The sequence below is a fragment of the Amborella trichopoda genome, chromosome 7 (genome assembly GCF_054954075.1).
Source record: "Amborella trichopoda isolate Santa Cruz 75 chromosome 7, AtrichopodaSantaCruz75HAP2 v2.0, whole genome shotgun sequence".
NCBI lineage: Eukaryota > Viridiplantae > Streptophyta > Magnoliopsida > Amborellales > Amborellaceae > Amborella > Amborella trichopoda.
In genome coordinates, this window is record NC_142342.1 from 1,512,702 (window position 1) to 1,575,324 (window position 62,623).

The following is a 62,623-nucleotide window of genomic DNA, read 5'->3' on the forward strand; positions in this document are numbered from 1 at the left end:
AGAATTTTAAATAGACACCAAATTTTCAGATCCAGAAATTTTTTGCAAGTATATTTTTTACCCGAGGGAGCACATAGATAGTCTGGTCCAGCAGAAGCATGGTATACGTACTCTTTAAAAATATAATAGAAGTTAATTGGCCAATAGCTACTATGTACCAAAATATACAGCTAAAGTGATTTGTTACTGTAGTAAATCGGAAAGAATCGCCGGTTCTCTTTTAAGATCGCTCGGTTCCATATTTTATGCTAGAACCGGCATGGGCTAATTTATTCCCAAGTTGAATCGGCCGATTCCATGCCGACTCGCCGAGTTTTTAATCCCTGGTTGGTTGGCAAAGAGAAAGGGATAATGCTTATAAGACTTCTTTACCTTCTTTCGAGCTCCAAAAAATGAAGTAACCATATTTTGGTGGGACAGTTTCATTGTCATCCATTGTAGGGGTGACAATGGATCTGACCAGACCCATGGCCCAATGGATAGACCTGACCTGGGGTTTGGTTTGAACTCGAAAGGTTGGATCCGGGTCCGAAATCTATATTCAGGTCCGATTCCCTATCTAGCCAGACCCGACCCAAATAATATGGGTATATGTGAGTATTCATAAATTTTGCCAATACATTTGTTTCTTAGGAATCTCCGATAGATACGTAAAACAATAAGGAATGTGGGTATTCATAAATATTGTGCAATACTGTAAATGTTGCGGGTATATGATAGTAAAGAATAGGTGAAAAAAAAGAAGCTCATAGTCATATGGTGGCAATGGACCCTACAGGTAGACTAAACCTTGAGTCTAGGTATGAGTACAAATTTTGGACCTAAAAGGTCAGGTCCGAATCCAAAACCTAGACCCAAATTCTATTCGAGTTCATATTCGAAACCAACCGGATCCAACCTGTTACCACCCCTAATCCAATGTTATAAGAATCGGACTAGATAATAAACCAGAAAATCATCCCATCTATTGGATTAGTGGTTCAATTGGTCACCAAACCACTTGGACAAATCTAGCGAAAATTTTTAAATACATTAAAAAGTTGCAATTTTACATGCATTTTCATGATCTGGCCTTTTAGCAAACTGAATCAATTTGGACTATGATCGATGATCTAATTGTTCTTAATCCCTAGTCTAGTTTGTTTCTGATAAGACTATTGAGATCCATATCATCTAATAACATAATAACCATAAGATTATTACAGCTCCATTAATGAATTGTATAGACACAATAGCATCGAGAAGGTGATAAGTTCATGTCTCCCTCCATCACCGTCTAACTCATTAACTCATTAATTAGAAAGTGATATTGTTCTTGTTGTTGTTGTGAAAGCAGTGATCAAAAGATCAGCTGATTTTTTAAAAATTGGCCGACTAAATCAGGATCGGTCACCGGTTGATCCCGAGTTGGCCCGATTCCAAAGGTTATGTATTTTGAAATTTTCATACAGTGTACTAATCGGCCGATTGACTGTACTAATTGGTATAAATTGGCCGATTTGTGCGCTAATCAGTGATTTGTTGTAAGGATCGCCGGATTTGTGTGCTATTACAAGGAAAAATCTATGAACATTTAAAAAATATTGAAAATTGACGATCTAAAAATACATTATATGGTGGACTATTTTCAAGACTCAGAATCCATTTTTTCCTCATGTCCATATATCTTGAGGTCGTGATGTTCGATTTTAGGATTTTGGGTATTGAAATAACCTTTTCTATTGGATTTTTGAAGTGCGCCTTAATTAATTGTCACGCGCATCGCACTTGAATAAATGTTTCCCTTTATGGGCTTTAAGGGGTGTGGTTTGTATAAGGCCGAGGGTCTAAACAATCAAAGTATGGTGCACCTTCAGATAGTGTCGAAAGACGTTGGGTTCCGTACTAGAAAGCTTTGTGATGGCTTGAAAATATATTTTTATAGCTAATTATAAAATTTAAAGCTTGAAAAATAATGTAGATCCAGCAGATCTATGAATATTTAAAAATCTTGAAAATTAACGGTCCAAAAAATGTATTACATGATGCACTATTTCCGAGACAAGATATCCAATTTTCTTATGTTTATATATGTTGAGGTTGAAATGTTCGATTTGAGGAATTTTGAGCATCGAAATAACCTTTTTTAGTGAATTTTTGAGGTGTGCTTAATTTAATTGTTTAGGGCTTCACCCTTATTTAAATATATAATAGGATCGTATATTTTTTGTACATTATGGTCACAATAACCTCAAGCCATTAGATGTGAAATTTTGGGTGACTAGGAAACATTTAACTACCCTCAAAGTCAAAGAAAAAGTTTATGTAACATTTGACCTACTAATTTCTCGTCTAACGGCTAGGGATGATGACAATATTCTTATATCAAAGTTATACGGAATTCCATACAAATAGCTTGTGTCCAACCTTTTTTTTTTCTTGGCAGAATAAATAGGTCAATGCATTTTCTTTTTTCTTGAGTAGTTCAATGGTAGGTATTAAACTTGTGTAATATTATGTAATCTCTTTAGTTTCTAGTTCTATTGTTTCAGGTGCCTACAATTTTTTTTCAAAACCCAATTGTGCCTATAATATTTTTTATGTTTTGTTTATTTTATGTGATAATATAAAAAAAATAAATGTTAATTTTAATCATTTTTTATATTATTTTTTGAAATGTTTTTTTTCAAATTATATTATTCAATAAAAATTAGGGCACTAATCGGTCGATTTAATAAGAAACGAGCTGACTAGTCAGAATAATCGGCCCGATTTGTTCTTTTGAACCCTGTGTGAAAGTATGGAAGGGATTGCATGAGACTGTATACATAGACATTGTGAAAGTATGGAAGGGATTGCATGAGACTGTATACATAGACATTGAATCGTCAATCCAGCGAAGTCATTACATTTGAACTATAGCGGCTCACAGTTGCATCCAAACAATCAATGCTTGGTGCATGCTACCAATCTGATGGCCATAGGTTACATTTAAAGCCCGAATCGATGGGACAGATTGTTCATCCACGGATCCGTATCCAATAGCTGAATTGACGATTTAGATAGTATTTAAATCAATTTGAATCGGTGGTCCAAAAAATATTAAATAATAAATAAAATAATAATTTTAAACCCATAAAAAACTATGTTAAACCTATAGCATTTTCAATATAGAAATGGCGGTGATCCAATATTTAGGTTCGAGTCTAAATATTGGACCCCGAATACTATGCGGTCCGGGTCCATACTTCGAATAGTATTATTATTCAAATAATATCTAATATATTAAGGGTGTGGTTTAAACAATCCAATTAAGGTGCACCTTTGAGTTTTGTTATAAATATAATTTTGATATAAAAAATTCTTAGAATGGCTTGAAAATCTATTTTCATCTCTATTGTAATACTTTAAACTTTAAAAATGGTTCAAATCAAGTAGATCTATAAACACATGAAAATCTTGAAATTTGACGGTATAAAAAATGTGTATTAAGATATATTATTTTTCAAACTCAAAATATTTTTTTTCTTTTCATGTTTATACATCTCGATGTCGAGATGATCAATTAGAGGGTTTTCCAACTTCAAAACAACTTTTTATGATGGATTTTTGAGGTGCAATCTTAATTCTACATTTTAAGGTTGCAACTTTATACAAACTTTTTCTTATAAATAAATATAATTATAATATATATATATATATATATATATATATATACCCAAATGATCACTATTAAATTTGACACAGACATATAGAAAAGTTATCACATGGGTGTGAGACTTGACTTTTTTAGAGATATGTACCAAATTTAATAATGATCCTTTGGAGTCTTACACACATGGGTGTGAGAGGGTCTCATAAGGTCATTTCCCATTTAATATAATTAAATATTATATTTAAATAAATGAGATTATATACAATAAAATTATTTACCTTTGATATAAAGTGGTCATAATTTCTTACAATCATTTGATGTGAAATTTGATAGCTTGGATGTGTTACAAAGTTCAAAAACTTTTATTTTTTCAAATTTGAATTTGATCAAGGAAATAATTACAGCCACGCAATTTCACATCTTATGGTCAATATTATTGTGCCTACCTTGTATCAAATCTAAATGGTCATAAATGTATCCTCAAATTCATCTTCTCAATGTCAATGGTCAAGAATATTGTGACCACGCATTTTTGGGTCGAATCCAATCGAGTCCGGATCCGTGTCCTATAATTCTTTTTTCGGGTCAAGGTCAACAACCCTAGAACTTTTCTGGGAGAGGGACATGTCGATCTTTACTTAAAAGAGCGAGGGCATGTCTGCCCGATTCTATTATTTAGAGGGAAAAGTTTGTATAGAGCTAAGGCTCTAAACAATCAAATTCAAGCCTACATAAAAATTTTATTAGAAGAGGTCTTTTTTATGTCAAAATATCATCAAATTGATCATCTCGGCATCAAGAAGCATGGACATAAGAAAAAAATGGATTTCAAGTTTTGGAAATAATATATTTTGTAACACATTTTTGGACCATCAATTTTCACGATTTCAAATGTTCATAGATATGACGATCTATACTATTTTTAAAGCTAAATAAAAATGAAAATATATTTTAAGGCTATTACCATGATTTTCAGTATTGAAACCACATTTCGCGATTTTAATTGAAAATAAGCTTTAATTTGATTGTTTAGAGCCTAGGCTCTATACAAACTGCACCCTTATTTAAATTCTCTCTCTCCGGCTTTGGGAGCAGTAGAAGCAGTACATCATGAACAATTATGGTTCATATAAAGATGCAGGCCTTTTTTTCATTTAATTATTATTAAATAATAATGCCATCACTTTTTCTTTTGGGAATTGGGGCACATTTGCCTCGTAAATGGGGTGCCAAATCCAATAAAAAAAATTGAAAATCCCCCAATTATTTTTCTAATCCAATAAAAACCGGTTAAAAATCCCCCTTTTGGTTTCTTTGTTTTTTTTTTTTTTTTAATCAAAATAAACTCGAAAGATCTCCCAATTTTTTACTTCATGGTTTTCTTCATTTTTATTTAAGATAAAAACCCATTAAAAATAGGGAAAAGTTTATATAAAACCGAGGCTCTAAACCATCAAATTGGAGCCCCTCCAAAAAATTTACTAGAAGAGGTTGTTTTGATACCTAAATATCCCCAAATTGATCATCTAGACATCAAGATGCACGGACATGAGAAAAAAAATGGATTTCGAGTTTTGAAAATAGTGTATCGTGTAACACATTTTTGGACTGTCAATTTTCAAGATTTTAAAGTGTTCATAAATTGGCTCGGTGTACACTATTTTTTGAGCTTTAAATTTTATAATTAAATATGAAAATATATTTTAAGGATATCACAAAGATTTTCAATAGTAAAACCACATTTTTCGATACTATTTGAAAGTGGGCTAGAATTTGATTGTTTAGAGCCTCGGCTCTATACAAACCGCACCCTTAAAACTATCCCTCTTTATAATTTCACAGTTTTTGTCTCTTTCTAAGATCAAAGACCTTTAAAAAAATTTGCCTACATTTATTTGATTTTATTTCTTAATTATATTTTCCAATCCTAGAAAACCCCCGCAAAAAAAAAAAAAAAAAAACAAAGGGTGTAGTTTGTATAAGGCTGAGGCCCTAAAACATAGAAGTCACGTGCACCTTCAAATGGTATCATAAGATAAAGTTTCAATATTGAAAATCTTTATGATAGTTTGAAAATTTATTTTTAATCTAATTATAAAATTTAAAACTTAAAAAATAGTGTAGATCAAATAGATCTATTAACACTTGAAAATTGACTGTCTAGATGATACATTACATAATACATTATATAATGCACTATTTTTAGAACTTAAAATTCATTTTTTTTTAAAAAAAAACCCACGGATTTTCTCCCTCTCACATCTAATTATTTATGCTACAATTACTTTTTCTTCGATGTATTCTAATCCTATAAAAACCCACAAGATCTCCCTATTTTTTTATTTTTTTCTTCTGCTTATTTATTCCTCTTTTACAACTGTAACTTAATACCCACCACTTGGCCTCAACCCATGAGCCATTCGTTACCTCTCTAAGCCCCTCTTTAATGGCAGATAAAAGACTGCTTTATACTCTCTGAAACAGGTGAGCTGATACTTCTATGGAAATCCTATCAATTGTAAACCCGGTTCTACTTTTTTTTATTCATATACTTGATTTTCAAGTATTTTTCTCTTCTTTTGTTTTTTTTTAAAACTAAGAATCATCCTTTAAGTTCATGAATGTCCATTTTTCCTTTTTTTTTTTTTGTATATTTTTTTGTTTTCTATTACTCAGAAATCTGACGTTTGGAATCATCATTTGAACATTTTATATGTTTTTTTTTGTTCAGAAAGATTTTTTTATTTAATTTAGGTCCTTTTTTTTTATTTAATTTACTGATTTTTTAAGAATTTTAATTTTTACTCGATCCATCTTTTAATCTCAATAATATCCTATTGGAAAAAGTCTATATAGAGCCGAGGCTCTAAACAATCAAATTAGAGCCTGCGTCAAAAAATTCACTTGAAGAGGTTGTTTTGAGGCCCAAATATCTTCAAATCGATCATCTCGAAATCGAGATGCATAGACATGAAAAAAAATAAGATTTCAAGTTCTGGAAATAATACATCTTGTAATGCATTTTTAGACCATTAATTTTCAAGTTTGGATTGATCTGCTTGATCTATATTATTTTAAAAAATTTAAATTTTATAATTAAAAATAAAAATATTTTTTAAAGCTATCACACAGTATTGAAACCATATTTGTTGATACTATTCGAAGGTGTGCTTTAGTTCGATTGTTTAGAGCCTCGGTCTATACAAACTGAACTCTATTTTTTTTAGCTTATCTGTTTTACCTTTTCTTTTAAAAGTTTCTATTTTTAATTGCTCAGAAATCGAAGTCATGATTCAAGCATTTTATCTGTTTTTTTTTTGTCTCGTTTTGTTCAGAAAGCTTCAACTTTTTCTTTATTAATTGCAACTTTTGCTTATTTTCAAATATTTTATTTTGTTTTCGATTTGTTCAGACTTCAGAGAGTGATCAGGCTGGTCTCTCTCTGCTTTTCTTTTTCCTTTATTTCTTTTTCCTTGAATTTTCTGTTGTAAAAAAAAATGACTGTAAAGTTTTTGTTCATGAACCTTCAGTTTGACTTGCTTTTCAGGTTTTGGAGCCGTTAGATTTTATCTCCTTACTCATCCCTGCAAAATAAAATAAAATTAGGAACTTAAATTTGAAGTATTGTATTAGTAGTTTGACTTTTTTTTGTTGTTTTGCAGTCACTGATTTCATATTATATTTTTGCATTTAAATTATTTTTCATCTGTTCTTTTAAGAATGTTATTACGATTTTTCAGAGAACGACGCAGCTTTTACTTTTGCTTTTTGTGTCTACCTAAAATGCTTTTTTCGAAGTTTCTAGCCGTTGGATTTGACGTTTTATTGCAGGCTTTTTCTTTTTCACTGGAAAAGTAAAAAAATTTAATTGCATTTGAATTATTTTAACCATTTTCGGCCATTTTTTATATACATCTTCTTCTGAAACCGTTGATTTGATCAGATTCTGGTTCTAATATCGAATTCACTTCGAAAAACTTAAGATTTTTTTTTTTTGGGGGAAAAACTGAGGTATAAAACTATAAATTAGTTTTCTGATTGGAATCTTTGCTGTGTATTTATTCACTCATTTTCCTTAACATCTATTTGTTTATTTTTTTTCCTATTTTTTTTGGGTAATTTCAGGTGAGATTTTTAATCAAAACTTTGCATCTCCTTCTTCCATATTGGAGCTGAAATTTCGGCCTTTTCTATTAAAAAAATGCGGTCTTTGTTTTCATTTTGGGGATCTTGTGGACTGGAGTGTTTCTGGTTCGGAGTCCCTTTTCCATTGGTTTCAATTCAAAACGTTTAATTATCTCTTAAGAAACCTTCGATTTCAATTCTGTAAAAAAAAACAAAAAAATAGCATTGGTTTCAGTCTCATCTTGTACTCTTTTCAACTATCCTTGGAGATTTGCGAGTTTTGCTGTAAAGTTTTTGAATATCTCTTCATCTCTTTTGAGTTGTTTGTTTTTTTGTTTTTCTTGTGTAGAACTCTGCATTTTGTTCTAAACATTTTTATTTGCTGTAATTTTGAATCTCTCTCTCTTTTAAGCATTTTTAGTTCTTCGCTGTAAATTTTTTAATCTCTCTCTTTTGAACTTCGCAATCTTTTTTCCTTTATTTTTGTAGAAATCTGTCTATTGATCTCCAAAGTTTCTTGGTTTTTGCAGCATTTTTATCTCAAATCTCTATGTTTTTGCGAGTTTTCCACTGTAAGCTCTCTCACTCTGTGGTGAACTTCTTAACCCTTTTTTCTTGTAGAAATCTGTACTCTCTTATCTCTCTCTCTGAAACAGTATTCCATACTCTTCAAATCTCCTTGGTTTTTTAAGCATTTTTAGCTCAAATATCTACTGTTTTGCAGGTTTTTCGCTGTAAAATTTTTGAATATATCTCTCTCTTGTGTAAGATTTTGAATCTCTCTTTTCAACTTTAATCCATTTTTTTAAGATTTCGAAAGCATTTTTAACTCAAATCTCAGTGGATTTGCAATGTTCACTGTAAAATTTTCAATCAGTTTTTTTTTTTAGATTTTTTATTTTATTTTACTGAAACCGCATTGTGTTTGAAATTTACGCTGCTCTCTGAACTCAACTGATTATTTGCAGGGTTTTTTTTCCAGGGATTGAATTGCAGTTTTGGGGCTACAGTCTTGTGAGCTTCTTTGACGAGGTAAGCTCAGTGAAAATGAAAAAGCTCCATATATTTTTTTGGGAAAAAAGCAGAATATTATCAGAATTTTCATTTTTTTTGTATGCAAAGTTCACATAAACCTTTCTCCCTTTTTTTTTTTTTTGCCCCTCAGTCTTTACAGAAAAGGAAACGAAATTTTTGGGAAAGGCCGTTGGCCTATGGGTAAAATTTCGACAATGAGCTCTCAAATTTCAATCTCGAACATCTTAAATTTTCAACTTTCTTTTATTTATTTTTCTAATTTTTTTACTTTTGGATCAAATGCTGAAATTTTGAAGAATGAATGACTTAAAAAATTTGGAATTTTTTTTTGCATAATTACTCCAGAATGTAAGGCACAAATTTGGGCATTTGGGTATTGATTTTCTCTTTTTTTAATCCTAGTTTTTTTTCTTTTTAATTCCTTGTGCATTTATTTTCCTACTTTTTCTGTGCTTTGACTAAACTCGGTGGAAATTTTAGTGGTATTTTTCTCATAATCCCACAAGATCATGGTGTATATTTAGGCAATTAACAATACATTTGGCTCTTCAACCCGTTCTTTAAACCCAAGGTTTTCTTTTAAAATCCTTATTAATTCGCTTTGACTCGTCTCGGCTGAGTAACCTGGCCTCAATTCGACCAGCCTTGACTTGGCTCGGTCGGGTAAGTCGGCTACAAACTCTGCCACGGCAAGTTCTATTGACATACTCAGTTTATTAAAAGCTAGTAAAAGATAAAAACTTTTGTTACTAAACCACTAATATATGATGCATATCAAAGTTTCTATATATTTTTATGCTGATTTGTGAATTTTCTTATTATGTGCTCTGCATTTCCTTTTTTATATGAATCTTGCTCGATTGTTTCAAGCCATAAATCAATTCTTTTCATAATCCCATGCTATATATCTAAGTTAGTTGGCTCCGGCATTGGTTCCGACTGGAGCCGAGTCCCGAGGCCCAGCTCGGCAGTTGTACGTTGCAATCGAATGTTGGGTTATCCTGGAAGTATATGCAAAAACTGAAAATCACACAATTTTTAATAAAATTCATTATATTTAGGCACTTAAGAATTAGAAAACAGACAAGGTATATTTAGGCTATTTGGTCCCAAATTTCGGCTGAAAACTAAAAACTCCCCACAATTTCGCGAAATTTTGATACAATTGACCGTTGGGTTATCCCCCCAAAATAAATGCAAAAATTGAAATTACACACCTTATTCTATAAAAAGTCACTAAGTCCGACTGCTCTCCTTAAATATCCTTAGAATTCATCAGCTTTTAATTTACAATGGCCCTGCTAGGAATTTGGGAGAAACTAGATGGGTATTTTAGTAATGTTCACATGAACAAGGAGTGTTTTCTTGTCTTATGTCATGCTATTGTATGGTCTGTGCTTCCCTCACAAGGAGCATATGTTAGAATTGACGGTTCACATTTCTCCTCCTTTTTAGTGATAAGTTGAGTGGAGGACTCCCATTTCCTACTTGCTATTTCCAATGATGATCTGAGGCCACCATTTATTTTGGTAACTCCATGCCAAAATTGGCTAAATGAATAACCTCTAAATTTTGGTGACTTTGCTCTCAATATTTGTGGGGTATTTTGTGAATTTTTAATAGTTTGATGATGGGATATTTGTTGTTTATTTTTGGTTGCTTCGGACTTGATATTGTGATGGATATTGTTGTTTATTCTTTGTGAGTCTAGCCTTAACATTTAGATGGGTATTTCTTGTTTATTTTTTTGAATTTGATTTAATATTTTGATGGATAATTGTTGTTTATTTTTTGGTAACTTTAGATCAATATTTTGATGGATAATGGTGACTTTGGTCTAAATGTTTTGATGGTTATTTGCTATTATGGGTGGCCTATCTGTATCTACTATGGGGTAGAAGAAATGTTGCCATCAGAGGGGTTGGTGGCTGCAATTCTATATTCTATTGCTTTCAGTTGAGTCTCTGATAAACTACTAGAGAGACTGCCATTCATTGAACCCAAAATAGAAAGTGTCATTTATTAAACCCATAAATTTGTTCTCACTCTTTTGTGCAGAGTCTGATATTCTGTATTCTGTTCCTTTTAGTTGAGTCTGATAAACTACTAGAAAGACTGCCCTACATTGAACCCAGAAAAGAAAGTGTCATTCATTAAACCCATAAACTTGTTCTCACTTTTTGTGCAGAGTTTTGGAAGAGAACTTAAGACCATATCAGGGGCTCTAAGCTTTGACATTTTCAGAGCATGTTCATAATCTAGAACACAAGGTACCCATCATTTCATTCCTGAAGAAACTTCTTGGTATGTAGTTTAGCCTGCATGGGTAATTGGTGACTCTGATTTATTTCATTGTGTTTTTTTCCAGCCCCTTTTAATTTTCACTGAGAACTGGTTCCTTGAGTTCATTAGGTATCATTAATAACCAGTGGAGTATATGAAATAGCTCATGGATCATGGGTTATTTATTACTTATAAAAGAATTGATTATATATTAATTATTTCATATATATTTCAAAACAAGAACACCTGCTTTTGAAGGATTGGATTGGCCCAACATTCTTGTGGAAAGGAAAAGTACTTAATAGACAGCAATAGAGGAGGTTGCTGACCATTTTCAACTGGTTTTAAGAGCTGAAGGAATTCAAAATGAATATTTCTTGGTCTACGAAAGCGGGGTTATTCTTCTATCTAATGATTTTCAACTGAAACCACGCACCTTCTTGAATAGCCCTGGCAAATTTTTATCGCTTTTCAATTGATGCTCTTGGGCTGTCTTTATTTCACTTATTTTTCATAGAATTGAGCAGAACACTTTAAAACACCGAAATACTTTGACATTCTTTTGATATCCACTGAATTTAACATCGAGTAATATTATGACTCTTTCTGTTTTGCCTTGTGGAAAATGTCACATGTCACACTTGCAGAAATTTAATACATGAAAAATTTTCTGAAATTCAGTATATTATTGTTTATCCTAATTTGTGTATGGTTAATCGTAATTTCTTTAGTTTTCATATTTGCATGTATCAGTTTACCTTTTTGCTTTTGTTATAAACCATGCCAACTACCACAATAATTCTTTATGATACACTAAAAATATCCAAGCTCCATTTAATATGAAATGAGGTGCCACATCTCATTGCCTATACTGTGTTCAACTAAATGCTTCGAAGCAACTACTTATTTATATTATACATTGAAGACCTGGATTCACTGATAAGCTGCATTTAAGTGTACATTTAATTTATGCTTTTCATAAAGCTCAAAAATCCAAAGTGTCCTGACAGGTGTAGGATTCTTTTGGTGGAAAGTTTAGCTAAGATGAACAATGCCCTGGCTTGTCTGGTAGTTGTGCTCCTCATTCAGTGCAAACTCATTTCTGGGTCGAATATCTCATCAACCAATGGTCAGTATTTATATCTATGCTTACTTTTCCCTTTTTCATTGGAGATTTCTAATTGTAGTTAGTGCAATCCTTTAAGGAAAATCTGGATGCATGATTTGTATTTTTTTTATCTCATATATATTTTGCTTTTCTTTTTGAGACTTACCTTTTTTTTTAATGGGAGACTTAATTATTATCCTCAACTAATTTCAATTTCGTCCGCCGTAGTCTTAAAAAGTATTATAGAGGATGTATTTCTATATGTTTTAACTGTTCTCCTGCACTTTATAGATGCCATTCTATTTGCTTTGAATTTTTAATTACCATCGTCTTTTAATGTTTTTTTCTCTCCAATTCTTTCCTACCTTTTTATTTTTTAGCTGGACATATTGAATCTCTTGAGTCTCTGATCTGCTTAGAAATTGTCAAAAATTGCTGATAGAGAATAACAGTATCATGTTAACATTCTTCTTGCTTTATTTAATAATGTGGATCTTCAGAGAATGAGGATCAACCCGAAGGATCAGCTATGGAGAAATGGACATGCTCGTGTGCTTCATCATCTGTTGGCGGACAAAGTTTTGGTTTTGGCACTAACTGTTCTACAGCCTGCAATTGTACCCCTGGTAAATTATTCATCCCACAATTTATGGATCTATACATAAGTAGTGTAGGGTCCTTTTTACATTTGTTATAGAGAAATACAAAATATACAGGAAATTAATTGATCAGCATTGTGCCTTTAGGGTCTCATTGAGGGTATCGCCCTTGATAGAGCTGAATGATGGACCACGATCCGTGTAGCCAACCCCAAATAGTTGGAAAAAAGCTATCATGATGATGAAGAATTTGGGCCTTTAGGAAATCCTACAAAGCATTTGTCACTCTTATACACGGATATCCACATAAACTGCTGTGGGTCTATAATTAATAGCCCAGTATTAATTATCTGAGAATACCCTTCCATGTACTGCACATCCCAGCAGCCAAGTGAATAAAAAACTTGGTTTTTAATATAAATAGTAGTTTCAAATAGATGTTTTTAATATAAAAACTTGGTTTTTAATATAAATAGTAGTTTTTGGTGCGGAAGGCAGAGGGCATGCGAAAGGACGGTTAGCTTGGTTTGGAAGAGATTTTTGAACCCAAGACCACTCTTGCTGCAGATCTTGGTGTCTCAAAATTGAGTCAAAGGCTTCATCGACATACATTATGTTCTTACTTGACCACATTTACTTCCGATGATGTCACCTTTTAATGTTGACAATTTTAAGCTGAGAAAGTATGGCTTATTCTTTTTTTTTTCGATATTCATATTGCTCATTGTTTTGTGTCAACTCTATCAGGCGAGCCTTCAATGGCGGCAGACGGGAGGCCAAGCATAATAACATGGTCATGCATATGTGCTTATGAGGGAATCATCAGGTCACAAAGCTACATTCATGATTCCAGTTGTTTTTCATCTTGCAATTGCACATCTGGTAACATTTCATCCTTTATAATACTCTGATCTTGTGAAGTTTTTTATATTGGATGTATCTTTCTGCATTTTCCTGATTGTGAGCAAAGTTGCATGATGTAAAAATGTTGCAAATGGGTCTATTTTATGAGACCTTATATCAACATGAACGGTTTTCTATATCAAATTCAATGCGTCCAAAACCAATTCATATCCCTCAATTGTATACTGCATTTCTAATTTATTGATTTGGTACTTTGGTACTAATTTTGATTTGATATAGAGTTGGATTTTAATTAAAAATTCATCTTTTGTGCGTTATTCAGGTAAAATGAACACATCAAAAGATTCAAAGCATCACATTTCTAGCAAAGTTTTTATAGCTACGTTGGTGCTATGCGCTGTAGTGACGACAATTGTTCTTCTTGCTTCATTAATATTCTATATACGACATAAGGATAAGTACTCAATCCAGAGTCCAATATTCTCTACCGGCAAGGATGGAAGTTCAAATAGCTTTACTAACTTATTGAGCCATAGATCAACTGGAACATCAGAAGTTCAACTGCATTACAATTCGTGCTTTGACCCAATCTCAGGTATTTATATAACTATTTATTACCTTTTGTGGGTTTCGTCACTCATCAGATTTAATGTTCAAATCTGAGAATGTTTTTAAAGCTTCTCTCCCATTCTCTAGTCTATATTCTTTATGCTTAATTCAGATGATAAAACGAGTAACAGCATTTTAACAGTTTCAATGTTTACATACTCTTGGATTTGTAGAAGTCATAGCCAAAGGCTCATCCCTAACTTTGACCAACCAACCTTTGTCCCTTGCTGTGAACTACTTTATCCTTTTGGGAAGTAAACTACATTCTAATGGATAATGGAAACAAACAATCGATTGAGTTCACCACCATCCACCGCATGATGGATGGTGTTGGAGAGGTGAGACCCACCAGAACAGGACATGACCCCCATGGTGGTCCCATACATTCTCTCTCTCTCTCTCTCACACATCACTAATCTCCTTACTAGAGGGTGATGACTCTATTGGATTATTCTTTTTCCATAGTTCACATGATTACAATATGTAGTCCCTAACCTATTACCTGAAATTATGGCTGTTATATAAGTTTGCTACTGAGACACATTCAGAGTGCAGCTTTTTCTCACAGGATGTATACACAGGGCTTCTTTCATGTTTAGAGGCAAGAAAGATACCTTACCTGGAATGGTTACTCAGTTTTCCTACTCTGAATTAGAGCAAGCCACAAATAAGTTCTCCAATGATAACATTATCGGTCTTGGAGGAAGCAGCAATGTTTATTATGGCCAGCTCAAAGATGGAAAAACTGTTGCCATTAAAAGATTGATAGCTCGCAAGGGCTCTGATGCTGAGGTTGGGTTTTTAACTGAGGTACTATCTCTTAATCTTTGCCTATCTGTCTTTCGTGGACTATATAACTTACTTCAAAAGAATAGAATGTGGCTGTAATTGGATTCGTATTCCATTTCCAAAGTAATATTTCAATCATGATAACCTTGGATTGTCATTCCATGATAACCTATCTAAAATGTGAAATATCCTAGTGGCAAAAGAAACTGCTAGAAAGAGCGCTAGCTCTATAAACACAGTTCTTCTCATTTCCCATCTTCATGAAAGACAAGAAAATTTGAAAATTTCAATCATGATAACCTTTGATTGTCATTCAGCGCGATAATCTAACTGAAATTTGAAATTGCCTAGTGGTTAAAGAAATTGCTGTTAACGGTATAAGACTGTAGATTCAATTCTCCTTATTTGTCACCTTCATGAAAAACAAGAAAATATCGTAGTAGCCAACATTGTTTAAAAGGTCATGAACTTTCTCTAGATTTGAAACCGCAGGGAAAGACTTCTTTTCTCCTTCTGTGATATAGAAGATGATTTTATAACAAAAACTTATAATCGCCATTTGTACATATGAGACTGTGGGCTTCTATCCTTGCTATTAAAATTGGACTTGACCATTGACCTGTGTTACCTGAATTTCTTCACAGATTGAACTAATATCAAGGCTGCATCACTTGCACATCGTGCCATTAATTGGGTATTGCTTGGAGTCAAGGGGAAGGCTTGCTGAGAGGCTTCAAGTATATGAATACATGCCTAAGGGTAATCTCAGGGACAATTTAGATAGAGGAGATGGAAAAGAACCATTAGACTGGGTGACCCGAGTAAGCATCGCGTTGGGAGCAGCTAAAGGTCTTGAGTATCTCCATGAAGCAGCTGCTCCAAAGATCTTGCATAGAGATGTCAAATCTAGCAACATTCTTTTAGATTGCAATAGGAAAGCTAAGGTGAGGAACCAAAGATTTGAGATTACATAGGAAGAGAGAGCTTTTCCCTTAGTGTTAGAGCTTTTATTGGCACTGGCACTATATGATTGGTTAGTTTTATGATGAAGTCTCTCTCTCTCTCTCTCTCTCTCTCTCATGCAAAATTTGTTTTTATTTGCGTATGGACAAATTGGAGGTGGGAAATTCCAATTCTCTTAAGGCTGAGGAAAGACCTATGTAGCATGTGTGTTAGACAACGTAACGAGAAGATCTTCACTTGCATAGATGTGTATTAAAGTATAACATATAATAAAGACATAATGGAGGTGGGGCTGCTTCCATTCTCTCAGGACTCAGACCAAGGTGGTACTTATACCAGTTTGGTCCTGATTACTCTCAAATTTGGTGAAAATTTTCCAAAAACTTAAGCCATTACCAAATCAATAATTCCTGGTGAAATTGCAGATAACTGATCTTGGAATGGCCAAGGGGATTAGCACAGATGATCACCATAGCTGCCCAAACTCTCCAGCAAGGATGCTTGGAACATTTGGATACTTTGCTCCAGAGTATGCCATTACAGGAAAAGCGTCACTCAAATCTGATGTCTTTAGCTATGGAGTTGTGTTGCTTGAGTTAATTAGTGGTCGACCACCAATCGATGCCTCTGCCAAGCAAGGCCAAGAAAGCCTTGTGCTATGGGTATGCTCTCTCACTCTCTCTCTTACGCTCGCTCGTGCAGGCAAGGATGCGCACAGACATTTTTCAAAACTATAATCCACTTTGTGCCCCTTACCTCTAGGCTGCATAGGATCCGATCAAACTTTGCGCTCCTATTAACACACACACACTCTCTCTCTATCATGCACACAATCACACACTCTGCTCAGACACATGATCCACTTGTATAGACCAAGACAAGTTTAAAGCCCTCATCAAATCCTTGGGTGGTTTGCACCCACAAGCTCTCTCTCCGTAGATTTTGATACCATACACCATTAAGTCTTGTTTGGTGGAACAGGCTACTCCGTTGTTACAACAGAGTAAGCGTGTGCTCTCTGAGCTGGTGGACCGATCACTCGAGGGCAAATTTGAAGAGGAGGAGCTCTTGATAATGGCTTCCTTGGCAAGAGAATGCCTTAACTGGGAACCAGGGTCAAGGCCATCCATGGCGGAAGTTGTTCACATTCTCTCCACAATATCACCTGACTACAATCTTAAGAGGAGTTTCCCCAGCAGTTATTATCAGGTATTACAAAATAAGATATGCAATCTAAGAATGTCTTCTCCAGACAACAGTTAATCTTCATAGGGACTATCTTTTGTCTGATCATAATGTTTCTTAAATTCTAATATGTTATTCATTTTCAGAGTGCCCATTTCAACACTGGTGGTTCACAATGGCTCCATGATTTGGTCAGCTCAGAGAAAGCTGGTACCCCAAAGCTCACAAAGGCGAGCTCAGAGCGATGGTCATCAAATCGCCAGTCTCTGCCTCTGACTCTGGAAAAGGCGATAATGTGCAAAGAAGACGAAAAGAAAGAGGTTTTGGCAGCTGGGTACGTGGAGAGATTGGTGCTCTTGACTTCCAGGGCTCGGAGCTGGAGATCAGTGGAGGGGGAATCTGCGGTTGACCTGACTGAGCCAAGGTTTGAGAGTTTTTGGCAAGCCAATGTTCAGTCCCTTTGATGAAAGAGTAGGTTTTGGAATTGGTTGAGAGAGAGATTCCTGGCTATAGAGCGATATGAAAGACTGGAGCACTTAATTGGCAATGGCCTCTCTGAGAGAGATGAATAGAAATTGGAGTCAAAATCAAGAAGATACCTTAAAACAAGAGAGAGAAAGAGAGAGGTATACAAATTGGAATCCAAATCAGGAAGATAACTTAAAAAGAGAGAGATGTATACAAATAGGAATCCAAATCAAGAAGATACACCTTAGAGAGAGAGAGATTCCATACGAGTTCTATTTGTACAGTTTTGGGGTTCTTTTCTCATATTTTGAGGAGTGGAAATAGCCAAGTAAATCATTGTCACAGATGGGGATCTTGTAATATTTTATGAAGAGGATGGCATCTCTATGTTTTCTTCTGTTCCGGAGTGGGGGTTGTATTGAATAAAAGAAAAATAGAAGCAAAATTATTGATTTTTTAATATTTTTGTTTTTGTTAACCAACTGTTATTGGTTTTCTTTTCTTTGTCATAGAACAAATAATATATTGGAGAATGTTGAGGACTTGCTAGTTAAGGATAAACTTATCTTTACCATGTATGACCCAATCTATAGCTCTAAAAAACCTCGAGTCCCTTTTGAAAACAAAGCTTAAAGGCTGAAACCAGAACAGTGAGTCTGAACATACAAAACGTTATAATCTAGTTTAAGTCTGAGCATTCAAAATCCTAAAATCGCAACTCCTGATTTTCAATTTGAAGTGAGTTGGAAAACAACCTGGAACCTAAAAATCCTAAACCTGAATTTGAAACTACTAGTCCGTACTTTCAAAAGCCTAACTCCTGAAACCTAAAAAAACAGTAAGAACTTTTGAAAACCTAAACCATAAAGGATGAAATCCTAGGAACGTTTAAACTGCAAAACATTGAAAAACTCAGCAACCGTAAGGCCTGAGCACAATAAAACCGTCAACACCATTCTAAACAAGAAGTTTAACAATAGTGGCGACTTGTCCTATGTTCATGATCTTCATGCGCCACTGAAGGCACTGGATCGCATGTCCATCCCCCACCTAATTTTTTTCCTCATTAATTGAGGTGAAAAGGGTTTCTTTAAGATATTTAGGAGCATAAGGTTAATGGACCCCCCTCTCCCCCTTCCTCTGAGTCCTTAAGTAAAGCTAATTCGAGAAGTGAACCCCAATGGGCTCCTCGCAGGATTTCAAATAGCCACAAGGGGCATGGTTTCACTTTGCAATATGGAAATAATACCTTAACATTTTGCGCCTCAAAAGAGACAAGCACAAAACTTGTTGCTATCCCTTAGGAACTTTGAGGTGATTTCAAAGTGTTAAACGTCAATATGGGAAGGACAAAACTAACGGGTATTGCTGGCCTGAAAGAACAAGTTCTTTGACTATCAGAAATTGTGTAGGGTAAAAAATATGGGATTATTTTTTGTCTGAAGTAAAATCCTATGATCAGTGAGATTATATGATTGAGGCTTGAGAGATCCCAAAGCAAACTAGCTTTGAAGACAAAGTTCATGTCACTTGGGGCACAATCACCTAAATCAGAATCCACAATGGTAAATCTTACTAGTGTACTTTATGTCCTAACTTATAATTCCTGCTTTGGTGGTGAATACAATAGAATCCTTAATGAGAAGAGGCCTGAGGGCAGAGATGAATCAAATAAGAGGTTCTCCTTTGTAAAAGGGCAAAAAGCTCCTGAGGTCAGAGATGACTCAAAGAAGAGATTCTCCTTTGTGAGATGACAAAAGGCCTGTCCATGAAAAAAGAGGTGGAGGACTCGGAATCCAAACGCTAAGTCTAATGAATGAAGTGCACTTCATCAAATAGAGCCAATACATCTTTGGCAGAAGATAGTTATAAAAATGATTTCATGTAACGGGTATACAATTAAACCACACTTCTAGAAAACTATATTTGTAGTGGGGAGTAGAATGGCCAAATAGTGACAAATATTGGGCATTGATCAGGCATCTCAACCATTTGGCGGGGTTACGGGGTATAAACATTTCTCTTCCCCTACTTTGTAGATATTGATGCTTCTTATTAAGAAATGACATGACAGCTCGATTCACTTCTAGAAGGACAAGTGCATAGGGGTTTGACCCCTTAGCCTTCAACGTCCTGGAGTGCTTGCTCGTGCGAAGTAGAGGCTCACAGAATCTCTCACCATTATTGATGAAAACAAAGATATCTAAAGGCTTTGCAGTCTCTTTTAATCACATTTATAGAGAGAAAAATGTGGTCACGGACAACTTAGCCAAAGAGGGGGTATCTAATGCCAACATCACATAATTTTGTATAACCCATTACACTTTTACATAAATTTGATAGTTAATTGACATTCAAAAGACAAAAGAAAAATGTGAGTGTGATGGAAACCCTAAAAATTAAAACTATACGAGGAAAAGTAAATTTGGAGATGGAAAGGAACCCTTACACTCTATGCTGCTAACTCCAATTCAAAATCAACAAATTGCCATGCTTTAACTACAATGGGGATTCAAATGAATGAGTGACCAGCAATCCAAAGCAAAAAAGTAATATACAAAAGGAAAGAGTAGAACATGATAAGACCAACGACACAAACTCCCAAAAAAGGTGAAAAGAGACATCAATGTCATTCTTATTTCAGCTTTTGATGAAAACCATTTGCTACCAGGCCAAAGCAAAATTGAGAATAGGCAAAAATGCCACAAAATGTTATAATATACCATATTTAAGCGATGCTAGAAAATATGGCACCACAGGCATGAATCTACCACAATTCAATAATTTAAGCAAAACTCAAATGAAGAGAGTTCAATAGGGACTGATAGAATCCTTTCCTCCTTGCACAAATTCTCCAGTTCAAGCTAATAAACCCAAATGAAGGGAGATAAATTTTCATTTGGTACTCATCAAAACCATTCTCTCGTTCCTAAATTGCCCAGCTCAAGCAATGCCCAAATAAAGAGATATTTTCACGTACTCATCGCAACCTTCTGACCTTTCCTTGCTCCAGACGTCTTTTGGGCGACCAATCTTGAGAGAATATCTGCTTGCTTTGTGTTCCCCTCTTCACTTAGGGTTTTTATCAGGGATTCAAAACTGGTTGGCTTTTTCATCCCTCCCTTCTCTGTAATTTTACATAAAATTGAATATGCATTCAAGGTTTTGCCTGCAGAAATGAGAGCATCAAGGACAAGGTCATAGCTTGAGAAATTGACGTTGCAATCTCTTTCCAAACAGTAGTCTAACAATTTGAGAGCCGCAATGGTCTTCTCTTTCTTGCATAGTGTAGTCAAAAGATGGTTGAAATCAGGATAACATCCCTTCCTAAGCATAAGATCAATCCTTCCAAGTGCTTCTTCAACATGCCCTCTAAGCAGAAGAGCCTCTAAGATCTTCGCAACAAGGTCAAGATTTTCTAGCACATCTTTGTCTAACATAGTATACATAACCCGGCTAGCTGTTTGAACTCTACCATCTGAGAAAAGGCTGTCCATGACAGATCGAAACAATGAAGGGCTAGGAAGATGGCCACTCTCTATCATACTATCTAAAGCCGTCTTAGCATCAGCAGGCTCACATATCTTGAGATAGCTCTCCACTAAAGAGCTATAAGCATTACTGTCAGAAGGGATTCCCCTCCTAGCCATGATCTTAAGGAGTTCAAATCCATGTTCAGGCATTCTCTCTCTGGAATGACCAGCAATCAAATTGTTAAATGAAAGAGGATCCTGAACACCCAACTTCATCAATTGTCTGAAGAACAATTCGGCTTTTTGGGTATGGCCAATTTCACAGAGGTACCGGATAATTGGATTATAAACACTGGGTTCCAAAGGAGAACCACCGGGATTCAATAGAATTCCATCCTCCATAACCTCATCTAAAAGCTTACCTGCCTTATCATGGAGTCCCTTGTTGCAGTGGCCCTCTATCAAGACCCCGTAATGAGCAGATTCAGGTGAGATTCTCAAATTTTTCATCCCTTTCAAAATATCCATGGCCTCATCTAAATTACCCACATCACATTGAGCCTTCATCACGGTCAAAAAGATCGATGGGTCACTTGGCCTAAAATTTCTTTTCATCATCTCTTTCAGAAGAGTCTGTGCATCATCCATCTTCCCATTTTCATAAAGACCAAGCACCAAAGCCTGATAAATCAATGCATTAGACTTCAATTTCAAGCCACCCATCTCTCTGAAAAAATCTAAAGCCTCTTCGATTCGACCAGCCCCAACAAATCCCTTAATCAGATGTGTATAAGTAATCTCATCTGGAGCCATCCCTTTCTCATTCAATTCATTGAAGGATTTCAAAGCATTTTCCATGTCCCCAACCCTGCAACACCCACTTATCATCGTATTATATGTGATTATATCAGGCGAAATGCCTCTCTCCCTCATATCACTAAAAAATCTATTAGCAGTGGCCATTTTGGTGGATAGGCAAAAACCCCAAATCAAAATATTGTAAGTATATATATTGGGAGAAACCCCATTTCTGATCATAGCATTAAAATACCTTTTAGCCATAAAAGTTCGACCCCGTTTCAGTATAACACTGAAGAAGTTATTGTAACTTCTCACCGTAGGGTCAATCCCCAATTCCTTCATTTTATTGAAGATCTTCACTGATTCCTGAACTATACCAGCATTTCCATAGCTATTGATCAACATATTGAACAAACGCTCATCCCACTCTACTCCTTTCTCTCTCATGGCAAAGAGAATGCACCTTGCATGGTTAAGCATACCAAACCTACCAAGAATCTCAATTATCTTGAGGTGGGTCGAGTAATCGTGGTGAAAACCAGTCTTTTCGACCCACCTAAAGAAATTCAGAGCTTGTTGAGCCTTCTTGGCACCATCCAAGATGTTCAAAACAAGGGGTTTTGTGAACTCAGGGACCAGAGCTCTAATGGAGTTCTGCAACCTGGTCGTCCAAGACCTCTTAGCCATCATTCTAATAATGGTTTCCTCCAAATATTCGGGGTTTCGGGGCTTACCTCTCTCTGACGAAGATCGTGAGCTCTGATCTGGTTCGCCATAGAATTCATGGCTCTGGTTCGAAATGGGTTCTCCATCAATGGGTGGAGTCTCGTTCTCTGATGATTTTGCAGGCGGGTTTGTAAAGAAAGCCCGTAGGGGGTGGTGGAAGAAGCTTGAACGCCATGGACTGGTCTTTTGTCGAAGGATTTTAATGGAGGATTGAGTTGTAGAGGAGGAGATGGAAGCCATTTCTCTTACGGGGGGTGAGAAATTAGGGTTTTAGATCAGATAATCATAGGGTTCAGCAGGATACAGTGATTTGAGAGAAATAGGGATTGTTCAGTCGTGGGTTTTAGGGTTCTAAGGTTTACGGCACAAGTGCAGGAACAGAGTGAGCGAGAGGACGCTGTGGTTTTTTAGGAGCGTTTTGTTAGAAAAACGCCATTAGGGATTTAATTATGTAATTATAGGATTGTATATTATCATGCCATCCACATATATTACACGGAGGCTACAGTTATTTCTAGTCATTGGATGCCCCGTTTTTAAATCTTTTGAATTGTCTTTTTTTATAGGACTTTCAAATTTTATCATGCTATATAATTTTGACGTAAAATATTTTTAAAATTAATTTAAAATTTATTTTTATATCTAATTATAAAATTTTAAAAATAGTTAAAATCAAATAGATTTATAAACATATGAAAATCTTGAAAATGGAGGGTGTAAATAATATCTTGTAAAATGCACTATTATTGAGACTTAAAATCTTTTTATTTTTCATAGTCATACATCTCGATGTCGAGATGATCAATCATATGGTTTTTCAATATTAAAACTACCTTTTCCAATGGATTTTTGAAAGACATCGGGAGTTCTACATTATAAAGTAGCATCTTTATATAAAATTTTTCCTTTCTATATATCCAAGTTGTGCATACAATTTAAGCAACTCAGCCTCACCCTCATTGGACTCGTGTGAGTCGTGTGACAGTGATACTAAATATTCAATTACAATAATAATAATAATAATAATAATAATAATAATAATAATAATAATAATAATAATTATTATTATTATTATTATTATTATTATTATTATTATTATTATTATTATTATTATTATTATTATCTCATCTCTCTCAACTAACTGAGAATAGACGATCCCCCCTCTCTATCTACTCTCTTCTTGTTGGAAAAACAAGAGCATGCCATTCACCTATCTCATGCAAATTGACTCTATCTGCTAATACTCATCTGCATCTTCGCTTTATCTGCAACGGTAATAAAATTAAAAACTTGGGATTTTTAAGTTCTCAAGTGGAGAGCCAAAGTTCTCTTCGAATCTCGAAGACCCCGAAGTATGAATAAACAAGTTCTTCGTGATTTTGATTTGAAGGCCTGAAGTGGGAGAATTTTGAAAAAATAATTAGAAAGGAAGTTACAAACTTAAAATACAAAATTATAATAATATATAATAAAATATTTTGATAGAGCCGCAACCCTATCAAAATAAATAAAGCTCCGCATCAAATCTCACTAAAAAATTGTATTTCTGGCATTGAAAAACCTTCAAGTCAATCATCTCAGCCTTGATCGTATGGTTGTGAAAAAAATTAAGATTCGTTTTTTTTTTACAAGAGTACGAACTTTTATTAATTAAAAAATGGTCGCAACAAAGATCCAAAATTAAATCAAAAGACAAGATTAAAAAAGACTAAGTAATGAGAAGCGATCTCCAAAGTTTGCATCCACAATGATCTTAACAGCCATGGTGGCAGAGACTCCTTGTTACACTAATTGATCATATTAAGAGTGTCTCATTCATGTATTGTATGAAGTAGTCACCAATTTGTCGTTCCCTTAGAATTTTAACTGCTCACAATGAAGCGGCTATTTCAGCATGCATTGCAGATACATTATTACACAGTCCTACAAAGCTAATTTCCCGAGCTATCTCTACTCACACCACCTATACCTGCCACACCTGGATTCCCCAATGAAAAACTATCGAGGTTCAATTTAAAACCTATCGCAAGGGGCTGTCATCTGCATTTGGGTCTAACCTTGACAAACTTTAAGGTCATTAGTTTAGCCAAATTCAAATCAATATCCACCTTGAATACATTTATTCCTTAGTTATATTAAACCAGCTCCACAAATATATGATACTATTCATTTAACTTCTTGTAACTCCAAAGAGATACCCTCAAAAGTTCTATGGTTTCATTCCTACGACAGTTTCCAAGTGATAGCAGCACCAAAAATGGTATCCCAAGTGATAGCAGCACAAAAAAATGGTCCATATCATGCATCCAACCTTGGGTAACCCTGTAAGCTCGAGATGATCCAGTTATCCATGTGTGAACTGGGACAAACTAATGGGGTACCAACCTTTTGTATTGCTCAATACCATATGTTTTGAAAAAAAAAGACAGTGAAGGAAAATATGATCCTCGTCATTCTTACAAAACAAGCATATATTAACTACAATTTTATCCCTTGTCATGAAGATTGTGATGCAAGAAAAAAATAAATAAAAGATAGATAAAATAAGGGATAAGAGATTATACTCTCTCTCAGAGTTTGCAAAGGAGTCTACCCTAAAGATCTTGTCACAAGACCCAAACTCTTTATATAATTCACCATCATCATTTTCTTTTTAAAAACAAATTAAAAGGAATAATAATAATAATAATAATAAACTAACTCTATCCCTTTCCTACATTTTTTTTCCTCTCACTCTCTCTCATTCTCTATCTTCATCTCAAATACCATACAAATATTTTCCAAAATAAAATATCCAATTAAATCCCTTAAAACTAGGATTCTATTATTAACAACCTTTAACAAAATATATCCTGATTGACTTTCATATAAGGCTTCATATTTTTCCTCTTAAATCTTTACAAGGAAGAAAATATAAAAATAACTCTACAAATAAAATCTTAAAAAAAAAAAAAAACACATCATTCCCCTAAAGTTAGAAGAAGCTCGACCTCAAGCTTGTTGAACTTAAATCTTTTAGTGGCCTTCTCAAAAGTTGGTATGAAGTCCCACCATTCTTCTCGGTACTTTGTCTTCAATAAACCAATTCATCAAATACTTTGGGTATAACTTGAGTAGAACACTGGGAACTCAAGCTTAATCTTGATTTTTTTTCAAGTTCCTCATAAAACTCCGAAAGATCAACTTAATACAAAGATCATGTGGATGTTCATTAACACGTGGTTTTTGCATCACAATTTGATCGTAATATTCAGGATATGCAACTTGAGTTGGTTATGGGACTAGCTTCGTCTCTTTAGTAGAACTTGGTGTCAGATCTCCATGGTTGTGAGCACTATCTTCTCGAAGAATTGTGTACTCCAACTTTTGCAACCTCTGATTAATTTCACAAACTCCATGATTTATGGTAATATATCATTGATTGTAAGAGTGGGTTTTGGTAGCATTGAGATTGATAGATCTTACTTGCTCGGATATCAACCAATGCAAAAAAAAACTAACCCAGAAAAAAAAATAAAAAAGTAAAATAAAATAAAATAAAATAGAGACAAAATAAAAGAGTATACCATGTCTCAAGGTTTGCAAGGGAGTCCACCCCAGAGATTTTGTCATAAGGCCCAAAATATTTACTCAATTCGTCATCCTTACAAAGAAGCGACATCTTCCCTTTAAATGCAAATTAAAATGAATAATAATAATAAAACAATAAACTAGAAAACTAACTCTCCACCTGCACCCTCATTTATTTTTTTTTCCCTCTCTCCCCCCTTCTCTCTCTTTATCTCAAATCCTATACAAATCTCTTTCTAATAAAATCCCCAACTAAATATGTTAAAATTAGAATCCCCTTGTGTACAACTTTTAACAAAATATATCCTAAATAACTCTCATAGAAAACTTCTTAATTTGCCTTTTAAATCTCTACAAGAAACAAAAGATAAAAATAACTCTATACATAAAATCTAAAATAGCAAAATAAATAAAAAATAAAAATCTACTACACATTCCCTAAAGTCAGTGGCTTATCATGTTACAGAATCCACATAAATGCCTGCACTTTATGTGATACTTTCCATTTCCAAATGTCTTTCAACCTGGGACAACTCCACCTAAATCTATCATGGGAAAAAATATAATAGGTTGATTTCACTAAAAACCACCCATCTGACTCTACCTCCCACAGAAAGTCATCATCCACACTATCAGAAACATAAATATCCTAAAAAAATTGTAAGCAAGTATATGAGTTGTGTGATTACTGTGTGGGGTACACTATTTTAGGTTCAATTGATGTTCCAAATCTTGTCAAAAAAAAAAGAAATGGATGTTCCAAATCAATGTGGAAAATATTAGGCGGTTCAAATTCTTATCGCCTGGTTAGACCCGATTAGATCGGAACCGGTTTTGGCCAATTGTGGTGAATCGGCTGGATATTTTTTTAAAAAAATGAAAAATAATATATAAAATCTAAAAATAAGGGATTTTATTTGTAATGCATTTTGATAAAGATTGAAAATTGTTTTGGTCACTAATACTTATTTTTACATTTTTTCATAATTTTTTAGAACATTTCAAAAATACCCTTGGGCACAATTCTTTAAAATCCATTGTTTCATTAATTTTCTACTCTATTTGGAGGTGCTTTATTTAATCATGGTTTAACTATACTTTTCATATTTTATTATATTCTTTTTTATATTTGAACACTTTTTTGACCGCCCTGAGACTTGTCCTGTTAGATTAGTTGAACCAACCGATTTACCGATTAAGCTGGTTGATCCACTTTCAGCCCCATATTTGATTAACCATTCCGATTCGATTTTTCTTACAATGTTCCAAATTGTGGAGCTACATATCCTCTCATACACGTCATTCAGTTTCGCTAAAGGGTAAAATAACGAATAGATAATATACCTTTCAAAAATTGAGATTTTTTAGACCCAATTATGTCCCTGATGATCAGATTAGTGGCCGAATCCAAACCATATTTGGCTACTAAAACCTCTCACCACATCTGATTTCATATCGCATTGACCGCCACCACTATTTAGCAATTCATACTTGATTAACTAACTTTAACTTTCTGATTCCCAAGCTATTTTTTCTCTTTGGAATACAAATTGTGAAGAGTCTTAGGTTTCTCTGAAGAGACACATTGTGTCCATTAATCAATATGCATATACAAACTTGTCTTAAATAGACAAATACACAAACGATAATAATAAAAATAAATCATAAGCACCTAAATTATACGCAGACTTATCATAAAATATAAGATATTGTACCTACCCTTCCCATATTTATTAATTACAATATACACCTTCCATATTAACCTGATATATAATATATATTTTCTTTTCACATAAATCCTCCCCTAATTTACCAAATGAGATTTCCTGACCTTATCATCAGATCCCCACAAAAGTTCCTCAGAAGTTGTTCTATCTCTTAAAAAATATCCTCAGGCATAACCATCAATGACGTCAAATACATTGGAAGACCGGAAAACAAAGACTTTATAAGAGTGATACGCCCTCTTAAAAGATACATGCTTCACCTTTCATAAAATCCAATTTTACATGTACTCTCTTCAAAATTGGGTCCTTTGGTAGCCTTGAATCTAAAATTGGCATCCCAAAATACGTGATTGGAAAGCACTCCATCCTACACCCCATAAGAGTAGCCATGTGGTTAAGCAATAACTCATAGCAACTGGCTCGAACAACAGAGGTTTTCCCAAAATTAATTTTTAACCTCAAGACCAACTCACAACATCTAAGAAACCTTTTGATCTTCAAAATTTGACCCACCCCTACTCAACAAAAGATAATGGTACCATCAACATATTGCATAATATATTGCAGATGAGAGATACAAAGAGCTTTTAAGCTCACTTGACAGCCTTGCAAGCTTTGTCAACTCTACATTTCGAAGCATCAAACTAAAAGCCTCATCCACCAAAGTAAAAAGGCAAAAGCGAATACCCCTAAATGCCTAAAGAAACACTTCGGGAAGTTATTCACCAATATTGGAAAGTTAGCACTAGAGAAACAACCTATAATCCACCACCGCCAATTTCAACTAAAACCCATGCGGAATAAGATTTTATCTAAGGCATTCCGTTTAACACGGTCATAAGGCTCTTCCATGTTGAGTTTAATCACTATCCCTAGAATCCCACTCACCCCTCAAACATGAATACATTCTTGAGCAATCAAAATGCCATCCATAATCAGTCTTCCACTAATGAAGGTTGACTGTGTACCCGATACTACTAGATGAAGCACATTTTTTAATCTCTCAACTAAGAATTTTGAAAATAATATTGTAGAGACTCGTCAACAAGCTAATTAGGTGAATACCATTAATTCCCATTATGGACAACTTCTTTGGAATCAATGCAATATACGTTGTATTGATCCCCTCATGTAAAATTCCACTCTCCAAAAATTCATTCACCATCACTAGCAATTCTTTTTTCATCATTGGCCAAAACCTCTAGAAAAATAGTATTGGGAAATCGTCTGGACCGGGGGCTTTGTCCCCACGTAAAGAAAAAATAACCCTCCCTAGCCCTTCTAAATCTACCCCCTTAACCAAATCATAAGCAACATTTTTAGAAAGCTTGTTGAATGGCAGTCCATCAAACTGAACATTGAAACGTAACCCATTGGAGAAAGCCTTTTTGGAACGATTCACATAAACCAACTCCTAAGCCTCATGATTGTCTTCATTCACACCATTGAATTTGATATTAGAGATATCATTTTGTCTACAAATAGCAATAGCAATGACATAAGAATTTAGTGTCAATATTGCCTTCTTTTAACCATTTAACCACGGTCTTTTACCTCCAATAAATCTCTTCCATTCTAAATGAATCAGTTCTTATCTTTGATCTTCTAAAACTTTAATTAACATACCATTGGTTAATACCTCCTCATCAATAGACCGAACGTTATGCACCATCTCCTCAATTTTTTGTTCAATACAAAAAATTTTCTCCATTCTTCCACCGCAACAATTTGTGTTTAATATTGAGTAATTTTTTATATAGTATTTAAAAATTCGGATTTCAAGATCTAAAAATAATATATATTGTAACACATTATCTAAACCATCCATTTCACCCTAAAAATAAAATATTCACATATCTCAAGATATATAACTTTTTAAACTTCAAATTTCATGGCCAATGTTAAAAATTGATTTTTCATCAAGATTTTTGATGCTCCAAGTGCTCTTCGGACAAGGCCGTTTTACTTTGTTTTCACAAACCCTAAGGCTAAGAAACTACATCCTAACCTATATAAAGTGGATACAAGCTTAAATTTCTCAAATGCTACTATTTGGTCCTCTATCCATTCTCTGTCAATGTCCCCCTCTTGCCTCTCACCCACCCCAAATCAAATCCATTAAGGTCAAAAAGGAAAAAAAAAAAATTACGTTCTCTAGCCCTAAATGAACATCACCCTCACTCTCTCTAACTCACTGCAGAATGACTGCATTTCCCACCATTTTCTCTCTCTAAAATCCACTGCGAAAGTTATGAATACCTCACGCTTTTCACCATCGCATGAGGATCTTCCATCGTCGCCTTGTGCACCACTTTTTCTCTCTATCTCTCAAAACCAACATTTTAAGACCCAGAAGTTCATCATTTGTTGCTCCAGCTATTGTAGAAGAACCAGACCAGTCTCCACTATTAAACCCCAGACACTATTTGGGCTCAATTTTCAAGGGTTTTGATGAATTGGGTCTTGAAAGGTTTATCAAAACTTTGTTTTTTCGCCATTCCAGGGTTACCCAATTCGCTGTAGCTCATGCACTGGCTATGCAGAAGAGATTGAAGGATTTGAGAGTCGTTATACAGAGAATACTGGCAAAAGAAGGTATTTTTCGGGGTTTTTCTTGCATTATTTTTCTGAGGATTAAGGTGTAATTTTTGCTTGCTTGTTTTATGATTTTGGTTCTGAAATTATATGGCTTTTTGGAACATATTTTCTCCTTTTTATGGAATTATGTGGATTTTTCTTTTTTAAAAATTATTGTTATTTTACTGGTTCTAGTGTGAATTTGTGGGGGATAGTTGTAAATTTAGTGGAGAGTCTTTTGTTTAAATTACGAACAATCACAAATAGTTTTGTTTAAAAACTGGGGTAGTTTTTTCACTGAAAACAGAGTTTTGAATGAACCATATTTTCAGTAAAAGATGCAAAATACGAATTTATTCTGTAAATATGACAATAATTTTCATTTTTTTTATTTTATTAATTAAATGGTGGATTGGACTTCTCTTCTTTTCTCATCTGATATGAGGTTGTGAGCAATTTGATCAAAAAAATTTTCTTCATTTTTTTAACTAAGTGGATGGCTGGATTTCTTCTCTTTTCTTGTCTGATGAAGATTCTTGGCAATGTGACACTTCAATTATTTAATAAAAGACTAATTTTTCTTTTATTCTCTGGCAGGACCTGGTTCCGCACCAATACTTTGCGAATTACTTAGCGAACAATTTCAAGATTGGGATAGCAATGATCTGGTATGGGATATGCTGGCAAATGTTTTCTCTAAATCGCAATTGATCGATGACTCTCTCTATGTTCTCACTAAGATGAAATTTTTAAAACTTCAAGCTTCAATATCAACATATAACAGTCTTCTTAGCAAAACTAGGCACACAGAGATGTTCTGGAGCATATGTGAAGATCTTTGTGTTAGTGGGGTATCTCTTAACATCTACACCTACAATATCCTTATTCATGGTCTATGTAAACGTCAAAGGTTGAGAGAAGCTGTAAAAATGTTTCAGGAAATGCAGAGTGTAGGCCATCTACCAAATATTGTTACCTTTAACATTCTTATGTCTGGATTTTGTGAGATGGGTTTCGTAAAAATCGCAAAGTCCTTTCTCTCTCTAATGCTTGGTCATGGGTTACTTCTGGACACATACAGTTACAATACACTTATTCATGGACTCTGTGTTGTGGGTTCTATTGAGGAAGCTTTAGAATTCTCTGAGGACATGGAGAAACACAACATTGAACTTGATTTGATTACATACAACGCTCTTGTCAATGGTTTTTGTTTACTTGGGCTTATGTCAGAGGCTGATAAGGTTGTATGCAGGATGTTGCTTAATGGTTTGAGGCCTAATCATGTAACATACACCACCCTTATGAGTGGTCACTTAAGGAAGGGAAATGTCAATGAAGGGATGAGGATTCGGGATGAGATGATCGCCCGGGACCTCCAGTTAAATATGTACACATATGCTGTGTTGTTAAGTGCTTTGTGTAAAATGGGTCGAGTCAATGAAGCCGAGAAGTTGGTTGATGAAATGGTCGTGGTGGGATTGGTTCCAGATCTCATCATATATTGTATCCTTATTGGTGGCTATGCAAAGATAGGAAATACGGAAAGGGCAAATAAATTGTTTCAAGTTATGCTTCGGGAAGGAATCAAGCCCAATAAGGTTGCATGTATGGCAATGCTTTCGTCAATGTGCAAGAATGGGGAGCTAGGCGAAGCTAGGGCATATTTGGACTACTTAACAAATAGTGGTTTGGTTATTGACAAATTTCTTTACAATATAATGATTGATGGGTATGTGAAAATGGGCTATATTCAAGAGGCCTTTGGTTTGTATGAGGAAATGATCAAGAATGGGGTAAGCCCAAGTATAGTGACCCATAATTCTCTTATTTATGGCTTATGCAAAAATGGGAGACTTACGGAGGCCAAAGGGATGGTAGGCATGCTCAAGCTTCATGGCTTGGTTCCCAATGAGGTCACATATAGTACCATAATCGATGCATATTGTGAAGAGGGGAGTATGGAAATTGTGATGGAATTGCTCAATGAAATGGCTTCAAAAGGCATTGCACCAAACACTGTTACATATAGTATAATTATTAAAGGGCTTTGCAAGCAAGGGCTTTTGCAAAGAGCTTTGGGGGTCCTTAATGAAATGTACAGTAAGGGCCTAGAAGCTGACCACATTACTTATAATACGCTCATCCAGGGTTTTTGTGAACAACATAACATGTTCTCAGCATTTTCTTTACATGATGAGATGATGGAGCGCAACCTTGAGCCCACTCCAACTACTTATTATTTGCTTGTGAGCGGCCTATGTATGTGTTATGACTTATGGAGTGCTGAGAAATTTCTGGAAACTATTACACTTCGGGGAATAAAACTAAACAAAGATGCTTACACATCAGTGGTCAATGCATATTGTGTCAGGGGTGACAAATACAAGGTTATCGACCTTTTTAATAGAATGGTGAAGAGAGGTTTTGAGCTTTCTATTTCGGATTTCAGTGCCGCGATAAACAGATTTTGTAAGCGAAGGCGGTTGATTGAAGCCAAAGATATGTTTAATATGATGTTGCAAGTTGGGGTGTCTCCAGATAGGGAGATATATGCTGTATTGCTTGAGGCTTTTCAAAGAGAGGGCTATGTAAGCCCAGTTTCTCAACTGCATGCTAAGATGATTCGAAGTGGTATGATGTCACGTTGTGGGGCACGATAGAAACCTGAGAGATTTTTTATTGAAGTGGATTTTTGGTGGCTTTGCTAGTTAAACTGTTTGATGAAAGAAAGCTCCTTGTTGATATGTTCTCATTTCCTGCATAAGGTATTGCAATATTCTCCTATTGCAATATTCTCCTGTAACACATGCTCAATAAAGGGCACAGCATTCCATAATCCATTAAAGTATGGGATGTGTTACTCTAATGGGTCATCTACTAATCATTTCTCTTAATGGATAGTAGAGATTAACAGTATTGGGCCCCTCTCTAAAATTCACCCTGGTGCAATTGATTTCCACTATCCATCATTAGGAATGTGTATGATTGATGGCCACTGGATAACTGTATACATACTCCACTTATTTGTCATATGTTTTCCTTTAGAAAGTGGTTTGGGCTTCAAAAAGGTGTCCACTAAGAATTTCAATTTACTGACCGTGGAGTAACTTTCAAATGCTTTGGTGTAGTCAGAAAAGCTCTTCAATTCTCTTGCAAAGTTAGGAAAAGACTTCAAAAACTTTTAGTTCATTTTTGAGAAGTACGCCTGGCACATATTCAGCTAAGCAGTGAGACAATTTGTTTACCTAAATGTATCATGGTTGATCTTGATTCAGATTGAAACCAGGATTTAATATTCTAGCCTTACTCCCAAAACTGAAACCCCCTTGGTATCTGTGGTTAGAGTGAAAGGAAGCATATTTGACAGTCACACTCCTGTTCTATTGTTTTTGAAATTATATTACTCGTGCTAATTGGATATTTTTCCTTTAATAGATGCCTAATCCTCCATACTCTCCCTTGGACTGACAATATTTTGGTTGACAGCTTGTGTCTCATATTAACTTATGAAATCATAGTTTTTTAATCTTCTACTCCTCATCAGTTAACTTTTCTGCGCTGCAGAGAGTTGGCTTGCAAGGATGACATGAAAAACTAGAAGGGTCCCAAAATGTTAAATGTTTTACAGAAGAAGAGATTGGGGATCTGGACCATTGTCCCAAGTCTGAGGTATTGCTCATTTTTTCAAGTCCTGATTAGTGTGTCATTGCTCAATATACCTTCAGTAATTTCTGTTCTCAGCATGTTGCACTTGATTTGATATGGCAATGAATTATTTTTCTTTCGTGTTCCTTTTTATTTGGCAGGTTCCTTATGGGATTTAACCCAAAACCTATTGGCCGAGATGGAGAGAGCTCCAAGGGATTTGACTATGGTACTTCAACCCACTTATTGGAAACTGTTTGTTTATTGCATTTGTCAGTTTGAATTTTTTGATAAGGTATGTACTAATGATATATAGCACATGAAGTTCATAAATGCAAAATAATACAGATACCCTTATGTATAATGCATTTATTATTTATCCCTCTGTACTTCCTGAATTTGTACTGGATAAGAAGTCCTATCGGATACCTCTAGAAAATTCTAGTAAATGTCATTCTCGTTTCGAACATGTTCGTGTGGAGTGGTGGTTGGTTATTCAGGGGTGGAACAATGTCTTCTATAATATAACAAGCTAAACAAAGCCTTCCCAGCTAGCTTAAATAGGAATATATATATATTTATCAATGAAATAGGAAAATAAATTTAGGTCAAGGAAAAAAAAAATGAAAATATTTAGTTTTGTTTTTTATTGGAACTAAAACAGGAATGTCGATTGGGGAGCTGAGGATAAAAAGGAAATCATGGGCATGGACTTTGGACTTGAGGATAAAAAAGAAAACTTTTGGCTTTCACTAATCCAAGCTTTGTAAAGCCTAATGCATTTCTCAAATAGATCTCCCTTTGATTCTTTAATTTCTGAACATTCTGAATTCCAGAAGGCCAAACCAAAGGATTGATGCAAAGAGGCAGAAACCATGAGAAATAACTCTGAAAGACAACAGAAAGCATGGCCAACAGAAAGCATGGCCTTTAAGGGGCTGAAACCATGAAAAGCACAAGTGGAAAAAGGCAAAAGAAAGATGGGTTCTTGTCTAACAAAGTTCTTACCTGAAAATGATCCATATGTATTTAATTTCACATATGGAAGCCTTTACATAAAAGCATATTTTCTCACTATCTTAGTATTGCATCTGGTCATGATTAAGTGTTGTAGATCGGGTTTCTCTACACTTTTTTCTTTCATCTTTACCTCCTCCCTGTTTCGAACTGGTCTCTCTGCCTACTTTCTCTCGCTACGCTCTTTACTCTTGTATATTTTATCTCCATTTTATCCACCTTACTCTCTCTGATTAGCTTTCTCCATGTACAGACCTTTCATTTTTGGCCTCCTTTTTGTCTTTGTGATTTTCTGTTACATACATTTTGTACAGTTATGTAGATAACCTGACCTGTGGACTGCCTCATCCCACCCAGATGTCTTTGTAAACATATCTATGAAATAATATATTGTCATCAATTACCCCGTGTCATGGTAAAAGGCTCGGGTATCCAGAGCAAGAGCGTGCGTTTGAGTCCTGAGAGCGGCCATTTTTTGCATAAAAAGCCAAAGGTTAGAACCGTTTCCAGCTCACCCCTCCCGGGACCCTGCGTAGGCGGGACCAGCACCGGGTCACAGCCCTTTTTTTCTAATCACCCCCCACACCCAAAAAAAAAAAAAAGAGGGAGATGTGGTTTGGGGATTGCCAACCCAGATTATGTACTGTACATTAAATGCACATATACTTAAATGTTTACTTTCAAATATGGGATTTCGAGTGGTTTTCTCTGAAAAGTATGGGTGCTGTCTGGTGTGTCATAGGTTAAGATGAGATTTTTGAAGGGTTGAGGAAGCTGATTGAAAAATTAGAGTGTCAAAGTCAAGACACACAAGGGGAGAAATTGGACGAGAGTTTCAATGACTACAGGGACACCTCAAGGCATAAACAGAGAGGCCCTGGCATGCGTGTCAGGTCAGGCCTTATCCGGATTGTGTCTCATGAATACTACTGCAAGCCAGAGGCCCAGAAATTGTATCCAAAGTTCTTCCACCCGCCCACTGCAAGCAACCCCTGCCCCTTCTCCCAAAAAAAAAAAAAATCATCCCCCTTTTCCTTGTTGCAGTTAAGTAGTTTGTTTACATTTTGTGTTTCTTTATTTGGATAGCCGTTATAACAAAAAGGATACTTCCCTGTTATGTGCATGTACTTGTCCCTAATTATGCATGAATTCTCTGTTCTATACCTGTGGACGTGGTTAGCCATGTATGTCTGTGAATTATTATTCACTGTTGGCTAGTATAAGGGAATGAGTAGTTAATCAATTAGTTGCATGGAATGAGTTGTTTTTGATCAATTAATAGAAATTTTTTTTTTATCAATTAATAGCAAGCGATATGTTGCTTTCCATCAATGAGTGGTTGGGGATGAGTGAGAATACCTACTATAATACGAATACACGTTTTTCCATTATACGATTCTAAATAAATATTTGGTAAAATTATCAGGTAGAATACCATGGCACCCCAGAACTCAATATCAAATAGATCAAAGATTAGGTACTTACTAATAAGGAAAATGATCAAAACTGTGTGCTTTTGACTGTTTGGCTGCGGCCTTTCTTTTGAAGCTTTGAGTGTTTGAATGGCAGGTGGGGGGCTGATCGGGAAGGTTAGATAAATAGAATGGAAGGTGCAGGTGCCCCTTATTTGCTTGATAATATACATTGGGAAATCCCATGTTCTGATAGCTCTTTGATTCTATTTTTTTCTAACCCTTTTGTAGAGGGATAAACATGGAGCCACCACCAGAAGCCCCATTTCTTCCTGCACCAGAGCCTCCACCTGCAAGTGGAGGATTCAATGGATTTCTGGGAACTTGGTGAGAAAAACCCATTTTTCCCTTTGCCCTTTTCTTTTAAAATCCAGTCTTTCTTCTCCCTTTTCTCTTCATTGTTTCCTCAGTATAAGCCTGAAACTCGTCTGAGAAAATCCATTGTCCCTTATTTTTCTTCCCTTTTTCTTCCTCACTAGGGGCATGGGATGACAATGCAACCTGAATTTTTTGGCAGTTAATTAATCTGTGAAAAACGCATTTTCCCTCCTTCTACTTTACTTTTCTTCTTCGATGTTGGCCATGAAAATTAGTGTCGCGGCCTGAATTGTTTTCTTTCTGTGAATTGTAAAAATTAATTATTCACCAAAATGATATTAGCAGAATAGAAAGCTAAAAGAAGAATGTGGTTACCCTATGACTCTATACCGCATGTTTCTTATTCTTCTTCCAATGTTAATATCACTTACTTCCTGTTGGCATTGCTCCTCAACATGAGGTCACTGATAGGAAAAGAAAGGGAAAAGATATATTGGTACCACAGCCCCTGCATATCAATCAAAATAGAGCTAAAACTGACAAGAGAGAAGGGGAACTGGAATTGGTTTCCAAAAGGAAAAGGCAGTATTTTAAACTAAATACTCGGCCTGTGTGTCGCAAGAGGCCTGAGCACGAGTCAGACAACCATACTCGGCCAAGTCTGTCAAAGACTTAGCCGATTAATTAGAAAACCTTCGCATTGGGAATTGGCTAGGCTTGGGGGTTCCTAAGGTTTTTCTTCGGGACTCGGCAGCCTGCCGAGTATGAGTAATGTGGGTGTGTCCTAGTCGGACTCACATCGCCGAGTTTTAAATCACTGAAAATGGTAAAAATCAAATGATTAATCTGTTACATCCTACTTATGTAATAAGAGACATTTTTTTGACTTTTTATTTTATTTTATTTTATTTTATTTGCAGCCTGTGGTGCCTTTGTTGCTGTGGCTTATTCCAGAGTTGCTGCCCTCCTCTTTTCGAGCCGGGACCCATGCCTCCCCCATGAATGCGAAAAGTTTACGTGATCCCACGTTTTATTTTTCTTTTTCTTTTATTTTGTTGTCTGTTTTAGTTTTCTTTTTATTTACCATTTTTTGTTGGACTTTTGGGTTGTAATCTGGATGTTTTACCTGATGATCAATACTGCATTGGAGGTGCTTTTGTTGGTTTCTCCCAAAAAAAAACGAGCATACGAGAAGATTGTTTTTTTATAGGAAAGTCACATTCAGTCCCTAGCCATCAGATGTAAGATTAGACGATGGAGGGTATGCGATTTATCACATTTAAGAGAAGTTTTTTTTCTTCGAATTTTGTTCCATTTTGCTTTTAACGCCAAGGGGTAATTGTTTGAGTTTTTTTTAGTCCAAGTAAACAAATGTTACAATATTAACGGTAGGAGATAAACCTATGACATCTCAAATATCAAATATCAAATAAATAAAGGAAAATATCTCTTTATCTCTTATTTTTAATTTTCATATCTTATGAGATCCAAGAATTAAAAATATTACTTGTAAGTAAAATGTTTTCATCATTTTTATTTTACAACCTCTTGGATTTTTTTGACCATAAATTTTTTATTCAAACAAACACTAAAATAACACCCTATTCAAATTCCATCTCTCTCTTTTCGCTTTTCGGTGAGTTTATCAGCCAAGGGGTTTAGTTTGAGTTCGAGTTCAATCATGAATACACCTTCTTATGTGTGTGAGAGATGGAGTTTTGGTTTTAGAGAGAAAGAGAGAGATAGAGTTTGAGTTTTAAGGAGAGAGATGAAGTTTTGAGAGAGAGAGACAATAATATGAGAGTGAGATGGAGTTTAGATTTTAGAGAGATGGAGTTTTGAGAAAGAGAGGATGATGTGAAAGAGTGATGGAGTTTTAGAGAGAGATATATATATATAGTCCTTTCATAAGTTGTTGAGGTCAATAATAGATGATCAAAAAGATTTGGAGGGTTGAAAGATATAAAAATGATATTTTTTTGCTTAAAGTAATATTTTCAATTCTTGGGTCTCATGAGATATAAAAATTTAAAATAGAAGATAATAGGATATTTTTCCAATAAATAATTGAACCGCAGGTTTTGGACTCGACAAAAATTGTAACATAAATTGCTCCTACAGTTTGTATAGAGCCTAAGCTCTAAACAATCAAATTAGAGCTTACTTTCAAATAGTGTCGAGACATGTGGTTTCAACATTAAAAATCTTTGTGATAGTTTTAAAATGTATTTTCATCTTTATTTATAAAGTTTAAAACTTCAAAAATAATGTAGATTGACAGATCTATGAAAACTTGCAAATCTTGAAAATGAACGGTCCAATAATGCATTGCAAAATACGCTATTTTCAAAACTTGAAATCCATTTTTTTCTCATGTCCATGCATCTTGATGTCGAGATGATCAATTTGAGGATATTTGAAAATATTCTAGTTTTAGTGAAAAATTTGAGGTAGGCTTTAATTTGATTGTTTAGAGCTTCGGCTCTATATAAACTTTTTCCATAATTTAATCAATCAAGCCAAGCCAAGCCATGTTTCAAATAGATGATATGAAGTTTCACATCTTGGAAGTAGCAGTGCTAGAGCAAGGAGAAATTCCTTAAAAACTCATGAAATGTACCTAGAGATGTGGGGAGATGACACCCTTTTAACTTTGAAATTATGTGTTAAATAATTCATCTAAGGATTAGTGTGGACCCAAACATCTACATTCCCGATTATTGATTAAAGGTGCGCCATAACTAATCTACATTGTAGATGTTCGGGCCAACAGCTTTAAACGAAATCAAGTTCTCATGATCATGATCGGGGCCTCACTATTATTATTGGAAAGTATGTCTTTTTTGTAATAAAGTCATAATCATCTCAAGCCATTAAATGTAAAATTGAGCTTTCAGATATGTAATTTGATTGTATTAAAAAATCTAAATAAGAATTTTTGAGATACAAAGTAGAGCAATGACACCATTTCACATCTCACAACTTTGGGTGCTGTTATTTTCTCCGCAAAATTAATGATCTCATTGTGAACAATCCTAAGTTTATTAGCTTGGTTTATAAGGAAGTCCATGACAATACAATTTGCGACACAATGATCATCACCGTTCATTGTGGCGGACATTGGAAAGGAGATAGTGGGCCACACATTCCCACATTTCATCACCGTCCATCCATTGATCGGATGGTGATAACACTCTTGACAATGGATTTCTTTCTGGCATATGGATCATAGTATGCATTCTAGCTGAAGAGAAGTCTTACGAAAACTTCTTAAGGAGCTTTCCATCATTATAAATTTAATCGGGGCATATTTCGTGACAATCCCATGTTTAGAGATAACAGAGGAAAGGGGTTTCAGGCTATAGTGAGGAAAACTTTGGCGCGAGAAAGCAAAAACAAGGGAAAAAATGGCGAGCAAATCAGGAACTATTTCCACATATTCTCCGTTGTTTTCTCGGAAAAACCCTAATTTTACAAATGGGGTTCGCTCAGATGGCCGCCATTTCCATGAGTGCAGGCTAGCCTGTGAGTTTTTCCTTTAAATTCATCTATCTTTAGATATAATTTGTTCATTCTCTCTCGAGAAATCCTGCAATATATGTGCTCCATAATCTGTTCATTCTCTCTCTAGAATCCGGCAATATTTGTGCCTGTATCGTCTGATTATTCTCTCTCTAGAACCCTGCAAATATGTGCTTTCATGGTGCAATAATAACAGTGGGAGTTCCTGCCTCTCTATTTCGATTTCTAGTGTTCACACCCAAATCACTGTGTTTTCCGTGATTTAAACTATTAATCTCAGTGATTATTTTCGTGAAAATTGGTTCTTGATCTTATATAACTCATGGTATCTCCCAATATTCATTTTTAATAAATTTTCCGTACATTTTGATCTGTCCTGGTTTATTCTGAAGAGGTTATTTGATTGGAAGGTGCGTTTTGATTCACTAAGTTTTCTCAATTGGGTTTTTCTATTCCTTTGTCTTTTTTATTTTTTTATTTTTATTATTATACATTTTTTAAGTTTCTAGACAAAAGTATTGGTTTCAAGACAAAAGTATTGGTTTCTAAGTTGGATTTGATGTATGCCTTCAAATACTAGCAATTATTTTGGTAATTAGTTTTCCTTTTTATTTTGGATCAATTTTATTTATATTGGACCACTGGATTCTTCTTTTCGAAAACTTATTTGATCGGTGATGTAGGTTTATGGTTATTTTATGAAGAAATAATCAATTTATTTATTGTTTATTATTTTTATTTCTTTTTGTTGAACTACAGTTTTGAGAACTGGGGCTGTGAATGCTGCTTCGGGATCTGCATATGCAGAATTTGGGAACACCAAAGTAATTGTGTCTGTGTGAGTATATCGTCTCTCTCTCTCTCTCTCTCTCTCTCTCTCTCTCTCTATATATATATATATATATATATATATATATATATCATTTAATGATTTAATAAGATCTTTTTTTTGAAGTTTCTTTTTTTTTCATAAGTGAGAAATTTGTGGTTGATCGATTTGGCCATGTGCTCCATTTTGTGTTGAATCACAAGATATTAGTTTGCTAGCTGTCCTCATCATCTTTCGAGTTTTATCCCAACTATTTGAAGTCGGCTACGTTTGTTAACTGTCCTATAACCAAAATAATGAAACACTTAACCGTATATGTCGTTTCATCCTTTATAAGTTGTAGTGTGTGTTATCAGAATTGGACCAGCCACCAAATTAGTGAAGGGTTTGGTCTAGTTGAACCGGTTTGACTGTCAGTCGAACTGGTTGGACTAGATTCTCAAAAAATAAAGAAAAAGAAGAATAATAATTTAAAGATATAAACTATAGTATAGTTTTTTTTTCCCGACTTTGTTTAACTGGTTTGAGTCTGACCGATAAAAAATTGCTTGTTCGACTGGCCAAAATTGTTCAAACATTGGTTTTGACTGGTTTTCAAGCAAATCAGGTTTTTGCTTCGGACCTGAACCCGGCAAATCAATGTTGGCAGTTCAACTGGTCGAACCCGGCAATTTGGTCTGGTCTTGATAACTATGGTTGTGGCTTGTAGATTTTTTTTTTTTTTTGACAATTGTAGATGTTCCTCTCGCGTAGTGTCTAAGCATAAATTCCTCCTATAAAACTATTTGCAAATGTTTTTTGGATTTTCAATTTCTTGAAATCTCTAAGTTCCTTGGAAGCTGGCAATGGCATTTAACCCTGGCTGTTGCTTTCTCATGTAAACTTTGGATTTATGCACTTTGTTTGTCACTTTCTGTAACAAAGAATATTCTTCCTTTTTTTGTTAGAGAGAGTAAAAGCTCATGAATTTCTGTTCTTTTTGATGGATTTCTATACTGCGGAAACTCTCTGCCCTTTTCTATGATGCATTGATACATGAAATGGGTGCATCTTCCATGAAAATGGGTACTTGACAAATGTGGAATGACAAATATGATGTCCATTTTGATAGCGACGCTCCACTGTCTCTACTTTCTTATGAATTTCTCGCTTCTCTTGATATTTCTATGACTTCATTACTTTCTTCCTTGCTATTCCTGTGTTACGCTGACATCAATGGCACTGTATTATGTTGGGTGCTAGAGTCAAAATATAAAAAAAAAATGTGATATGATTTATTGTTTGCATGTGCAGTTTTGGTCCCAGAGAAAGTAAGAAAGCAATGATGTATAGTGATACTGGTCGGTTAAATTGTAGTGTGAGCTTCACAACTTTTTCCACACCCATTCGCGGGCAGGTATTTGTTGAGCGACATTTTTTTTAACTCTCATGGTTGTATTTATTTCGTTCTTATTGTAGGGTATATTCTTATATGCTCAAGGTACCTTCTTTTGAAACCTCAAATTCTTGGTTTTTGGGTGAATTTTTTTCACTTAACTTTTCATTTTGTATGTGTGTCTTGCAGGGATCAGAACACAAAGAGTTCTCCTCAATGCTACATAAAGCTTTGGAAGGTGCCATAATGCTGGAGACTTTCCCAAAGACAACCGTTGATGTATTTGCTTTGGTTCTGGAATCTGGAGGCAGTATGTTTGTGACTTTGTGTTTCTATATGTCAGAGTTAGTTATATAAAATTATTCTACAATGCTAGTTGTAAGTTGGTGTCAAACCGCGTATTATTAAGCGTTAGGCTTGTTGCCATACTTTCGTTTTAGGTTTTGGCTATGTATATTCTCTGACTAGGTCCTTGCATGGTAGTTTTTACCATGGTTACCTGGACATCAACTGGGTTGATTCTAGAATCCTTCCTTTAGGGTTCCTAAACAGTTTTAAAGTTCATTTTTGACCTTGTGACACTAGTTTCTCTTGGAAAGCTTGATATATTTATTGTAATAGTTGTGATGTTCATATCTTTCCTATATTATTTATGATGAGATGAATATGATGGATTGCAAGCAAATTATATATAGTTGTGTTGAGCTCTGCTAGGCTTTGGACTTTTCAGCATTGGCTCCATCCTAACTAGAAGTATATACCGTCCATATGATTGTATGCTAATCTTTCAAGCTGAATTTAAGTGATTACTTATATTCTCCCAACTAAGGGACACAGTTTATATCATCCATAATTCATGTACTATATCGAAAATTAAAGGGAAAATAATACAAAACAAGAGGCATTTGGTCATGATCATTGTCTTAAAAAACTTCTTTGTTACTTTCAAGTAGAAGGCAGATAATAATCCATTGTCATATTGTACGGCTTTTTCTTGCTACTTCATGAAACCATACTTTTACCCAAGGATGTGTGCCACCTGAATGGAACCTTCATTTATTTTGACATTATGCTGTACCTGCAATTAAGTAAATTTGTTTTCCTGTAATTTCATTAAAAAAGCATATTGCTACCAATCCCCATATTAAATAGATGGGGCATATATCTGTTGTTCCTCGTCATATACTTAAGACCCATTTGATGGCTATGGAATGCATAAATTTGGGAGAATGCATATTATTTTCATCAGTTTCCTTCTTTCTGGCATTCGCTATACCCTACTAATGGGTTATATTGTAGAAAATGCTATATAATGACAATAAAACACTCAAATTTTGAACACTTAATACTAACGCTTGGCCCAGAAAGGGGAAAAAAAAGGAACGAAATCTGAATAGTAAGCATCTATTTGAGTCATCCAAAATCTATCTCCTTCACATATTGACTTGAAGACGAAGTTTTACACATGAGATTTCATGTTTTGGGCTTTGTTCTCATTATTTTAATTTTAATGGGTAAGTTTTTGGGAATATTAGCAAGTGAATGGTTTGTTACTTTAATTTTTGTGGCAATATTCAATAATTTAATATATTTCTTTTTATGATATTTGCTATGAATTCTAATGCATCTTATGATGTCTTGTTCCATGGGGGCATAGCAATCTTGGTTTGCATTAATTATTTTAATATGTATGCTTCATATAGTTTAAACTTTTGTTCTTTTATTTATGTTGTCATGGCCTTAATTAGGTTGTGTTTTCCTGAATGTTTTGGCTTTATAGGTGAGCTTCCTGTTATTATATCATGTGCAAGCCTTGCTTTAGCTGATGCTGGAATTGCAATGTTCGACCTTGTGACTTCAGTTTCAGTGGTATCTTCTTTGGCCTTTACTGGAATTTCTTTTTTTTTTTTTGTCTTGTTTTTCGGGTTGGAAATTGCTAGGTATCCCTTATAGGTTATTTTCTATAAATCTTGTGAGTATATGGTTGAGTCCTTGAGAGAAGATAGTTTTTTCATTAATAAGTATAGAACTTTCCCTAGAAAATAGACTTATGGCATAGGTGATCGGGTGGTAGGTTCTACAATATGACGTCTTGAATTCCATTTTTATTAAAAGTGGGGGATTCTTTCCCCACTGATCATATATATATATATTGAGAAAGAGAGAGAGAGAGAGAACTTTCCCCATTAATTCTTTTAATTTATCTAAAAGATAAATTTTAATGCAAACATAAAGATAAGCTTGCAAAAAAAGTATGAAAATTGTAGAAATTACAGAAATAAACATATTATAGGAATAAACATTTGTTGAATTGAACTCTGTGATGAGGGAGAGTTTCTCTTCGTTTTCAATAAATGTTCTATTTCCTTTGAGTTTCCTATTTATGTGAGTCTAAACTTCATATCTTCCCAGTGAGAAACAAAAGCTTGAAAATTCTCCTCAGATATGTCTTCTTTGTGAGCTTCCTGAATCCTGAATATGTGATATGTTGCAACTTGATTTTTTCCGTGAAAACACAAAATAAAAGAGACAAGCAGAAAAACGAAGATTTATTCAATTTTATCAAGGGAAACCTTTGTCTCTGCCCACATACAATCTATATGTGTCTAGGGACCTGAAACCATTCAATTGTAGTGATTTGGGAACAATGTAACAGGCTGGTTTAAATTGCGTTTATCAGGCCATAATTAATATATGGCATTGTGTCGGCTTACTCATAGCCGTCTATTTCACATACAAATGAAAGAAAGCTCACCCTTTAAGCAAAACTTACACCATTTGTTGTAATACTCATTTATAAATATTGGTTTATCAGTCTTGTTTCAAAGATGACCTAGTGATCGATCCTGTTTTTGAGGAGGAAAGCTGCCAAGATGGAAGCCTTATGATTGTGTGCATGCCTTTGCGTAATGAGGTCACTCAACTAACAGTAACTGGTGAATGGTCCACACCTAAAGTGCATGAGGTATGGAGAAAGTTCCTGATTGTCAGTTTTCTTTGATAATATTGATTAGAAAGGGGTTTTCAATTGTATTGAAAGAAAGTTTTAAGTGAGTATTTTCAATTTTTTGGGATAAAACTATGCCTGTTCTTTATATATTTGGTTTCTGTTTCATCTATGGTTTGGGCATGTCTTTCTTTTCTAAGTTTAATATCTATAGTTTAGCGTAGCTTACCAAAATTCTATCTAAATATTACGTAAGGAAAACGTTTATATAAGGTGTCAACCTTTACTTTAGAAGTAAGGCGATCTCAGAAACTCATCTGAAAAGGTTTTCTCGATGCCCAAAAACCCCTGCATTTAATCATCTTGGCCTCAAGATGTATTTCAAGATTTTTGAGTTTTTATGGAGCTGTTTGATCGTACAAATTTTTTAGGGCTTTAAAATTCATAATTAGGGTGAAAATAGATTTTCAAGTTATCGTAAGGATTTCCGGCACTAAAACAACATCTTTCGGCACTATTTAAAGGTGTACCTTACTTTTATTGAAACTACTATCGGATAATTGAAGGTGCACCTTAAAACAATAGGAAACATAGCTAGGGCTACCAACAGGTTGGGCCTATTTTCAGTGTGCATGTCACCGGAGTAACATGGGCTCGCCACCCTGGCAAGCTTGAGTATCCCAAAGTTGGTGTCCAACTCGGGGATCTTAAAATAATTATAAAAATTCAAGTAAAATAAGAAATCTATTTATAATTTGTTTTTTTTTTTTTGATGTTTTCTAGCTAACACCCTTTACACAAAAAGTTCACTTATTTTTGACGAAAATACCTTTTACTCACATAACAAATTATTTTTCGTTAGAGAGGGCGGTTTGGCCTTTTGAATAAGCTGTCGGGCTATTTTTTTTGCTGGAATGGGCGGTACGGCGTTTCATGGTAGCGGTCCGGCCGCATTTTGAAGGGGCAGTCCGGTGCTTTGATATCCCAGTTCGGCGTTTTGAAGTATGTCGGACTGATTGTACAAATGCGGTCCGGCGTTTCCTTTTATTGGGATCCGAAAACCGGTCATTGTACCAATGCGGTCCGGCGTTTCCTTTTATTGAGATCCGAAAATGATTTGTCATGTGAAGGGAGGGTATTTTCATTAAAAAAGAAATGAGTTGGGGGTATTAGTTATAAAAGATGGTTTTTATTGGGATCCGAAAATGATTTGTCATGTGAAGGGAGGGTATTTTTATGAAAAAAAAAATGAGTTGGGGGTATTAGTTATAAAAGATGGTTTTTATTGGGATCCGAAAATGATTTGTCATGTGAATGGAGGGTATTTTCGTAAAAAAAACAAATGAGTTGGGGGTATTAGTTATAAAAGATGGTTTTTATTGGGATCCGAAAATGATTTGTCATGTGAAGGGAGGGTATTTTTATGAAAAAAGAAATTAGTTGGGGGTATTAGTTATAACAGATGGTTTTTTAGAAAAATAAGTGAGGAAAGTTTTTAGAAAAATAAGTGAGGAAAGTTTACGGTGGGGGTAGTATCTAAAAAGTATATTTTTGGGGGTTTTAGCAATTTTCTCTTTTTGGCAAAGATCGAAAAGTATTTTGATCATGAATACAAATTTTTATATTTTTCCATATTTTTCGAAAGTACTCCTTGTCACAATTGATTTTCAAAATCTATTTTTTACTACTTTCTTTATATGTGTTTTGTTTAATCTTACTTTAAACATATATTTCTCATATTTTTGGTTTTTTTTTTTTTTAAAATTTTTAACATATTTTTTGCCTAGCCATTACCTGCCCGACTTAGGCCAGTTGCTTAGACCCACACATGGTTGGTTTCCGCAGCTGGTTCATGCAATTGAGCACTGCTGTGTTGTATGATATAGAATTTGGGTTTAGGCTTGGGCCACTCAAAGGGTGGCCGGTGCTTGGTGGGTTAATTATTCGGTCCTTGAAGCTCGACCCAGGCCCGGGCCCTAGCCTGGGTCCACTATTCCGAACGTGGTCCAAACTTGGGCTGACCCAGAGGCTCACGGCCATCGTGGCCCATTTGGCACCCCTAAACATGGCGCGTGCACACACACTCTCTCTCTCTTTCATGAAATGGATAGTTAACATTCTCTGGCCTCTGTGCATAGGCAATGGACCTTTGTCTTGGGGCATGCTCAAAGCTTGGAGATATTATGCGTTTGTGCCTCAAAGAAGCAGCTTCAACCTTACAATGATTGGATAATGCTCTCTGTCTCTCTCTCTCTCTCTCTAAATGAAATGTCAATATTAGGCATAGCCTTCAATTTTGTTTGTCATCATTTCGTGCTTTTTACATACAATTGGAGCTTTTTAGGTGGTGTTAGTAGTAGTGCCCCTTTTATCTTTAACTTTGTTAAGTGCATATTTCTATGGTCCGAAATGGGAAAGGATCAGAAGCCATGTATATGCCTCCCAAAATGCTGAAAATCAATTTTGGCCAATTCACAAGTTGGAAAGCAAGTTGTGGAGAGAGAGTGTGTGATGTTATATGAGTGAACAGGAGAGAGAGAGAGAGTGATGTTATATGAGTGAACAGGAGAGAGAGAGAGAGAGAGAGAGAGAGAGAGAGAGAGAGATCTGTAATGTGAGTAGAATATGCTTAGTAATAGCATAATAGATGTGATTTTGCTCTAACTTGTTAAGAGCTTCTTTTGAACTTGTGTGAGAGATGAGAGTCTTGGTTTAAGGCACAGAGAGAACGACATTGTGTCTTGTTCTAAGGGCCTCTTCGGAGTTCTCTGTCTCTCACTCTCTTTCTCAGTCACTGTAGGGAAAACTTGGGCGAGCCGATTCAAATTCGCTTGACTAATCTAGATTCATCATCTTGGCGAGTCAAAATATCTTCAAGTTGGGTGGTCTGACTCTAAGATCTTAAAGAAGATTAAAAAAATATAAAAAAATAAAACATAATAAAAAATAAGAAATTTATATATAATATATATATTTTATGTTTTTTTTTTTATCATTTTGGTAAAGATTGAAAAGTGTTTTAGCTTACAATATTTATTTTTACTTTTTTTTAAAATGTTTCTTTCGCATTGATTTTTTCAAAATAGATGGGCTTTGTTTAATTTTATTTGAAATATATATATATATATATATCTATATATATATATATATATATATATATATATTAATGCTTTTTACTTGGTGGGAGGTCGAGTTTGAGTTACTTGGCTCGGCCTGGGCCGAGTCACAGTTTTCCACACTGGCCTGAATGTTGCACTTATATTTAGCCTCCATCACCCCAACAAATCTAAAATTTGGACAACGAAGAAATCGGTGCAAACTCTCTCGCTAAGGGTGAGCCCCTTAACAATCAAAGTAAGACGCACCTAAAAAAAATTCACTGAAAGAGGTTGCTTCAATGTTAAAAAAAAAAAAAAACTTAAATCAATATCTTGACTTCAAGATGCATGAACATAAGAAAAATTGCATTTTAAGTCTTGGAAATAATACTCTTAAGTTTGTATTTTTTAGACCATTAAGTTTTAAAATTTCCAAGTATTTATAGATACATTCGATTTATTCAATTTTTAAAATTTTAAATTTTATAATTAAATATAAAAATAAATTTACAAGCTATCGCATAAATTTTCAGTACTCAAATATCTTTGATACTATTTGAAGGTACATTTTATTTTAATTGTTTAGCCCCTTTGAGCATAGCTTTGTACAAACCACGCCCAAACTTACTCATAGGAATAGTATAAGCTTATAGGAAAAAGTTTAATCATAGGCGAGGTTTTAAACAATCAGTTAGAGCTCATCTCAAAAAATTTAACAGAAGAGGTTGTTAGGAATAGTGTAAATTTATAGGAAAAAGTTTATACGGAGTCGAGGTTTTAAACAATCAAATTAAAGCTCACCTCAAAAAATTTAATAGAAGAGGTTGTTAGGAATAGTGTAAATTTATAGGAAAAAGTTTATACGGAGTCGAGGTTTTAAACAATCAAATTAAAGCTCACCTCAAAAAATTTAATAGAAGAGGTTGTTAGGAATAGTATAAATTTATAGAAAAAAGTTTATACGGAGTCGAGGTTTTAAACAATCAAATTAAAGCTCACCTCAAAAAATTTAATAGAAAAAGTTGTTTTGATGCCCAAATGATAACTGTTTTGAACCTGGGTTCTTTACTAAACTAAACCGCACCCTGTAAGTAATAGCTTCTCTCTTCCTCTCAATAAGGGTCATTCTCTCTCTACTTTTGTTGGCATCTCTCACTCTCTCTCCTCCCCACTTGGCTTCTCTATTTCTCCTTGCATCTCTCTCTCATTATTTCTACTCTCTCTCTCTCTAGGATTTTGGCGCTCTGAAGTCTCATTCTCTGTGATGTATGGATGAACGGTCGATTTTATCCAAAAACCAAGAGACCTATGATGAGCGGTGGAAATCTTCCTATCTAAAATCTCTTGTACTCTCAAAATATCTAACCATTAAACGTCACAAATATCCATGCTTTATGAGTAATTCACCAAACTACCCCTCTCATTTCCTTATCTCTTTCTCTCTCTCTCTATAAATAGCATGCATTTCTCTCACAAGAAAAGAAACCTTATCAGCAATGGCCGCCTCACTCATTCTCCCCTCTCTTTCTCTCTCTAAAACCTCACCCAAAACCCTAATTTCAACAGGAATCAGAAAGCTAACTCTCTCTCTCTTCACTCCGACCCTCTCTCTGAACTCAAAAGGAAGGGCATCCCTTTCTCTCTCTAAAAGGGCTCCGTTGTTTATTAGAAGCGTTGCGGTCTTCTCTGAGTTTCAACAAGAAGAAGATGAAGCACCCTCTGAAGAGGCAAACTTCTCTGCTGATTTGAAACTCTTTGTTGGGAACCTCCCTTTCAGTGTTGATAGTGCGAGGCTTGCAGAGCTCTTCGAGCAAGCTGGAAATGTCGAAATGGTTGAGGTAATTTCTCTCTTTATAGTTTGTCTCTCCTATTCCTTTGTGGATTTGGATGGATGTCTCTTAATATCTGAATTAGAGCTTTAACCTCTTCTAGATTTTTTGTTAAATTTTTGCTTTGCTTTTGTGCTTGTTATGCTGAATATGAACTTGTTTTTTTTTTTTTTTTTGGGGGGTTTTATTTCGTTTTTTTTGTTTGTTTTAGGTTTAAGCTTTCATTTGACTATAGATGTACTGGTTATTTTTTAGTATAACATTTCTTTGCGTTGATACTGTTTATTTGAAAGGGTTTCGTATTTTTTATCATTCAATTAAATTTTTTGGGTGTTTAATTTGTTCATTATCTCTCTGTCTGCTATATGCTCCACATGGATGGATTATCCTATCTCACTGCCTTAATTTGGGTACTGGATTTTATGGTTTTTTCCTTGCATATTGTTGTGAGAGAGAGAGAGAGAGAGAGAGAGAGAGAGAGAGAGAGAGAGAGAGAGAGAGAGAGAGAGAGAGAGAGAGAGAGAGAGAGAGAGAGAGATACACAGCTGAGGTGTTTGTTACATTGCTTTGGAGATTTTGATGCACAGCTCAGGTGCTTGTTACATTGCTTTGGAGATTTTGATGACCCAATGTTCGAAAAAAGGATGCTTAGTCGAGCACCCATAGTAGCCCTTCTCTCCTGTGGGAATTGAATTCCTTTTCCAAACTATGTATTTTCATTTAGTCATAAAATTTCTCCAATTGAGAAGTCTGCCATTGCCGATTAAATTTGTTAAAAAGTTATTTTGTTAGTTCCAGCCTTCTGAATAAGAATTTTATTATTTAACGCATGCAAGATTAGTGCTTTATGAAACCTGTATATAAAAATGGTTAGGCGCACATTAAAGGAGCGATCTAGACAATATTAGATTAAATAGAGAAAGTAATATTGTATGATAAGTGTTTTTTGCGGGTTTTTTACCATAATATGTTGTGAGCTATATGGTTCATGGTTTTATGTATTTTAAATTTGAGCTGTGAATAAGGGAATTATTTGTTTGCCTAGGATTAATTAGAGAAATTGTGCGTGATTAATTCATGATCATCAGAGGCTTTTGCCAACTATTTGGATTCGGCTGAGGTCGTGCTTAATTGAGACATGATAATTGGCCAATTGGATAATTGCAATTACTTCTTGTTCTTGATCCATTAATGCTTACTATGAGATAATCCTGTTCTCGCATGTTTGGTACCCAAGAAACCGAATGCTTCTTTTTCCCTGATAGCAGACTGTTATTCACGCAATTTTGATTTCTAAAACACTTGTTTCTTATTGGCGACTGTATTATCCCTAATTAAAAAATGGGCTGATTCCCAATACACTTTCTTTATCGAGTATTTTTAGCTCAATGTTTTTGAATGATTTCATTTACGCCTATCATATCTAATTTCAGTTTCACTATTTCTCAGGTTCAAGTTTTGTTATTTAGTAATCTTTTCTGTTAGTTTACATTTTGTTTAATTCATTTGATACAAATCGCCTTAGTTTTACTTTCATTGTCTACTTTATGCTAAAAGAGTTCTTTTGAGTAAAGCTCCCCTTTAACTCTTATAATTCTTGATGAATTGTTTTTCCCCCTGTTTTTTATACTAGTTCACAATCTCAATTTTTATTTATGATTTGTAGCTATATATTTGCTATCTTGTGGCATAGATGGGAACAAACATTCTTTCTGTTCAAAATCTTAATTTTCTTTTCGTCTTTCTACAAAGGCTGGTTTCAAAATTGAGACCATTCTATAAAATAGAAATGTAAGCATTTACTTTAGATGAGTTAAATTAGATCGACAACTGTTACATGTTTGGTGGTTTTATAATAGTTTTGGTCCATAAGTCCTGGATAACAGGCATTTTCGATAATTTGAGACTTTTCTATATTTTGTATCCTTAAGTCTAAAATGGTTAGCATGGCAGGTTATATACGACAAGCAAACCGGGAGAAGCCGAGGCTTTGGGTTTGTAACGATGTCTACTGTTGAGGAAGTGGAAGCGGCTGTTCAGCAATTTAATGGCCATGTGAGTTTCTTCTTGCCTTTCTCTGTGAGAGAGAGAGAGGGAGAGAGAGATTTTACACCAGGAGTTTTGGGTGCTTATCAGAAGTTGTGACAGAGATTTTACACCAGAAGTTTTGGGTGCTTATCAGAAGTAGAGAGAGAGAGAGGAAGAGAGATTTTACACCAGGAGTTTTGGGTGCTTATTAGAAGTTCAACATCATCCGAGGTTATCCCAAGTATTTAGGGTTCGTTACATGAATCCTTTTACACCATTTTGCTCTATCAAGGGCTGTAATTTCAGTCAGACCATAAGGCACCATCTCTTCTCATTATAGGGAATGCCCTAGTATGAGCATTTAACATTGGCTCAGAATTCATGACAGAGATGCGGAAAAACTTTTGAGCTGGCTGCCAACCTAATACAACCTTACTCCTTTCTTATCTGGGTTTGTGATCGGCAGTGGCAGAGTTATCTGTTGAAATTATTATTTAGTTAAACAATTGAGTCAAGAGACTTATTTCTCATCTCTGTCGTCAAACCTGAAATCAAACAAGTAAGAGTTATTGTTTAGTTTAATTTCAGTAAGCTGTACAATAATATTTCTTAGGTTCTCTCGTACTAGAATTTTTTGTTGTTTACCTACTGTTGGATAGACCCCAATTAATTGGGAAAAGGCTGATGAACTAGTGTTGGATATAACTGAAATTGTTTTGTAAAAGAAATGCAGTTCATATATTGTTTCTATCTCAACTCTATCCATTGGCCAATAGGAGTATTTGTGATGCAACAGGACTTTGAAGGAAGACAATTAAGGGTGAATTCGGGACCTCCTCCAGCGAGAGACGAGATGTCACCTAGAGGGTCCCGAGGTTTTGACTCTCCTAGGCCCCGAAGTTTTGACTCTCCGAACCGAGTCTATGTTGGGAACCTTTCATGGGGTGTGGATGATTTGGCTTTGGAGAACCTTTTCAGTGAGCAAGGCAAGGTTATGGAGGCCAAGGTGGTATACGATAGAGAAAGTGGCCGATCAAGAGGCTTTGGATTTGTAACCTACAGTACAGCGGAGGAGGTGACTAGCGCGATTTCAACACTTAATGGGGCCGTAAGTCTCTTGAAGCCCAATTTGCCCCTTCTCTCTCTCTCTTCAAGTTGTTTTGTGTGTTACGATGTATGAGAGAGAGAATCCCAAATTCACACTTCACACTAAGGTTTGTTATGGGGCATCCGTATGTGTGTGTGTGTGTGAGAGAGAGAGAGAGAGAGAGAGAGAGAGATTCAGTGTCGGGAAAATCCCAAAATTTTGAGGGCAATTCAGTGGTGTTGTGTGTACTATGCATCTGTGTCTGTCTGTATTCGCGTGTGGATATGTGCACGTGAGGCAGAGAGAGTTCTCATATGAATGTGTGCGTGTGAGAGAGATATAAGTCGCAAATGCTTATATTTTATGGTATGATGCAGGACTTGGATGGTAGACCAATAAGAGTTACCCCAGCTGAAGCAAAACCCAGGCGCCAGTTTTGATTCCAACTGGTTTTATGAATGAGTTTCAGTACTCGAGCCAGGGAGGATGGAATATGTGCACTTCACTTTTTGTTACCCATTGGTGTGGGTAATTTGTTTTTCTTTATGGATTTTATTTGGGGATTTTCTTTGGGTGGGTTAAGAGAATACGGTACTCTTTCTTCAAAAAAAAGATGTCAGTAGTGTTCTCTCTCTCAGCCCCCCGATCTTCCTAAGCTCCTTTAATGTAATGGTTTGGGTCTCTTTCTTAAGCTGGTCAAATATTATAGGTGGTTCTCTCTCTCTCCTTAGAGATGCGGGTCTCTCTCGCCATCTTTTCTTTTCTTTTCTTTCATCGGAAGCTGGTAGTTGGTCTCCCCGCTTGGTCTTTTTAAGCTGGTTTGATGCAATAGGTTTCTCTCTCTCTCTCTCTCACACACACAATCTGGTTTGATGTAATAGGTGTTTCTCTATCTCTCTCTCAATCTGGTTTGATGTAATAGGTGTTTCTCTGTCTCAATCTGGTTTGATGTAATAGGTGTTTCTCTATCTCTCTCTCATTCCGGTTTGATGTAATAGGTGTTTCTCTATCTCTCTCTGAATCTGGTTTGATGTAATAGGTGTTTCTCTCTCTCTGTTGGTCTTCTTAAGATGGTAGGATGTAACAGGTTGGTTGCTCTCTCTCTATAGCAAACTGATAACTTGGAAAGGGGGGTGTTACTTTGTTAAGATAGGGATTGTGTATGAATATTTTGGGTTGGTCTTGAAAAATCATGGTAATTCCTTTTTAATGAGATAATTACCTGTTTAATTTCTACTCGTTGGTATAGATTTTTATTTATTTATCTTGTGTACTTGGGTTTTGTTCATATGAATTTTTTTTTTTTTGAAGGTCAAGGTTTCTATTAGTTGGTGGACTCGCCTATCTGAATGAGTCCTCACTCTCATTGATTTTGAATTCAAAATTTGAGGAATGTATAATCTTGACAATCAATCGTATGTAGTAATTTGGAAAAAAGTTTTAAAATAAAAAATAAAAAATTCTTTATATGGTTTTGTAGAACTGCATTCCCTGAAGCACAAACTCTTTTATTTTGTTTTTGACGGTTTCTATGGGTCCATTTAGAATGAGTCCTTTCTTAAATTTTGTTTTTTAGATGTATTTTAGGACCCAATTTTTTAGGGACAATCTTAACATGGAGATTATGAATATGAAAAAAAAAAAAAAAAAGTAACATTAAAAATAATAATTTTAAGATGAAAAAATATTTTGATGGTTGGTTTCAACCATCCGTAAATGGATCATCCATTTGCATACATCTTTATAAGATGGATGTTTTATACTTTGGGGGATGCATTTCTCCATTTGTGTTGTTTAGCGCATCGAACAATTTTACTTTTTTCTTTTAGCAGGAGAAAGTAGTTTGTGTGCAAGTGGATGCGCTTATAGAATAGTGTCTTTGACACACTAAACATTTTAGATGGATGTTGAAAAATGACTGTACCATCTGAACTTAAAATCGACGGTCTTAGAAGTACATTATAATTTTTTATTTATTAGTATTAAAATTTGGTTCTTTTTCAAATTGTTATTCATCACGGTTGTGATTTTCATTCTTAATATTTGAATCCAAAATTTCTCTAAAATTGATTTAGGATAGGTTTATCTTTTTAGATAGGATAAATCTTTTACATCATATAATTCAGGTCGAATGTAAAAGTTAAATTACCCTAAAATTGGCTTTTTACATGCAATGCATCTAAAACAAAAATAGTCTCCCGAGTTTTCGAAGAAACAAGGTGCCCTATTTATGATGTGTCTTCTTGCGATGAAACCGTACGCTGTATGCTCAAAAGGAAATCTTATATGGATAGCCTGGTTTTAGGTAGGGTTCATTTTAGAGCCATGGGCGGAGCTTAAGCTTGGGCTGGCTGGGGCCCGGCCGAGCTATAAAAATTGAAGTATGGTGCACTTTTGCCCTAGATTGGCCAGAGACCAGACCACATAAAGCGTAGTCTCTCTCTCTTTCTTCTCTAAATGATCTAAAGTACGGTTTCCAATCATCGTCATCTTCATAGTTTTATGGTGCCTCTCTGCATAGTTTTTTGGTTCCTATTTGGAGATAGTTACATGAATTGTGGTTCGTTTTTTTGTTTTCAAAGGCTATAATTTCAGTGAGGTCATAAGTCTTTATATTTGTTGTTATTTTTTTTAATTATGTATTTTTGGGCGTACTTTTTTTTTTTTGAACAATAACGTACAACTTATTAGTAGTTCATATGTAAAATACAAGATGTTCAAGCAATGACACAATATTATCAAAAAGAAGTAACCAATAGAAGGGAAGGAAGTACGGACTCCTTTAACAAGAATATCAACATCTTCATTCGTCTATCTAATAACAATGTTGAAATATTGTCATAGAGAACAAAATATCTCAAATTTGATGAAAAATAGTCTTTAATCTTCAAGGGATTTTGGCTTCCTCTTGATCCAGGCAATGATATTTGTTTAGTTTCCTTTGATAATTCTGTCTCCTTCCAAAGTGCATAGCAATTTTAAACTTTCTAATAAACCTCGTGCTTATGTCTTATCTGTTGTTGTGATACCACAAGGACTTGAGTAAGAAAAAATAATGTGACTCAAATTATTTCAGATGAGTTCACTATAGCCGGCTGGCCTTAGATTGTCAATTGAACTTCCATCAAAATTAAGTTTGAAGGAATTCACTGGTGGTGGTATTCGAACAACCTCACTACTAGTGTTGGTAACACCAATAGTCACCACTGTCGAAGGATTGCTAATGATAGACTTTTTTTAGTCTTTCATTTGAACTAACTGCATCTCCTAATATATGTTGCATTGAGTCTGTGATGTACATAGCCAGCCCACTTAAGTTTACTTTCTTCTATCTTATTGCCTCTGGTATCATACCTAAATTCTTTCGAATGTATTTATTTCGAATTCTATATTTTCTTGTCTTGCCGCTCATTCATCTTAGGATCATCATTTCAACTATACTCATCCTATGGGTATATTGCTTCTTGACTACCCAACATTCCGCCCCATGAAGCCAAGTGGGCTTTATAATTGTCTTATAGAATTTGTCTTTCAACTTCATTGATATGTGGTGATCACATAAAACACCGATTGCACATCTCCATTTTGCCACGTGGTTCTAATTCTATATGCAACATTTTCCTCAATCTCTCTGTTTTCGGATCATAATTAGGTACTCGATAGACCCTCATATCGATTTGGAATCAATGATGATTCCTGATCCTGAGAAGCAATTCTCCAAGGGCAATAACTATCTTTTAAAAAATATAAAATACACAGAATGAGAATCCCCGAGTTCCTTATCCAAATTGCATGATCCGTCGGCAGAATTGCTCAGGTTAACGTCAGAACCGGGTGATTCTTGCCCATTGAGGTTGACTGCTTCCCAAATTCCATATTTCCAAACACAATCAACAATTTTTAAAGCCACGTAATTTTTTTTTTTTTTTTTTCTATTTGGCAGGGGGGAGGGCGGTAATTTGAGAGGAGGAGTCGAACTTGAGATATACTAACTACTCAAGCCCAAGCTTGATTCCATCGATCAAAGTTCTTGTCACTCCACTTCCCAATTCTCTCTTCCCAACTCATCTACCATTTGAACCTATGTTCGCAAACTCGTTCGGTCAAATTAGAACAGGCACTGATCCGGTTTTGGGTGGTCGGCTGCGTATCTAATTTTTTTAAAAAAAATACAAAATCCCAAAAAAGGGATTTGTTTGTAATGTGGTTTTTGATGTTTTTATCATTTTGACAAAGATTTTAAAGTGTTTTGGCCATGAATATTTATTTTATACATTTTTTTTTTTTTTGAAAATTTTTAAAAATACCTTTAGATACAAATCAATTTTTTAAAATTCATTTGTTCATTTCCACTTCGATGTGCTTTGTTTAATTATGTTTTAAATGTATTTTTCATACTTTTTTTAAAAAAAATTAAAAAATTTTTTGTATTTGTTTTTTTTTCTAATACTTTTTAGATCGAGACCTACCTTTGGTTAGGGTAGTTGAACCACTAGTTTACTGGTTACTTGGACCTAACCCTTGGCCGGTTTTCAAGGCCGGTTCTATTTTGCGAACACTGATTCAAACTTTTGGTTCTTCGCTACTCTCTCTTTCTCGTGTATGTGCGTGCCAACCTAAAGCTTAATCATATAAATACATACAACGATTTTAAAGCCCCACTTGCCGATTGAGTCTGATGCATTTGCAGCCATGCATACAAGTTGAAAAAAGAAAAGATCAAACTTTTTGAAGAAAATAATTTTAAAAAATGTTAAATGCATTAAACAAATTCAAAAAAAGTTAAAGATTCTAAATACGTTGACTAATTGCAATAATTAATTATTTTTTGCCAACCCATCAATTAAATAATAATTCATAATTAATTTCTACATGACTACTTTTGAAAAAAAAGATAAAGAAAAACTAATTGATACTTCCTATTATCAATGTGGTCCTAGACTCTCTTTTCTTTTTCACTTTTTCTTTTTTCTTTCTTTCTTTTTTTTTTTCCTTTTTAGCTTCTAGTTTAAGTTCTCAAATAAAGAGCCTTTGCCTTTTCGGAAAATAGGTTTTAAATTATATAATTACAGAAAATGGAGACGACAACCTAACAACTCATTGAAGTCTAATGTATTTCAATGTCACATGCCCACGTGGTCTTTGTTCTCGTATGCACGGATATTATAGCCATTCTATAAATGGAAATGACCTTAGTGAGACCCAGTTAATAGCATGGGACCTCTAATCTACACCATTGATTGGTCCCTAATCTATGCCGTTGGATCAATCTTAGATCTCAGCGCGAGAGGGCAAAATGCCTGTAGAGTTGTAGAGCCTCATTTCAAGTCTTGACCGAAAATGCAATTTTGATATTGAATTACCCTGTTGACCATCTATCCTCAACAATTATAGATCTAAAAAAAATGGAAAAGTTTATATAGAGCCGAGGCTCTAAGCAATCAAATTAAAACCTACTACAAAAAGTTCACTACAAGAAGTTGTTTTGATGTCCAAATATCTTCAAATTGATAATCTCGACATCAAGATGTATGAACATGAGAAAAAAATGAATTTCAAGCTTTGGAAAGAGTGTATTTTGTAATGCATTTTTGGACCGTTCATTTTCAAGTTTTCATAGATATGTCGATCTACACTATTTTTGAAGCTTCAAATATAAATAAAGATAAAATTATATTTTAAGGCTATCACAAAGATTTCAAGTATTGAAACCACATTTCTCGATACTATTTGAATGTAGGTTCTAATTTGATTGTTTAGAGCCTAGGCTCTATACAAATTGCACAAAAAAAAAAATGAATTGCGAGCCTTAAAAATACTGTATCTTAGTGATATAAAAAATCAAAACAGGGACCCATATCTTGCACCCCAAATCGGTGAATCGGCAGTCTGAATCGGTGGATTGGCGATCTAAATAAGTGGAAGGGCCAGATTAGTCAGATTCAGCCTTAAACAATTCAAAAAAAATATTACAAATTATTACAAATGTTGGGCTTTAGGATTTAAAAAAGAAATTGGGATACTACATCATTGACTTTCATTATTTTGTATCAATATGCAAATATTGAGATGTTCTTTGCTGGTATGAGCTATTGTTAACCATTAAATTTACCTCACACACAAAAGAAGTATAAAATCATTATGGATGAAGAATATAATCATACATGAACTATAATAAAGCATACAATTCGTAAAATATGTTTTAAAACCAAAATGAAAGACGATGTTGTTCTTCATCTTGGTTACGCTATCTCCACTTCTTAAATTGGTGAGACAATTCATTGATTCGTGCCGACCCTATGTTGCCATGTAGTGTCTTCTTTAGATTGCGACATGGTTCAACTATTCAACTGTTGTAAGATGCTAATGGTAAAAAATGAACCAGACAATTCAACATGAAAATTAATAACTGTGTATCTTGAGAATATGTAAAAAGGTAGTTCATGAAGTTATCTTTGTTGTTCAGACAAAATAGTTCTTATTGAAAAATAGATCTGACAAGCATGAACTAGTTCTTACTGACAAAAATAATTTGTTTATGCAACATTATAGCTTAGAAGCAGCCCAAACTAGAATCAAGAAAAAAAACTATATTCATGACATTGAGTTTATATATCGAAAGAATCCAAGAACTTCGAATTATTGGTTCATTGGAGATAAAATTTCATAAAAACTATAATTTGTGGCACTGCAATCATTAAAGGAAAAAATTTATATAGGATTGCAACCTTAAAATGTAGAACTACGGATGCACCTCAAAAATCCATCGAAAAAGGTTATTTTAATATTGAAAAACCTTGTGATTGATCATCTCAACATCGAGATGTATGACTATGAAAACTAAAAATATTATGAGTCTAAAAAATAGTGCATCTTACAACATATTTTCTACACCGTCCATTTTCAAGATTTTCATATATTTATAGATCTACTTGATTTTAATCATTTTTGAAATTTAAAATTTTATAATTAGATATAAAAATAGACTTTGAGATAATCTTAAGAACATTTTACATCAAAATTACACATTATGATAAAATTTGAAGGTGCACCTTAGTTGGATCGTTTAAGGTTGCAACATTATGGAAACCACACCCATCATTAAATTGCATTTTTTAGTACAAGAAAACCGAGGGAAAAAAAATTCTAACATATATGTCTTTTGAAGGAATGTAAAGAAACATACAACCAAATGCATGAATAACTAAAATAGTACTAGAATGGTTGATAATAGTAAAGAACTCATAATTAAACAAATTTTTTGGATTTAAAATTTTAAATCACAAAATATAGAATTTACTTTAAAATTTTCATTCTAAGGAATTAGAAATACATTTCATTTTTATAATTTCAAAAGTATATATCATCTAAGTTCCACAAACAACAAAAGATAAACTTAGACTTAAGGAATTAACTATAAACATTTATCTGGCATAAATTGACATTGCTGTAAACAACAAATCAATGGTAAAAAAATTGAAAATAAATGCTAAACAACTAAAAATAAAATTTAAAAATTTAAATTTAAATTTAAAAAATATGGATTTCAATAATTTAATAAATTTCTCTGATAATTTGTAAGTTAATAATTTGTGAAAAAGGTTTATTGTTGAGAACCTCCAAAACTGAGAGCAATTTTGGGCTCAATCCGTGGGGTTATTTGTATGGATCCATTAGATTAGATCTATACAATCGTAGATACGTCGTCTACAATTATTTTGAATCAAAGTTGAAGAGGTTTGTTGCAAAATAGTGTATTAGAATAAACGAAATATTCTAATATTTTTAAGGGAAAATTTGACCCAAATTGACCTTAATTTTGGTCCAATTTCAATGCAATTCTTATGTTTTTCCCCATTGGCTACAAACCAAGGTTCGAAAATTCCAAAACTTGACCTTACTTTCACCGAAATTTTGTATTGTTGCCGTGTGGAAGAGTCTTAGCCGTGTGGACCTCCCAACGAAAAATCACAAATACAACAATTTTTTTTTTATTGAATTACAATAAATAATTAAATTATTAAAAAGGTTTAATTTTAAAATATCCAAAAGGTTTTATACTCCCGCTAGAGCATAAGTCTTCATTTACTCCCTCGAGTGAAGCCCCATTCGGTGTAATTTTAGGTCCTCAAATTTTGGGGACGTAAGTTCTTCAAGCCTTTTTTTAGTAGTTCTACTTTTTTCGAGTTGAGCTTTATATACACTAGAAAAAAAATAATTTCTCAATATTGAACAGAGACCATTCAATTTATGAAAGATAAGATCTAATTGTCAAAAAATAAAAATATTTAAATATATTTTATAAAGTAATCATCTAGTGATTATTAGGTATTAGGTTAGTCTAAGAAGGGTGATGACCTTAAACTTTTTTTTAACCCGTTTTATAACCCAAAAAAAGGCTAGGTTGTAGTTCACAAACAACCAATGTAAAATTTTTCCAAAACGTATCATGGATCTTGAACTTATCATAGATCTTGAAGTAGAATGGCAGACCAAGATTTATAGAGCCGACTCCAATTTGTTGAAAAAAATCTTTGATGATCTAATGATTATTAAGTGGTACCCCAAATTTTAGGCAGAAATAATCTTTTTTAATAAACAGACTTCACTAAGGGAGTAGATGCACATTATACTCAAGCAGGAACATACTGTATGTATACTCTACCACAAAATGGGAGTAATTAGTTTTGGGCGGTCCGGGATCTTGCAGGCTTTCGGCGAGCTCGACTCACGCGCCCAGGAAAGTCTTGCTAACTGCCCCTTCAATCCCGCTTATTTTCTGATATACGCCTCAAGAATATCTGGAAAACCATGTAGAGGAAATTTACTTTGGGATTGCATGAAATGGGATCGGTATTTTTTATAGGAATTATATACAACGAGATTATTTATTTTTTATACAAAGTGGTCATAATTA

The 62,623-nt window shown here is 34.6% G+C and overlaps 5 protein-coding genes across 62 annotated transcripts; 4 read left to right on the forward strand and 1 right to left on the reverse strand.

Annotated features, from left to right (window-relative positions):
* The first annotated feature begins 6,022 nt into the window (after positions 1–6,022).
* NCRK (Protein kinase superfamily protein) lies at positions 6,023–18,122 on the forward strand. 35 transcript variants are annotated; one of them, XM_088872026.1, is made up of 13 exons: positions 6,931–7,645; positions 8,290–8,331; positions 8,742–8,791; positions 10,983–11,064; positions 12,088–12,206; positions 12,686–12,811; positions 13,532–13,666; positions 13,971–14,243; positions 14,826–15,067; positions 15,691–15,990; positions 16,435–16,671; positions 16,991–17,218; positions 17,341–18,122. In XM_088872026.1, exons 5-13 carry the CDS (start codon positions 12,122–12,124, stop codon positions 17,656–17,658), a joined length of 1,944 nt encoding a protein of 647 aa, XP_088728152.1. In that variant the 5' UTR covers positions 6,931–7,645; positions 8,290–8,331; positions 8,742–8,791; positions 10,983–11,064; positions 12,088–12,121; the 3' UTR covers positions 17,659–18,122. The 35 variants fall into 35 exon arrangements, 33 of the variants coding, with proteins under 33 accessions (XP_088728158.1, XP_088728156.1, XP_088728170.1 ...); XM_088872049.1 differs by adding an exon at positions 8,484–8,523 and having other exon boundaries at positions 7,342–8,331; positions 14,839–15,067; XM_088872029.1 differs by adding an exon at positions 8,484–8,523 and having other exon boundaries at positions 7,343–8,331.
* Positions 18,123–20,271: 2,149 nt separating this feature from the next.
* Positions 20,272–23,151, reverse strand: LOC18995812 (Tetratricopeptide repeat (TPR)-like superfamily protein). Of its 4 annotated transcripts, XM_088872024.1 has the most exons (3): positions 22,671–23,151; positions 22,187–22,307; positions 20,272–22,003 (listed from the first exon to the last, which is right to left on the reverse strand). In XM_088872024.1, exons 1-3 carry the CDS (start codon positions 22,900–22,902, stop codon positions 20,635–20,637), a joined length of 1,722 nt encoding a protein of 573 aa, XP_088728150.1. In that variant the 5' UTR covers positions 22,903–23,151; the 3' UTR covers positions 20,272–20,634. The 4 variants fall into 4 exon arrangements, with proteins under 4 accessions (XP_088728150.1, XP_088728151.1, XP_011624278.1 ...); XM_088872025.1 differs by lacking the exon at positions 22,187–22,307 and having other exon boundaries at positions 22,671–23,087; XM_011625976.3 differs by having other exon boundaries at positions 20,272–22,307; positions 22,671–23,087.
* Positions 23,152–29,998: 6,847 nt separating this feature from the next.
* LOC18995813 (Tetratricopeptide repeat (TPR)-like superfamily protein) lies at positions 29,999–38,295 on the forward strand. 20 transcript variants are annotated; one of them, XM_088872016.1, is made up of 8 exons: positions 29,999–30,554; positions 31,134–33,170; positions 34,104–34,208; positions 34,346–34,413; positions 35,944–36,244; positions 36,771–36,817; positions 36,905–37,000; positions 37,912–38,295. In XM_088872016.1, the coding sequence occupies exons 1-3, from the start codon at positions 30,239–30,241 to the stop codon at positions 34,127–34,129; spliced, it is 2,379 nt and encodes a 792-aa protein (XP_088728142.1). In that variant the 5' UTR covers positions 29,999–30,238; the 3' UTR covers positions 34,130–34,208; positions 34,346–34,413; positions 35,944–36,244; positions 36,771–36,817; positions 36,905–37,000; positions 37,912–38,295. The 20 variants fall into 20 exon arrangements, 18 of the variants coding, with proteins under 18 accessions (XP_088728142.1, XP_088728143.1, XP_088728141.1 ...); XM_088872017.1 differs by having other exon boundaries at positions 36,771–36,811; XM_088872012.1 differs by having other exon boundaries at positions 30,000–30,554; positions 31,134–33,304; positions 34,346–34,479.
* Positions 38,296–40,352: 2,057 nt separating this feature from the next.
* RRP41L (3'-5'-exoribonuclease family protein) lies at positions 40,353–48,150 on the forward strand. The gene is made up of 7 exons (XM_006846745.4): positions 40,353–40,516; positions 41,273–41,351; positions 42,636–42,738; positions 42,907–43,027; positions 44,498–44,586; positions 45,533–45,682; positions 47,803–48,150. Exons 1-7 carry the CDS (start codon positions 40,399–40,401, stop codon positions 47,887–47,889), a joined length of 747 nt encoding a protein of 248 aa, XP_006846808.1. The 5' UTR covers positions 40,353–40,398; the 3' UTR covers positions 47,890–48,150.
* Positions 48,151–50,245: 2,095 nt separating this feature from the next.
* On the forward strand, positions 50,246–54,940 carry LOC18995815 (RNA-binding (RRM/RBD/RNP motifs) family protein). Of its 2 annotated transcripts, XR_016059350.1 has the most exons (5): positions 50,246–50,600; positions 52,545–52,646; positions 53,416–53,727; positions 54,084–54,628; positions 54,664–54,940. XR_016059350.1 is itself a non-coding variant. In XM_006846746.4 (4 exons), exons 1-4 carry the CDS (start codon positions 50,259–50,261, stop codon positions 54,144–54,146), a joined length of 819 nt encoding a protein of 272 aa, XP_006846809.1. In that variant the 5' UTR covers positions 50,246–50,258; the 3' UTR covers positions 54,147–54,940. The 2 variants fall into 2 exon arrangements, 1 of the variants encoding a protein (XP_006846809.1); XM_006846746.4 differs by having other exon boundaries at positions 54,084–54,940.
* The last annotated feature ends 7,683 nt before the right edge of the window (positions 54,941–62,623 follow it).

Coding starts and splice junctions, on each gene's coding strand:
- NCRK (XM_088872032.1), top strand. CDS start 12,122: ATGAACAATGCCCTGGCTTGTCTGGTAGTTGTGCTCCTCATTCAGTGC. Junction 12,207..12,685: donor GAATATCTCATCAACCAATG/GTCAGTATTTAT, acceptor GTGGATCTTCAG/AGAATGAGGATCAACCCGAA. Junction 15,068..15,690: donor AGGTTGGGTTTTTAACTGAG/GTACTATCTCTT, acceptor ATTTCTTCACAG/ATTGAACTAATATCAAGGCT.
- LOC18995812 (XM_020668714.2), bottom strand. CDS start 22,902: ATGGCTTCCATCTCCTCCTCTACAACTCAATCCTCCATTAAAATCCTT. Junction 22,004..22,186: donor CGAACTTTTATGGCTAAAAG/GTATTTTAATGC, acceptor TGGGTGTTGCAG/GGTTGGGGACATGGAAAATG.
- LOC18995813 (XM_088872012.1), top strand. CDS start 30,239: ATGAGGATCTTCCATCGTCGCCTTGTGCACCACTTTTTCTCTCTATCT. Junction 30,555..31,133: donor GAGAATACTGGCAAAAGAAG/GTATTTTTCGGG, acceptor ATTCTCTGGCAG/GACCTGGTTCCGCACCAATA.
- RRP41L (XM_006846745.4), top strand. CDS start 40,399: ATGGCGAGCAAATCAGGAACTATTTCCACATATTCTCCGTTGTTTTCT. Junction 42,739..42,906: donor CCACACCCATTCGCGGGCAG/GTATTTGTTGAG, acceptor TGTGTCTTGCAG/GGATCAGAACACAAAGAGTT. Junction 43,028..44,497: donor GGTTCTGGAATCTGGAGGCA/GTATGTTTGTGA, acceptor TTGGCTTTATAG/GTGAGCTTCCTGTTATTATA.
- LOC18995815 (XM_006846746.4), top strand. CDS start 50,259: ATGGCCGCCTCACTCATTCTCCCCTCTCTTTCTCTCTCTAAAACCTCA. Junction 50,601..52,544: donor GAAATGTCGAAATGGTTGAG/GTAATTTCTCTC, acceptor TTAGCATGGCAG/GTTATATACGACAAGCAAAC. Junction 52,647..53,415: donor TTCAGCAATTTAATGGCCAT/GTGAGTTTCTTC, acceptor GTGATGCAACAG/GACTTTGAAGGAAGACAATT.